Here is a 72,089-nt window from a genome sequence, read left to right on the forward strand (position 1 = left end):
TCAAAGCAATTGACAATACACTGTTTTCTTCTACTGTGGTTATACTCAAGTCGTTCAACATAATCCAGCACCCGCATTCACTTTATTGTATGTCTTTTTATCTAACTATTGCTCCCACTAAAAACCCCATTTCCTTGAACAGCAAAAGGATGAAAAAAAAGAAAAAGAATTGAAGTCACTGTAATGAAATTTTATTGTAACTTAAGGAAAGAAGCTTATGGATTTGAAGTCATAGGTATCTGATTTGTCTTTTCAGTGTAGTGATCCCTGTGCATTGTCCTCAATACCTCAGTGTATATGTATATAGAGTTTTAATAATTGTTTACATGATTCTTTGAGACAAATATGAATGATATAATTCACATTAGAATTCATTTTACCTGATTACTGTATACAAATTGAGCTTCTCTGCAATATCTATGGGTAATGATTTTCTCAAGGCAATTGCTCTTCATTTTGTTGCAGACTCATAGCATAAGCTTTCATGATAAATCATGGGCGCCTTCCTTATCATTGGACTTAAAAACGAAGAATGCACGGTTGAGAAATCGACACATAATTTGCCAATCAGTGCAACAAGCTAGTGTACCTAAAGTTACTGTTTCCCCTTTAAACCTTGAAGATGCTAAAGAGCCCCCACTAAATACATACAAGCCTAAGGAACCTTATACTGCAACCATTGTTTCTGTGGAGAGGATTGTTGGCCCTAAAGCCCCTGGAGAGACTTGCCATATTGTGATTGATCATGGTGGCAATGTTCCATACTGGGAAGGACAGAGTTATGGTATAATTCCTCCTGTAAGTAACTAGTTATCTGGTCATTATTCTCTTGCATTGTGCTTATCTGGAGTTTTAGGTTCTCTTTCTAAGCTTATTATAACCAAGATCTATAGCATTATAAATGAAGTTGTCATGCTGCTGGCTAGGATAAGAGCGTGAAATTAATAATAATAATCTAGTTTTTGCGTTCAATTCCATTTGACAGAGGATCTCAATTCATATCTTTATCCATATATTAATAATAATGTTCTTGCCATGCTAATAGTTGTATCTGTGAAGTACAAGCGTTCTGTTGTAAAATCTATATAATCATTTCGTTGCACCACAGGGTGAAAACCCAAAGAAACCAGGGAGTCCACACAATGTTCGTTTGTACTCAATTGCCTCCACTAGGTATGGAGACACTTTTGATGGCAAAACAGCCAGCTTTTGCGTTCGTCGTGCTGTTTATTATGACCCTGAGACTGGAAAGGAGGATCCTTCCAAGAATGGTGTATGCAGCAATTTTTTATGCAACTCAAAGCCTGGAGATAAAGTTAGGGTCACAGGTAGGGTGTGCTTTACATAAAAAACATATTTAATGTTTTTGAAAACTTCCAACACAAGTAGTCAAGAATCACATCACTTGTTCACGAAATCTTTCATAATTAATTTTTCATATGCACTGATTAGCTGATATTAACAGAGAATCAGCAGCTTGATATAAGTTCCCAACTGAAATTTGTGCAACAGAAGGCATGATATTGGTGGTTTAGGATGTGGATAAAAGTGATTTTCATCGCTATTTTAAACACCATATTGGGTTTTTTTCAGCTGTATAAAATGAACAAATTATTAATGCAGTTTCATAATTTGATAGGGGTAATTTAGGTAGTAAAAGGTGGGCAAGATAACTAGTTGCTACTGTCCAGATGGTCAATAGCCTGGATATTTGCTTAATTTAGACTGGTGGATCAGGATCTACTGGTCAATGATTCTTTCATCAAACTTTGACATTTAGATGCTTTTGATGATATCAGCATTTGAAGGTCAGGAGGAAAGATGAAATAAACTCTCATATAATTTATTTGACCGGTAATTTTAACATGCATGTGCTTAAATTTCAGTATATTTTCTTCCTTCCCCTTGGAAGAAAGAGGTTTACATCATGTGCCAAAAAAGTTTTTACAGCTAAAGGAGATTTTCTTTTATTTAGGTTTAACTTCAGTAATGTATCATTGGGCTTAACTAGTATGTTATTCATAATTAACATAAATAGTTAAAACATTACCTGCCTTTTCCAACCAAATCTGGCACATAAATGAGTACAATTTGAAGGGAAGACTTTTTACCCTTTGCCAAGGATTTTGTTCTTATCCTAAGTGAAACTTTATTTTATGTTTAAAAAACTTTTTATTTAAAATTTCTAGAGGGTGTAAAGTGCATTTTAGCCTTTTTTTTTTTTTTTTTTTTTTTTTTTTTTTTTATTAAATTGCTTTGTTTAACCTTTTTTGGTTTTATCTCAAAAAAAAAAAAAAAAAAAAAAAAAAAAAAAAAAACCTTTTTTGGTTTATTATCCTAAGGTTTTGCTTATGTTTTCTACAGTTAATGAGCTCTAGCTCAAATGATGCCTCCTTCCCTTTGTATGAATAAGGTGGAGGGTGAGAGGTTCATGCTGGTGCTGCTTTAGCAGTTTGTCTTAATGCTTGTTTAGTTAGGATATACTGTGGCTTAATTTGTTTTATCCATGATCACCATATTTGGAGGAACGGATAGATAAATTTATTTGATGTTGTTAATTCTCTGGTGTTGGCTTATCATAGATTTTCATTGTAATTTTGGTCTAGACTTGGCTTCTTATCTGCTCTTATCTGAATTTTATGGAAGGTCCCTCTGGCAAGATAATGCTTTTGCCTGAAGACAACCCAAATGCCACCCACATAATGATTGCTACTGGAACTGGCATTGCTCCATATAGAGGCTATCTTCGTCGTATGTTCATGGAGTCTGTTCCTACATTCAAGTTCAATGGTCTTGCTTGGCTGTTCCTTGGGGTTGCCAATTCTGACAGTCTCCTCTACGATGATGAATTTAAAAAGTATCTTAAGGACTATCCAGATAACTTCCGCTATGACCTGGCCCTTAGTAGAGAGCAAAAGAGTAAGAGTGGAGGCAAGATGTATGTTCAGGACAAGATTGAGGAATACAGTGATGAAATTTTCAAACTGTTGGATACTGGTGCCCACATTTATTTCTGTGGTCTAAAGGGAATGATGCCTGGGATCCAAGAAACGCTTAAGAGAGTTGCAGACCAACGAGGGGAGAATTGGGAAGAGAAGCTCTCACAGCTCAAAAAGAACAAACAATGGCATGTTGAGGTCTACTAAGCTTGATGCTATGACTTCCTGTTTCATGAAAATTGCATCAGCCTTTCGATGTTAGGAACTTGGCCTTTTTTTTTAAAATATTTTTTTTTACTGATCAGTTTTTTAGATGAGGAGCTTGAATGGTAGTTATCATTTTTCTGTGTTATTAAATGACAAATAAGACAAGTTTGATTCCCTTGGTTAATACAAATTAAGAAGCCCTTTCAATGGGATTCTTGCAGCATGACCTATTTTTAAACTTTGTAATGGCCAAAGCCAAAAGATGCTCTACTTTGTCAAGTATAGTTGTCCTTTTGTTTTGGCACTATAGTAGCCAGTAGAATAATTTAATCCATGCTGTGTTTTCTTAGGACCAATGTTCAAGGCTGGCTTGGTGTCTTTAAGATATATGATTGAGGTTCATCAAAAGAAGAAGATATATGATTGAGAAAAGTCCCCATTAAGCCTTCACAGGCGTTGGGTAATTGAATTCAACGCATGCCCATTCTAATATAGGTATTTAGTGTTATATAGAAATGTAATTTCTTAAAAATATTCTTGAGCTACACTAAAAAAAAAAAAAAAATTCTTCTGCTATATTAGAAAAAATAAAATACACTATTGATTAAACTCATTTGTAGAACTTTTTTTTATTTGAGTACTAAGAGTATTTTAACATACACATATGGGGAGAGAAGAGAATGTCTTAAAGGATGTTTGGTATATACACTTAAAAACTGAAAACATGTATTTGAAAACATATGTGAAAATACGTGTGAATGAAAAAGTGTGTAGAAATCTGTATAATGTTGTTTAAAAACTGAAAACATGTGTTTGAGTGGGTGTACCAAATGGGACCTTAAATTTTTAAAACATGGTATAGTTTTTGGAAGAGATCCAGATTAGTTTTAAATAATTAAGTGGTTTCACATAAAATCTACATTGAATAGAGTAGAAGTAGTTTTAGACTGACTTAAAATGGTTTCAAACAATTTGGAATTAATACATATTCAAATTTGTATATGTAAACTTGATCAAAATGATAAATGAAATGATACTTGGCATAATTGAAGCCATTTTAAATTATAAATACAGTTGGCAAGAAATTAGTGGGAATTAAAATAAAAAACTATAACAACAATTTTAATAAGTGTAGACTTATGTTTATTATAACTTACTAGTTAAGAACTTATAATAACTGAACTTTGTGAGAATTTATATAAGAATAATGTTATAGTCACAAATTATTTTACAATATTTTTACAAACTATTAATGTTGCTAGTTTTTTTATTAGTTTTCATCTAGGTCCACCATTAACATCATTTTTTTTTTCATTTACCAATAACCATTTACCACAAATTTCTTGCAAATTTGTAAGAAATTTTGTAAAAAAGTTTGTACTTCTAGCATAATGTTTGATTTTTTTATAATAAATAAAAAAAAAAGGCTTGGGTTTGGAAATTTAAAATTTTGCATTTTTTGCCCCCACCCCCCCCCCCCCTCCCCCAAAAAAAAAATTGATCTTGCTTTATAATTTGTAGGTCAATAGTAATAAACACTAGTTGCCAATTAACATGTGATTATAAATGGAATAGTATGTGTGTGTATATATATTATCTTTGTACTTATTAATTTTTGAATCAGAATTTGAAATTACTTTTTAATTTTTTTATATAAATAAATAAATTTTGAAATGGAAAAAAAAAAAACAAAAAATAGTATAATTTATTAAGCATAAATGTTTCTCTAATTAGAGACAACAACAACAATAATAATAACAATAACAATAACTATAAAACCAATAACAATATTTGTTTTTTTATTTTATTTTACTTATAATTTGATAGTTACAACTCGAGAGGGAAAAATGGAATCCTAGATGACTCCATTGGAAAAACCAGACGGTATCAATTGGTTGAACTACTACAACATTTTTAGCACAATAACAATAGTTGTAATAAACATAAACGTGATTAATATTTTTTAAAGAAAAACTTATTGTAACTTAATGAATAAAAATAAAAATTATATCTATAAATGTATCAAACATAAATTATTTAATGGTTTAAACCTTATGTATATTGAAAAAAATATATCATAACACCTACTTAAAAAAAAAAACAATTTTATTTGTATTTTCATATTCTTAAAAGACATGTCATACGATGATATAATACAATATTGTATAGAGACTTGTTAAGTCACTTGTTATCTTTTGTCCAAAGGTAGGGACAAAGATAACTCTTTTATCAATATTAGTATTAGGTGCTAAATACCTCTTCAACACTTTGTTGGAATTTTTATCTATTTAGGATGCTACAAATTTTCTTTAGTGGTTGTTTACTTATAGATATAGATTAAATCTTGTTTTCAAAAAAAATATGCTTTGTTTATTTAGATTGCTCTCCACACTTATTGTAAGTATGAAATCTTAATTTTGCAATAGAGCCTATAATTCATTAATAATTCAAGTTAATCTCAATATATTAAGAGGATCGTTTTCTCAAAAAAAAAAAAAAAAAAGATTCAAAAAGTTAGATATCGATTCAGAAAGTTAGTTATCACTTCAAAAATTGTCAAAAATACCCCAATCTAATTAAATAATCCTTATTACTAAAAAAATAAAAAAAAATAAGGTTAAAATCGTAATTCAACAAAATTCAAAAAAGAAAAAAGAAAAACCAAAAAAACCTCCATATTACTACTCAAACTCAATAGTCCTAAAAACTCATTTGAATAATCAGAAATAGTTTTGCTTTATGATTTTGCTTTATAATTTATAGGTCAATAGTAAACAACACAATTCGCCAATTAACATGTGATTATAAATGGAATAGTATTTATTATCTCTGCACTCATTAATTTTTGAATTAGAAATTGAAATTACATACATTTAGATTACAATAACTTTTACTTTTTTAACATAAAAAACTAAATTTTGAAATGAAAAAAAAATGCACAAATAAAATAGTATAATTGATGGAGCATAAATGTCCCTCTAACAACAACAACAACAATAACAATAAAGCCAACAACAACATTTATTATTTTATAATAATTTGATAGTTACAACTTGGGAGGGGGGGATTTGAATATTAGATAAAGCCGGTATTAGAAAATAATTAATTTTAAAAAAAAAATTAAATGGTGTAGGTTGTTGCATTTTATTTTTTGTCTAAGTCAGTAGTCAATACTTCATGAGTCATGAATTCATGGTGAGAACTATTAATTTTAGTTGTTGCTTGGATAGTCCCAAAATTCTAGTTAAAAATTTCAAACTTAGGACCTCATAGATATCATGCAAATTTAAAAACCAGTTAACCAAAATGTTTTTAAATACTAAATGAAATGTAGTTCAAATTTTACTTCCTCCCCTTACATCAATAAACTGAGATCACATAGTAAAACTCATGCAATGTATATGTCTTTATGAATCCCCCTCATGCCAATCCAAAAAAAAAAAAAGTACAAAGAGTTCTTGGATGGGACGATGAGCATTGCACATTGAGGAGGAAACCACTTCTAGGAGATTCTAGCCTTTTGCCCTTAATTTTTAAAAAATTTAGCAATATGCCCCTGTTTCGAAACTATATAGGGATGTGCCCCTGTTTCGATACTCGATTAACTTAAAATTGAGTTTCAAAGAAATAATCGATTCATAGAAAATCGAGTTACGCCGAATAAAACTAAAAAAAAAAAAAAAAAAAAAAAAAGGAAGCATGGAACTCGATTTTAGGGAAGTCGAGTTCCAAAACGTCACTATAGGGCTTAAAAACGCCACTATAGGGCCCCTTGAACCTGGTATGGGGACTTATAAAAATTTTTGCAGGAAAACGCCGCTATAGGGCCCTAAAACGTCACTATAGGGCTTAAAAAACGCCACTATAGGGCTCCCAGAACAGAGCGATTACACTCACGAAAATTTTTTTTGCAGGAAAACGCCGCTATAGGACTTTAAAACGTCACTACAGGGCTTAAAAACGCCACTATAGGGCACCCTAAATATGGGCGAAGCACACTTTTAAAAAATTTGCAGGAAACGCTGCTATAGGACTTTAAAACGTCACTATAGGGATTAAAAACGCGACTATAGGGCTCCCTGAATATGGGGTGATTACACTTATAAATTTTTTTTCTGCATGGAACTCGATTTCCTGAAACTCGAGTTACATACAATTTTTTTTTTTTCTTTTTAAGTTCGATCGGGCATAACTCGATTTTCTACAAATCGAGTATTTAATTGAACTCGATTTTAGGATAATTGAGTATCAAAACAGGGGCACGTTTCTATATAGTTTGCAAACAGGGACATATTGCCAATTTTTTTAAAAATTAAGGGTAAAGGGCCAAAATCTCCACCACTTCTAGGCTGTCATTAGACAGATCACAAATGTGGGCTTATATTAATTCTTGAGTCCAAAATTCCATAGAATATTGGTTTTACTTTCTGGCATGTCCAATTGATTAGACATTGCAGGCCCACTTATTGGCCCCTAAGGGCTTATAGACTTCCCATGTATTAGTGGTGATTTGGTGTGACTTATAAATAATAATAATAATAATAATAATAATAAAATAATTTAGAAAAGTAAAAGGGACAATCATTATTCATACCCCAAAAGAATACAACACAACATACTAGAACAAGAAAAAAAAAAAAAAAAAAAAAAAAAAAACAGATCTAGTTGATTAAGAATCACACAATATGGATCTGACCCAAACATTAATTAGGGAAAAAAACCAGCTCCAAATATCATTTGGCATGCTTTTTGTGTGCTTTCATTTCACTCTATCCTCTTCTAGTGCTCTGATACCATTGGGTGCCTTATCTTGTCCTGATTGAGGGTTCCCCTTAATTAAGAGGGTCAATTTTCTTTTATAACAAAGTTAAAATTAATGTAATTGCTCATGCAATCTGTGTAATCATCCAGAAATACCAGTAAAGGGTCAATTCAAAGGGGGCTAGGCATATATGTGACAATGAAGTTGTGGATCTCCGAAGTGGCAGCACTAAACGCACTGTCCTCCTTGCTACTTAGAATGAATATTGAATAGTCCATTATCACCTGATAGGTTGCTCGGAAGAGGTTTTTTTTTTTTTCTTCAAATAAGAGTATTTGGTTATTTTAATTTCTTTGCTAGGGAAAGTCAAGCTCACTTTCATTGATAAAATTGGTGGATTGAGTTTAAGTTCACTTCTTTGAAAGAGCCAAATACGCCTATAATTATGTTTAGTTGTCAATAAGCCTTTGGTTAAAATTTATTACATACATATGTGTGTTTAAAATTGTGAGTTGAACTCACGTTTTTAGATATAGAACACGTGTGTAAGTACTCAAATCAGTGCTTATTTTAATTTGCTTGTCTTCTATGATCATTCGTCAAAAGAAGATTGAGAACCCACCGTATACAACTCAATGCTCTCTGTAGGATAAATGATCACATCCTTATTATTGTTTGTTAGAAATATAATATAATACCCTTTTACAAAAAAAAATTATATCCCCTTGTTATGACTCCAAAAAACTCTCTATGAATATCGTAGAAAAAAAATAAAAATAAAATAAAATTAGAACTCTCTACTGAATATTCGAGGCATGTCCCTATTACTTTCCAGCTCTTCACGAGTCACTAGAATACTAAAATGGCAAACATGTGATATGATCAATAATGATATCATTAATAAATATGGTAAAAGATGATTGGCATGCATTGACCTTAACTGTCTTAAGCAGTTGGCTCATGATTATGGCTTTCAACCAAAAAAAAAAAAAAAAAAATCATTACCAAAAGAAAATATAAATTATTCTAAGGGAAAAAAAATATTACTTTAACTGTTCTAGATAGAGAAATGTTATGTTTACAACATTTTTATAACATCTTCACAACAAATCCTATATAACAGGTTGTTACGGGTTGTTATTGGTAGGGTAGAAAAGTACTTTTAATAAAAAGTTTAAATTAGAATTAATAACAACTAACTATTTATAATTTGTTATGAAAATATTGTGAACGAAACATCTCTCCACCCGGATAAAAGGCTCTGTTTTTATGCTTCCAGTTTCACGTACAAATTGTACATGCCATACTAGCTTTGTTGTGTCACCTCTTTTATGCGTCAAACAATCACACCATGTGGGAGGGAAGATGATCCTTTCCAATTCACTATAAAATAGTGACAATCCGTTTTATTGGAAATGGTCCGTGTTTGTTTTATTATTAAGATTTTATTTTTTAAATATAACTATGTGTAAATTGTAACATCATTTAAAATTTTAAATAACTTAATTGTTTATATACCTTTAGATTTATAAGATTTTAATTTAAAATATAAAATAGATCAAATTCAAAGGAAGAAGGTCCTTTTCCATGTGGGAGAGTTTATAAAAACAATCTAGTTAAATTGAATGAGTATATCATAAAAAATGATGAAATGAAAATGAATATAATGCATTTTTTTTCATGTATACTTGAGATTTTTAAAAGGAATTAAAACGAAAGAAATATGTAAGTTTACTTAGTACCCTTTAACTTTTATTATAATTTCTCAAAATTTGAGTATAATCGATACTTGGCTTTTATTTTATTAAAAAAAAAAAAAGAATGTTCCATTCTATTTCCTCATATTCATAATATTTATTCCAAGCAAACTCCTACAAAAATAAATAATTAGAGTATTCTTTAAAAATCATTTCATTCTATTCTATTCCACTCATTTTATCCATTTTAGACAAAGCCATTAGGATGGGATCAAACAAAGGTACATTAGTTTTGTTTCTTTGGTTAGGGCTAGCTAGAGCACATAGAATACCTTTTGAGATCGACACATAATAAGGTTTGGCGGTTATCATGATAAAACAAATCAATCAAAGTTATTTCTATGAAGGCAAGTTCGAAGTGCAATGGGCTTCAAGGTTCATTTGACATTGTTGTAGGAAGTAGAGTTTTAGATCATAGAAGATGACGAACAGGGTAATTGGGTGATATGATATGTACTTTCTATCATTTTCATTGTGGGGTAAGGGATTCAAGGTAAGGCGGACAAAACAATTCCGAGTTCCATTGATTAATTCATACATACAAAATACAATATATTATCATGTGTGTTCGTGTCCTTTTATATATTCCCACCTCTTACTCTTCGAAATTAAGTAAAAGTAAATAAATAGAAAAACAAAAACAAAAAGCACATTTATACATCCAACAAAAACTGAGTTTCCATCTCCAAAGGGTCTGAACATTCCATTCCAATACCATTACCACCACCTCCACACCTCTCTTTTTTTCTCAAAAGGGCTCTTTGGATTTCCGAGGAATTTCATTTCCTTAAAATTCCTTGCTGGTGAATTCTCTCTCTCTCTCTCTCTCTCTCTCTCTATATATATATATATATATATTTAGATCTTTCATTCAATATATTTCATCATTGATTCGTTCTGACTTTTATGTGTGTGTGTTCTGACTTTTATGTGTTTGCTCCCCTCCCCCCCCCCCCCCCAAAAAAAAAAAATCATTTGAATAATTATAAATAGTTTTACTTTATGATCTTGCTTTATAATTTGTAGGTCAATAGTAATAAACATAATTCTCTAGTTAACTTGTGATTATAAATAAAATAGTATATACTTGTTAATATTTGAATCTGAAATTGAAATTACATACATTTAGAATGCAATATGTTTTACTTTTTTTATATATAAAAAACTAAATTTTGAAACGGAAAAAAAATACACAAATAAAATAGTATAATTGATGGAGAATAAATGTCCCTCTAATAACAACAACAACAACAGCAACAACAATAACAATTAAAATAACTATAAAGCCAATAACAACATTTTTTTAAAAAATTTTTTAAAATTTGATAGTTACAACTCGGAAGGGGGGATTTGAATCCTAGATGAGGCCGATATTCTATAAAGCCAATAACAAATTTTTTTTTTTTAAAAAAATGTATAATTTGATAGTTACAACTCGGAGGTAGGGGGATTTGAATCCTAGATGAGGCCGATATTAGAAATTAAGTAATTTTTTGTTAAAAATCAAATGGTGTAGGTTGTTGCATTTTATTTCAAGTCTAAGTTAATAGTCAATACTTCATGAGTCAGGAATTCATGGTGAGAACTATTAGTTGTAGTTATCTCTTGGAAATAGTCCCAAAACGCTGGTTAATGATTTCAAACCTAGGCTTTATGGATATCATGAGGTTTTAAAAACTACTTAGCCAAAATGTTTCTAAATGATAGATGAAATGTAGTTCAAATGTTTCTTCCCCTCCTTACATCAATAAATTGAGATGACACTGTAAAACTCATGCAATGTATATGTCTTTATGAATCCCCCTCATGCCAATCCAAAAAAAAGAAAGTTCAAAGAGTTCTCTGGATGGGATTATGGGCTTTATAATTGCACATTCGGGAGGAAACCTCTTCTAAGCTGTCATTACACAGGTCACAGATATGAGCTTATATTAATTCTCGAGTCCAAAATTCCATAGGAGATTGGTTTTACTTTCTGGCTTGTCCAATAGATATTGCAGGCTCACTTATTGGCCCTTATGGCTTTTAGACTTCCCATGTATTGGTGATTTGGTGTGACTTATAAAAAAAACAAATAATTTAGAAAAGTAAAGGGACAATCATTATTCATATCCCAAAAAGAATAGAACACAACAAACTAGAACTACTTAAAAAAACAGATCTAGTTGATCAGGAATCACACAATATGGATCTGACTCAAAAATTAATTAGGGAAAAAAAACCAGCACCAAATATCATTTGGCATGTTTTTTGTGTGCTTTCATTTCAATCTATCCTCTTGTAGTGCTTTGATCAAGAAAGCATGGGTGCGGCTCCAGAGCCGCCGCACTCGCACCGGACTTGTTCCGACATGCCGATTCTCCTCTTTTTTTTTTTCTTTTTTTTTTTTTTTTTTTTTTTTTGATTCAAGCCAAAATTGGCCGATTCACTCCGATTTGGCCCGATTCCAGCTGAAACAGTCGCCAAACAGGCCGATATGGCCTAGTTTCAGCCGATACAATTGCTGAAACAGGCCAAAATGGTCGTTGGCTGCCATTCTTCTGCTTCATGTGGTCTTGTGAGAGGAATAAAAAAAAAAAAAAAAAAAAAAAAAAAGGAGAAGGTAGAAGAAGATGAGAAAACACAAAGAAATAGTTAGAACTTAGAAGAGGTGAGGAAGAAAAATAAAAGTATATAATAAAAGAATATAAATTAAGTAGGTGAGAAAGTCATTATTTCAAGTGGGTAGGCTTGGGAATTGGAAAAGGAGTAAAGAAACCTTCTTGAAAGGTGGTTTTTTGTTTACAATTACTAAAAATATTGATTTTATTAAAAACAAACCATAAATAATTGTTTTTTAATAATAAACTTTACCCCTTTATTTAATTTTTTTTTATATATAAAATATGGGGTCTAATAATTTGTGGCCCTGGCCCATTTTTGCATTGGGGCTCAAGGCTCGAGCCGAGGAAGATTATAGCCGAGAATAGGTAATAAAAGTCCAAATAGTCTTGAGACACAGCCGAGGATGATTCTGTCCTCGGCATATTCGAGGTCCCCCTAGAAGGAAGGGCAGAAAAAGATATAGGAACAGTTCGGAAAAAAAATCTAAAATATCTATGTCAATAAAGAAGGAGACGCTGGATAGTATAACGACCAAGGACAAAGGGAAAGCTGTCATTACTGCCATTTAATACTCTGCACTTGACAGAACCATGCTCTTCAGCTTTTACGACCACCCCCAACCACTTTGGGTATGGGCTGATGGGACAAATATCAGTTCTGGAAAGTCGAACCTACACGTGGACGCTGGATGAGGGATACAGACTAATATAAAAGGAAAAGTAAGCAATCCAGGGCAGAGGCTGGGAAAAAAGGCCAAAAACCAGAGCCTCCCAGCCTGCCTCCAGGAGAAAGACTCCTAGAGCGAACACGATTTAATTATGTATGAACACCACGAAAAACCACTGTCTGGTGACCAAGGCCTAGTTTTTCAAACCCACGCTCTATAAATGATATTGTTTGGGCCTTTTTACGTGCGAACCCAACACTATTATGGGTCGTTACAAATTGTGTCCTCACATTAAAAATATTGAATTCACTATATAAAAATATTTTTAATAATTTTTTAATCGCTGCATCCCGTCGCACCCGAATCTTACTTTTTCAAAAATTGCCGAGTCCCGCACTTGCATCTGCACCCACACCTGAATCAGAAATGCACCCGTGCTTCATAGGCTCTGATACCTTTGGGTGCCTTATCTTGTCCTGATTGAGTTCCCCTTAAGAAGGTCTATTTTCTTTTATTACAAAGTTGAAATTTGTGTAAAAGGGCTCATGCAATCTATGTAATCATCCAGAGATACCAGTAAAGTGTCAATTCAAAGGGGGCTAGGCATATATGTGACAATGAAGTTGTGGATTTCCGAAGTGGCAGCACTAAATGCACTATCCTTGCTCCTTAGAATGAATATTGAATAGTCCTACTCCATTATCATATGTTGTTCGGAAGAGGGTTTTTTGTTTTTTGTTTTTGTTTTTTTTTTTTTTTTGTGGGCCCAAAATTAGAGTATTTAGTTATTTTAATTTTTTTTTGCTAGGGAAAGTCAAGCTCTATTTCATTGATGAAATTGGTGGATTGAGTTTAAGTTCACTTTTTTGGGAGAGCCAAATATGCCAATAATTACGTTTAGTTGTCAAAAGGCCTTTGGCTAAAACTTATTACATATATTTGTGTGTTTAAAATTGTGGGTTAAACTCATGTTTTTAGTTATAAAACACGTGCATAAGTACACAAATCAATACTTATTTTAATTTGTTTGTATTCTATGATCATTCATTAAGAGAATATTGAGAACCCACCGTACACAACTCATTGCTCTTTGTAGGATAAATGAACCCATACCATATTATTGTGTGTTAGAAATAGTAAATATACCCTTTAAAAATAATTATATCCCCTTTAAAAAGAATTATCCCCTTTAAAAAGAATTATAGTGGAGTAGGAAGACTGTGATAGAAGATTTGGACTCCCCTTATGACTCCAAAAAACTCTCTACTAAATATTGTCGCCAAAAAAAAAAAATTAGAACTCTCTAGGGGCTGTTTGGATTTGCTGTTTCCATAACTCATACTCTGTTTTCATAACTCATAACTCAAAAATGGTAGGACCCATGGCTGAGAAGTCCATTTGGATTTTGTTTCCAGTTTTTATTTCCATTACTCAATTCTCTGATTTTTGAGTGATGAGTTATGGAAACTAAAAATACCTAAAATGTGTTTTCAGTTTCCATAACTCTATTTTCAATAACATTTTTATAATTAAACTCACAACTCTCTCACTGTTCAGCCGCAATGTTTGACTTTTGGGTTTTTTGTGAATTTTTATTTTCTTTTGAAACAAAGCTTGACTTTTCAGTTTTTTTTTTTTTTTTTTTGGAAAAAAAAAGTAACGGCAGAACTGAGTAATGAGTGCCAAATGGGTGGAGTTGGGGAAATTAGGGTATTTTAAGTGATGAGTAATGAGTCATGAGTGATAAGTAACGAAAATTGAGTGAAGAGTGATGAGTGATGACAAAAAAAAAAAAAAAAAAAAAAAAAAATCCAAACAGGCCCTAGTCTCTACTGAATATTCGAGGCATGTCCCTATTACTTTCCAGCTCTTCATGAGTCACTAAAATAATAAAGGGGTCTATTGTTTGCATGTGATGCGATCAATAACGATAACATTAATAAATATGGTAAAAGATGATTGGCATGCATTGACCTTAACTGTCTACGCAGTTGGCTCATGATTATGGCTTTCCAAAAAAAAAAAAAATCTCATTACCAAAAGGAAAATGATTCTGGGAGAAAAAAAAATAGTACTTCACTGCCCTGGAAAACAGGTTCTTCCCCATTCTTTTCAATATTCTTTTATAATTTAATTACAATATAATACTTTCTGTCCTGTTCTATTTGTTAGTGTATATTATGTTAATGGGCTTTAGGCCCAGTTAGGTTACTTGTATAGTACACTTTACTTGTACCGCACACATATGCCTCCTATATAAAGGCTCTGATGTATATTCTTTTATTCAAGAAATAGAATACAATCATTCTGTATTTCTAACATGGTATCAGAACCACTGCTCTGACCTTTTCTTAGCAGTCTTGTCTTCATTAGTGTGGCTTTCTTTTTTTTAACAGCGCTTTCGCCATCAAACTGCCGCCGCAGCCTCTCGCCGTTGAACCTCCGACGTCATCCAACCGTCGTCCTTGGGTTCCAGACCAGCAGCCGCCGTCGTTAAGGAGTTTCACACTGCACAGACCACTGCTCTTTGCATCGCCGCTGCAATTATTGCTCCGATTACGTTTTTGAAGGCACCACTGAGATCGTTCAGCGCCGATCTACACATTCGTGGAAGCCTCGTCACCATCGGAGACTGCACGCGCCCCCCACACAACGCTCAAAGTTGCTGTTCCGCCGATCACGCGCCACACGCGCCACCACGCGCCACCACGCGCCACAGCTTCTTTTCACGCGCCGACCACGCACCTTCACGCGCCTCCACGCGCAGTCACGCCCCTCACGTGCATCAACAGCCTCGCTGACGTCATTGCTAACGTCAGCCCTAACAGCTTGTTGACGTCACTGCTTGCGTCATCCGCTGACGTCACCTTCTGAATCTGGATTTGACCGTTGACTTCCAGGTTGACCGTTGACTTTGACTTGCCGTTGACAGTTGACTTTTCCAGGGTTGACTTTTTGAGTCCAGGTTCTCCTTACCCAGTTTTTTGCATAGATTTCATTTTTGCTGTCTGTTTTTGCATATTGTGTCTCTAAATGGATAAAAAGGATATTTTTGTTCCTCGCCCCATCAATACTGTATTGGAGGGGAATAAAAATTACTTATCTTGGTCTCAAGCTATGCGTAGTTTTCTTAAGGGTCGCATGCTCTGGCATTATTGTACTGGTGCAATCACTATTCCTGTCAAGGGAGCAAGTGAAGAAGATGCTGTTTTTCTTGGTCGCATGATTGAATGGGATAGTCATAACCACATGATCCTCACATGGATTCGGAACACTTCCATTCCCTCTATTTCCAATCTGTTGGGCAGCTTTGATGATGCAAAATCTGCATGGGATATGTTGGCCAAAAGGTACTCCACTACTCATGGATCCATGAAATATCAATTAGTGGTTGAATTGCATCAACTCAGGCAAGAACCAGGGCAATCCATCAATGACTATTATGATCAGCTTCGCTACATTTGGGACCAAATTGACCTTTCTGATCCAACTTGGGCATGCTCAAAGGATGCTCAGCAATATACTTCCATCAGAGATGAATTTCGCCTCTATGAATTCCTGATGTCACTTCACAAGGACTTTGAACCCATTCGAGGTCAGCTTCTAAATCGCAGTCCTGCTCCCTCTCTTGATACTGCTGTGAATGAGTTAGTTAGAGAAGAAGCTCGTCTTGCAACCCTTCAAGCCCAGAATAAGCTCAATGTTTTGGCTATTACTCCATCTACTCCACTCATAGAGCAACCTCAGCAATCAGGTGATTCCTCTGGCTCTAACAATCGTCGCAAGCAGACCAACAAAAAGGTCTGCAACTATTGCAAGCGTTCTGGCCACACCATTGAGACTTGTTACCGTCGCAACAAATCTACTGCTGCTGTTGCTAATACTGAGCCTACTCCGCCAATGGCTTCCACTTCAGCTGAGTCCCAGTCTTCTGGATCCACTATCAACCTCTCCCCCACTGAATTACAGGAAATCATAGCTCAGGCTGTTCGTATGGCTGGTAATGCATCTCTTTCCACTGCCCTATCTGTTCTACCCGGTAAGTCTCAAACTTGGTTTTTTGATTCTGCCTGCTGCAATCACATGACACCTCACTCGTCCTTATTCTCCAAACTTGACCCTGCACCACATCCTCTAAATATTCATATAGCTGATGGTTCCACCATGCATGGAAATAGTTTAGGTTTTGTTTCAACCTCTAACCTTTCTGTTCCTGGAGTCTTCCATGTACCTGACCTATCCTATAATTTGTGCTCTGTGGGACAATTAGCTGAACTAGGTTATCGCCTTATTTTTTACTATTCTGGGTGTATTGTGCAGGATCCAAGGACGGGGCAGGAGCTTAGGACCGGTCCTAGAGTTGGGCGTATGTTTCCCGTGGACAATCTTCATCTTCCACCTGTTGCTCCTGTTTCTGTTGCTGCTGCAGCTGCTGCAGTTTCTTCCCTACCTTCTCTTGCACTTTGGCATTCTCGTCTTGGTCATGCACCATCTTCTCGGGTACAACAGTTAGCGTTTAGGGGTCTGTTGGGTTCTGTGTCTAAAGACAATTTTGATTGTACTTCATGTCAGTTAGGAAAACAGCCAGCTTTGCCTTTTAATAACAGTGAATCCATTTTTAATAGTATTTTTGAGTTAATTCATTCTGATGTTTGGGGACCTTCTCCTGTTGCTAGTATTGGTGGATCTCGATATTTTGTTGTTTTTATTGATAATTATTCTCGTTATAGTTGGATTTTTCCTATGAAATCTCGTTCTGAAATTTTACCAATATATAGCAATTTTGCAAAAATGGTTGAAACACAATTCTCCAAACGAATCAAAATTTTTTGATCTGACAATGCTCTTGAATATACTCAATATGCGTTTCAAGCTCTGTTACATTCCTATGGCACTGTACATCATCTAACTTGTCCAGGTACCTCTCAGCAAAATAGTCGAGCCGAAAGAAAACTTCGTCATATTCTTGACACTGTTCGTGCTCTTCTTCTTTCTACCAAAGTTCCTACCCCATTTTGGGGTGAAGCTGCTCTTCATGCTGTTCATGCAATTAATCGCATTCCAAGTACTGTCATCCATAATCAAACTCCGTATGAGCGTCTTTTTGGGTCACCCCCTGACTATCATCACCTTCGCTTATTTGGATCTGCTTGTTTTGTTCTTCTTCAGCCTCATGAGCACAACAAACTTGAGCCTCAATCTAGACTTTGTTGTTTCCTTGGTTATGGTGAAACTCAAAAGGGGTATAGGTGTTATGATCCTGTCTCTCATCGTCTTCGTGTTTCTCGTAATGTTGTCTTTTGGGAACACCGATTGTTTGTTGAACTCTCTCACTTTCGTTCCTCCTTGACTAACTCCTCTGTTTTAGAAATCTTTCCAGATGAGTCTCTTGTTCCTTCTACAAATACTTTTGATCCTTCTTTGGACTTCTCTCCAGATATTTTTGATGCTTCTGCCTGAAGATCCTCCACAAGACATTCCACCTCGCCACTCAACCCGGGTAAGGTCCATTCCTCCACATTTACTTGACTATCATTGTTACACTACCCTTGCTACACTTCACGAGCCTCAAACCTATCGTGAGGCCTCTACTGACCCTTTATGGCAGATTGCAATGAAAGAGGAACTTGATGCATTAACCAAAAACCATACTTGGGATCTGGTTACTCTTCCTCCTGGACAGTCTGTGGTTGGTTGTAAGTGGATCTATAAGATCAAGACTCGCTCTGATGGATCCGTTGAGCGCTACAAGGCTCGTCTTGTTGCCAAAGGTTTTACACGAGTATGGGATTGATTATGAAGAGACTTTTGCTCCAGTTGCTCGTATCTCATCTGTTCGTGCTCTCTTAGCTGTTGCTGCTGCTAGTAAATGGGATCTTTTTCAGATGGATGTTAAAAATGCCTTCCTTAATGGGGATCTGAGTGAAGAAGTCTATATGCAACCTCCTCCTGGTCTCTCTGTTGAATCAAACAAGGTTTGTCATCTTCGACGTGCGCTTTATGGTCTTAAACAAGCCCCTCGAGCTTGGTTTGCCAAGTTCAGCTCCACTATCTTTCGCTTGGGTTACACTGCCAGTCCGTATGATTCTGCATTATTTCTTTATCGTATTGATAAAGGCACTATTTTGCTTCTTCTATATGTGGATGATATGATCATAACTGGTGATGACCTCAGTGGCATTCAAGAACTCAAGGATTTTCTCAGTCAGCAGTTTGAAATGAAAGATCTTGGACATCTCAGCTATTTCTTGGGTCTTGAAATTACTCATTCCACAGATGGTCTTTATATTACTCAAGCTAAGTATGCTTCTGACCTGTTGTCTCAAGTTGGACTTACTGACAGCAAGACTGTTGACACTCCAGTTGAACTTAATGCGCATCTGACACCCTCGGGGGGAAAACCATTGTCTAATCCTTCTCTTTACAGACGATTGGTTGGCAGCTTAGTTTATCTCACAGTTACTCGTCCAGACATCTCCTATGCTGTTTATTAGGTGAGCCAGTATTTGTCTGCTCCACGATCAACTCACTATGCTGCTGTTTTGCGCATTCTTCGATACCTGAAGGGTACCCTTTTTCATGGCCTTTTCTACTTAGCTCAGTCTCCTCTTGTACTCCGTGCATTCTCTGATGCTGATTGGGCAGGAGATCCTACTGATCGCAGGTCCACTACAGGTTATTACTTTCTCCTTGGTTCTTCTTTGATTTCTTGGCGAAGTAAGAAACAAACTTTTGTGGCCCGCTCTAGTACTAAAGCAGAATATCGTGCCCTTGCTGATACCACATCTGAGCTCCTTTGGCTACGATGGCTTCTTAAGGATTTGGGTGTGTCCACCTCCTCTGCTACTCCCCTTTATTGTGACAACCAGAGTGCCATTCATATTGCTCACAATGATGTCTTTCATGAACGGACTAAACACATCGAGATTGATTGTCACCTTATCCGTTATCATCTTGTTCATGGTGATCTTAAGCTCTTCTTCGTCTCCTCCAAAGATCAACTTGCAGATATCTTCACCAAGTCACTTCCTAAGAGACGCACTCGTGATTTAGTTGACAACCTCAAGTTGGTCTCACATCCACCTTGAGTTTGAGGGGGGCTGTTAGTGTATATTATGTTAATGGGCTTTAGGCCCAGTTAGGTTACTTGTATAGTACACTTTACTTGTACCGCACACATATGCCTCCTATATAAAGGCTCTGATGTATATTCTTTTATTCAAGAAATAGAATACAATCATTCTGTATTTCTAACACTATTTATAATTTTATGCTTCCAGTCTCTGGTGCAAATTGCACATGACATGCTATCTTTGATGTTTTACCTCTTTTATGCGTCAAACAATTTACACCATGGGGGTGGGAAGATGATCATAGATGTAGGTGATCTTTTTCAATTCACTAGAAAATGGAGATAAGTTATTTCATTGGAAATGATCTGTGTCTGTTTCATGGTTAAAATTTTATTTCTTAAATCTAACTGTGTACATATTGTTATGTTATTTAAAATTTTAAATAACTTAACCATTTATATACCTTTAGATTTATAAGATTTTAATTTAAAATATGAAAAATATCAATTTCAAATGAAGATCATTTTTCACGTGGGAGAGTTTATAATATAAACAACCTAGTTAAATTGAATGAGCATATATCATAAAAAAAAAAAAAAAAAGGATGAAATGAATTAAATGAATAGAATGCATTTTTTTCCTAGTATATTTGAGATTTTTGAAAGATTTGAGAGAATTTCAACTAATGGCGTCTGCTCTTGATGATAACTCTTTATCATCAGACTAAGACACCAATCAGTTTTTAGTGTAAGCGGAGATTGAGCCCAAATCTCTTATTCAATTATCAGAGATGAAAGAAGGAATTAAAACAAAAGAAATATGTAAGCTTACTTAGTACCTTTCAACTTTTATTATAATTTCTCAAAATTTGAGTATAATAGGTACTTGACGTTTATTTCATTAAAAAAATGAATGTTCCGTTGCGTTTCCTCATAGCCATAAAATTTATTCCAAGCAAACTCCTACGAAAAGAAATAATTAGAATATTCTTTAAAAATCATTTCAACCTATTCTATTCCACTCATTTTATCCCTTTTAAAAAAAGGGCCATTAGGATGGGGTCAAACAAAGGTACATTATTTTTGTATCTTTTTAGGGCTAGCTAGAGCACATAGAATACCTTTTGAGATCGACACATAATAAGGTTTTCTAGTTATCATGATAAAACTCAATCCAATTAAAGTTATTTCTTTGAAGGCAAGTTTGAAGTGCAATGGGCTTCAAGGTTCATTTGACATTGTTGTAGGTAGACATGACAAAACGGGTCAGAATTTTTTGACCTGACCCGAACCTGATTTTTTTGACTAGAAGCAAAACGGGTTGATCCGTGACCCTAACCGTGTTTTTTGCGGGTCAACCCGACCTGCGACCCAAACCATTTTTAAACTTTTTTTTTTGGGTAAAAAAATTATAAAATTAAGACAATATTGGTTTAATTGTCTGTTGTGAGTTTTAAGGAAACAATTGAGACATTTACATAACTGTATGCAAATTAATTAAAAGATGAATGATTGAGCATTTTGTAATGAATAAAGATTTTTAGATATCAAATAGCAAAGTACATGCCAATATAATCTTGTTACAGTAGAGTTAAAAAAATAAATTTAAAATTGTAAACATGTGTGAGAAACATTCACAAGTGTGAAAATAGTGAAGTTAAAGTATCAAATTAGTATAAATTATGAATGCTTAGACCTATTTTTTAACAATTTATGTTCAAAATAAACGGCTTTCAAAATAAATTATGATGTTTCTTAGAATGTGTGTTACTTAACAATGATATGATGTTTATAAAAGAGACCATGTATAAATAAGTAAACAATCAAACTTTAATGTATCTCTCAAATTAAAATAGAGTGTCAATCACAATTGATAATAGATTATAAAATTAATTTTTAAGATTGTAAATTTCTTATATATTTTTATACTTTGTTAAATGAGTTATCCAATAAGTCATTTGTAATTTTGTTTTATATTTTGCGATGTTGATATTGTGTAAAAATAAAACTTGTATATTTGTTTTACTTATTTTTGTGTTATTTTGTTTTAGATAGCAATGTTAGGATTTGTATAATTTTAAAATTATTGAATAAGTATTAATAAGTTCAACTGAGTTCATTCTTGATATAAGTAGTGAATTCAAAGTAATGCATTTTACATCAAATAATTTGTTGCATGACTTTTCAAATGGCAAATACATGTTGTTTTCTTTATTAAAAAAAATAAAATAAATTCATGTGAAAAATACTGGTCAACCCGACCCGACTCGCAACCCGTTTTTAACCCGTTTAAAATGACACGTTTTGACCCGCAACCCGATTGACCCGACCTGACCTGCTCGTTTTGCCATGTCTAGTTGTAGGAACTAGGAAGTAGAGTTTTAGAGGTAAAGCTTTAGGAGTAGAGCTTTGGAGATGAAGAGTTTTATTTTAAAAGAGATTTAACTTTTGGGGCCATCTTATCACTTCCTTCTCCAAGCTCAAGTTATAGAAGAAGGAATCAAGAAAAAATTATTAGAAATAACTCGTTTTTTCGCAAGAGCTCGTGATGTTCACATCAATCAATTATAAACGTGTTTGCATCTAAGTTTGGGTAGACCTAATTCAATAACAATGAAAGCATTTGGCAAACTATAATGATAAAATGGTGTTTTCGAATCATGGGTGGAACCCTTTTGAATCGTTTGATCTGGACTCGATGAACTCGCTTGCCGTTTGCCATTAAGGAAGGGTTGCGCCCACTAGATTGGTTGTTCACTGGGTACCAAAGTGGTATTCTAATTGTTGAGTTAGCATTTTTAAAGGACATACTCCCTTTAAAACGAGGAAGGGGTTTTATGTACCTAAATATGATCACATGAATAATTCCCATTTAGTATATTGATGCCATAAATTTAAAAAAAAAAAAAAAAAAAAAAAAACCCAAAAAGGCAAAAATTTAAGGGGAAGTAACAATAACAAATTAACAACATCAACAAATAGCATTTTACCGGGAAAAAAAATACATATTTTATCCTTTTATTTTTTATGGGGTATGTATATATATGATTTTGTTAATGGATTTCTCTTCTTTTTTTTTTTTTTTTTTTTTTTTGCAGAATAAAGATAGAAGTTAATGGACTTTTTAAAGGCATTCATTTGGAAAATACTTTTATAAACTTCATATGAGAAAATGAAAAAATCAAATTTTTTAGACAATTTTTTATATTCCTCATAAAAGTGATATCAAAAGTTTTTTAAATTGTTTATTAACAAAATCCTTGTTAACACACTCATTTTTCTTTTCTTATAATTTTTGGTGGGTATAATCCACATAGCCCATATCTCCACCTGGCAAAACTAATTTAATGGGTTTAAATTGCAACGCATCTTTCTTTATCTAGAGTAATTTTAATATTACAAACTAAACTACAACTTTTAGTCTTTTACTACAACTATTTTAGATTATGATAATTTTCTTATCATTTTTATGTCAGATATATAATTTTTTTTTTTTTTTTCTATCACTCACAATTGGACATATAAATAGCTGATGCTTAGTTTGCCGACGAAATATAATTTTTGTCTTTCAAGGATTGGTCGAGCGTTCAATTTTTACAGCTACAGGGGAAACCGAAAAAGTCAATTTATGCAAAACTTAACGACAAAACCTGTTTGAATTTAAGGGTTTCAAGTTTCAACTGTCAACTCTCACCAATGAATACAAAACTGAACACTTTTGTTAAACGGCCACAACGGTCCCTCCATTCTAAAATAATTTATTAAAAATAAAATGCGAATATGCGATGTTCACACTCGACTTTTCAATTTAGAACTATCATTAAATTGGTTCAAATGTCAAAATGTGCGGTTCAAAAAACATATAAAAAATAAAAATTGTCAAAACGTGAAAAGGTAAAAATAATTCTATGGGGGGAGAAAAAAATTGGTCATGAGCTGAGAAAAAAAAAAAGTTTAAAAACTTCCAAGGAAAAAAAAATGATGGAGACATATAATTAAGAAATAACGAAACAAATTTTATGCAAAATGAAAATTTAAGAAAAGTAGAGAATAAAAAGCCAAATATAATGGAGGAGATATTATATTATGGGAAAAGTTAGTAGATGCCTTAAGGGCATAGGTTTAAAAAATATTTTTAGATATTTTTTATGGAAAAATAAAAAAAATGATTTTTTGATATATATTTTTCACTAAAGTGGTGTCAAACATTTCTAAAATAATTTATTAACTATTGCTCTAAGAACACTCGTTAATAAGTTTGTAGTTGTGTAAAATGGATAACCTTTGCTACAGCCTACATGCACTACTTTTTTTAATAATAGTTTTACTATTAATGATGGAGATCATGTTTTGTATTTTTTTTATCTCAATTTAGAGAAAAATTAATTTTATGTTCTATTGTTTAAGTTGAGTAAAAATCTAAGTGCTCCTTGAATTTTAAATTAGAGTGAAAATTTATTTCAACCCTATAGTGTTGCTAAAGTTGATTTGACTATAAACACTCATGAATTATTTTAGATATAGACAGTAGACACCCACGAATTATGCTAACAAATCATAAATAGTTATTGTGGGGGGTATAAAACCGGGAAGCCCATGTTAATGTCTGTGCTGGGCCCAAAGCCCGAGTCAAGGAAAGCCCACCCCTTGGCCATGGGAAGGATCCTCTTCGGTCATGGGAAGGACCCTCCTCGGCCATAAACGTAGCCGAGGGCAAAGGGAACAACTCGGTCCTGGTGATGACATTTCAAGTCATTTCGTCGAACAGGAAAAATACTAAAACGATAAAGAACAAGGGAAAGGCTGCCCTTACTGCAATTAAATACTCTACACCTGACAGAGCCATACTTTTCAGCTTTTACAACTACCCCCAAACACTTTGGGTATGGGCTGATGGGACAAGTACCAGCCCTATAAAGCTGAACCTACACATAGACGTTGGGGGAAGGGAAAAAGCCAGTATAAAAGGAGGAAGAAGCAATCCAGAAAGGGGGCAGGGACCAAATCCAAGAACTGGAGCCACCCAGACCATGCCGAGGAGAAAGTCTTCTAGGATAAGTTCTGTTCACCTCTGTGCGATCATAGGGAACACCATGACTAACGACTGTCCGTCCACCAAGACCTAGTCTTTTAGCCCACTCTCTACAAATTCATTGTATTAGGCCCGCTGGTCCAAGATCCCACCCATCGTGGGGCATTGGGCTGAAAAACGAGACCCTATAGTTATGTTAAAAATAGGTAGTGCCACTAGATTTGCAAGGAATTGAAACATGTTAAGAATTTATTATTGAATACAAACTTTTTTGTCACATACTAACTCTCAAAAAAAAAAAAAAAGAGTAAATAATTGAAAATAAAATGTCAAAATGCTTATTGAAAATCCATTTAATTAGTTATAATTTGCACTTATCATATTAAAGATTATTATTTCAATTTTATAAAGACATCTTTTTTTTTTTTTATTATTTATTTTTTATTTATTTATTGATAAAGACACCTTATAAAGTCTTTTGTTTATATACTGTAAGGATCAGATTTGAGTTCCTACCCATAAGGTGGATGGACTTAGGTCTAAAAAACTCAAAACAATGAATTTGTAGAGAGTGAGTTGGAAAACTAAACTTTCATGAATCAGATAACCACTAAAGTAGATTCAAATGACAAGAAAATGAAGATAGACAAGTCTAAACTAAAGAAAATCGTCCTCGGCACGGTCCGAGGAGATCAGTTCTTATATATTTCTCTCAAATTTGATTACAAATACAATTCTTGATTGTTACAGTATTTTTTTTCTTTGTTTCTCGATCTCCCTCACTCATTGCCTCTTTCTCTCTTCCCCTTTTATCTTTACCCTTCATGTGTAGGCCAGATGGTTGGTGTTGATACTTGTCTCATCAACACTTTCCTAAAATCTTTATGTAGTAGTTGTAAGGCTGAAAACCACTATTTATGTATCACCTCCATATTAATGCGGCTAAAGGGCTAGCTGCAGAGTATTTAATGCGATAGTAGCAGCTTTCTCCTTAAATATTTTAGGACTTCTCCCTGCCCTATGTTTTTGTAAGGCTTATCTGTACCAACAAAATTTCCTAGAACGTTCCCTAGGACGGCAGACCATCTCTTTGAACCTCGGCTTTGGTCAGTCGAGGAGGCATTTATCTTCAGCCCACCCTCCTGGGCCCTTATGACCAAAACCAACTTTCTCATTTACTAACACGGATTTCCTTGACAATGCTCACTCTTCCTTGGACGACCTTTCATTCTCGGATTGGACCCCAAACCCAATATATACATAGATAATGAGCTCCTAGGCCCAACACCCCTACATATACCAAGCAATTATCTACTATCACAACATTTCTTTCTTAAATTTAGAAAATACATGTAGATTTGTACTAAATTTAGTTCTAATTAGTCCTAATTAATTTTCCTAAAAATGAAAAACTAACCCTAATTAATACATAACATTGGATTATTTTGGGATTATGTTTAATCGCTAGAAATAGATAATTGGACTGTATATGTACGCTGTTTTATAACTTTAATTAGAGTTTGAAATCTAATAATTAACAACAGTATTTATAAATCCATCACTCTTATCCAATTAATTTCAAAACTTCTATAAATAACTTTTAATTTGGTTTACGTGATTTTTTTTTTTTTTTTTTAAGGAAAGTTTATATCAATTCATTTGTCAACAATGGATTCTTCTACATGCCTCTAAAAAAACATTAATGGATTCTTCTAAAAAATTTCTCTTGTAGATAAATTTTTTCTTATTATTTAAATTGCTTTCCTTTTTTATCAAAATCGATTCACTTTTTTTTTTTTGAGTAAAAAAAAAAAAAAAGTCATAGCTGTGTCAATTTGTTATTATTAACTTGAGAACAAAAATATTAAAATTATATAAAAAATAGTCAAATATTTATTTGACTATCAATTTGATTTTTTTTTTTTTTATAAAAAAAGTCACCCACCTACGATTTTGAAAATCAATTTTGATTTTCTTTGATTTTATTACGAGTTTGAAAATCAATTTTGATTTTCTTTATTTTATAAAAAATCAAATTGACACAGCTCCGACTCACTACAATTTTCTTTTTCTTTTTTTGTATTTTTGTTCTCAAGTTTGACTTTTTTTATTTTTTTATTTTTTATAATCAAATTGTGCCCACGAAATTATTATTATTATTTTTTGAGAATGACAAAATTATTAGTTGATTTGACTATCAAGTTCGATTCACTTGATCTATTGGTATTCTATATGTCATGGAATAAAATATGGATCATAAAAATCGTTGCTGTGTCAATTTGTTATTATTAACTTGTTATATTTTGTAATTAAAGCTTTGGTCAATTTGTGTTTTATTTTATACTCCAAATTTTTAATATCTAATAAGAAGAAAAAAAAGTCAAACTCTAGAAAAAAAAAAAATTATTAAAAAAATGAAAATGAAAATTCATATCTTTATCTTTGAAGTATTGGAATTTACAACGACAACCTAGGAGATACCCAAGCTGTTGCAAGTGGGAAAGTACTTAAAAAAAAAAAAAACTGAAAGTGTGTATATATGATTTTGAGTTGTCCTTATCTTTATTTACAAGGCCATTCAACCATCAACATGTGGCATTTTTCAAACATAGAAGACGACGAAAATGGTGATTGGATTTTCATTTTCGTGTGGGGAAGGGATTCAAAGCAAGGCGGACAAAACAATTCCAAGCTCCATTGATTACAATATATGTGTGTGCAGTGCGTGTCCTTTTATATTTTCCCACCTCTGACACTTCGAAATTAATTAAGAGTAAATAAATAGAAAAACAAAAACAAAAAACACATATTATATTTTATATATCCAACGAAAACTGAGTTTCCATCTCCCAAGGGTCTGAACATTCCATTCCAATACCATTACCATTACCACCACCTCCACACCTCTCTATTTTTCTCAAAAGGGCTCTTTGGATTTCAACTCCAGGCATTTCATTTCCTTATACTCCTCGCTGGTGAATTTTCTTTCTGTCTCTATTTATATTCAGATCTTTCATTCTATATATTTCATCATTGATTCATTTCTGACTTTTGTGTGTGTGTTTGTGTTTTTTTCTTCCTGGTGGGTGTTAATGGTGGCAATCTTTAAAACCTGTGATGGGAACGTTTTTTTATTTGTCAAAAACCATTTTTTTCTGAACCTTTGACCATTTATCTTCATCATTGTATGATCCTTTATCTTAGTTTTGGTTTTTTTCGTTTTCCGTTGGGTTTGGCTGCTGAGAAAACGTAGGATTGTGAATGATACTTGAATATCGAGTCCTATTGGATTTCCCATCTTTTGGGACCTTAGCAAAATCAAATATATTCTTCCACTAGTGTGAGGATTACGTTTTGAGTCTTTTGACCCGGTCTGGGTTGCCTTGGTTTTTCTTTTTTTGTTCAGTTTTGGGTTGCCAAAGCTGTCGAAATTAATAAGATTCTAGCTCCGTTTTCTCAGCAGCAAGACAAGAGATGTATGTTTGACTAATTGATTCAATAAGATATAGATGTGAATGTTTCAATAATTGGATTGCATGCTGTTGATCTCCACTACCCCAGACACAGTTTTGAGAGTTACTGCTTAGTTTGGGTATTCTCTTTAGCTACTTTCTGTTACAATGTTTGAGTTTTTTGTTCTCATAGGTCAATTTGATATATATTTTTTGATAAATGTATGTCAATTTGATATCTATGATCTAGAAATAAGTTTATTTGGAGGTTTGTGTTATTCTAATCTGCTAATCCTGTTTTGTCCATACTAATTATTGATTGATTGTTGAAAAAGTTATAATTTTGAGAATTAACATGCGGGTGTGAGTTCTTTGTTTTTTAGCATAACTTTTTTCTGATATGGGTTCTTTTCCTTTTCCTTTTTTCGGTCATGCTGTCCAGGCTATTTGGAAGAGCTAGGTTAAGTTGGATGATTGTGAGTTATGAGCAGAGCAATGAGTAACAAATCACTGGATTTTGGGAAGCCTGCTTCAGGTATCTGTAATACTTTCAAGTGTTTTACTATCATCAGTGGGCTCTAAGTGATTGGATAGCCTTAACGATACTAAGTAATGCATCCTTTAAACTGTAACATCTATTTCAGTAACTGTAGGGAATTAGTGAGTACTGTAACATCTATTTCAGAAATTGTTGGGATTATGTCAGTGTGTGTTTTGTTTTTTCTTTTTATTTCCCCCCACCCAACACAGGGTGTACCATTCGCTAAAGTTTTAAATTTTTAATTATTTTGACTTGTTGAGCATAGATATGCTTGAGTATGTGGCACTTTCATATCTCATTACAATGGTAATGATTGCATCTTTGCATCAGTATATGCATTTCGATTGTATAATAGTAGAGTGGTAGCTCACACAATTGCAGTTTCTGATGATTTGAAGAAGTTCCTCAATGACCAAGTTTCAGTCACTCATCCATAAAATGCAAAAAGGGGAGAGAAAAAAGGGAAAAGAGCAAGAGTGAAAAGTACTTGAAAAATAAAAAAGAATTAAACCTGCGTAGGGGTCTCTGAGTGTAGCATGGGGTGGATTTTTATGCTACTAGTTGACAATTCTAAATTAAATGCTGTTGAATGAGGGTGTTGTACTCTTGTAGAGGAAGGAGTGACTGATAATTTTACTTTCCTCCTATAATTTCTTTTCTTTTTTGCCACCTCTTTTGTACCATTTCCATGGAAGTCAGCTTTGATACAAAGCAAGTTTTTAGTACATCTGTTTTTTGATAAGAAAGCTTTTATTTAAGAACCAGCCACTAGACTAGTGCACGTTAGTAAATCTTCTGTTCTTCTGTTGAAAATTAAAATTCTGAAAAATTGAAAGATTTTATACTTCCTAGTCTATTCTGATGGCTAATCTGTGGCTAATGTCTTGTTTCATTATACATTTTTTCAATTAAGTTTTTAAGGCTTTGTACACAACTACCCCTCCTTATTTTGTTTTTGGTATGATATTAGCTCATAAGCCTTTTTAGAATAAGACTTGAAAATATGTGGAAAAGATGAGGACAAATTAGGGAATCTATCTATGTGTGCTTGTGGTGGATTTAGTATTAGGAGAATTAGTGGATCTAGGGGTAAGAGTCGTAGAAGAAAAATCTAGTGCTCGTTGACTAGAGCTTGATGATGCGGAAAAAGGCAAGAATGCTATTTTTTGATGCAACTAAGTTGCTTGAAATTCTAGGTAGTGGTTGTGTTTGGGATTTAAAGGAAAATTTGATGAGTTATTTGATGGCTATTTGATAGAGAAAGTATATGGAGTTTCAGGGTTTTATTAGGTAAGAGGAAGGGCTTGCTTTGTGGTTGTAAGGCATCCCTTTGTTCGTTAGTTCTCTGCTTTTTTGTAATTAACTTTATGTTTTCTGTATTTCTTTTCTCTTTTTGTACTTTTTGACTACTTTGTGCTATCCATGCATATTGTAGTATTTTCAATTTACTTTTTCTTACCTATCAAAAAAAAAAAAAAAAAAAAAAATGGAGAGAAATTTATTATGTTTGGGGCTATTTGAATAGTAACTGTGAACAATATCATGAAAATGAGAAGGAGAAAGAGAAGAAAGGAAATAAAGGGAAAAATCACACTAGGATATGCATGTCTTTCATAACTAAATCATCAATTCTTATTATTCAACTCCATCTCTGATTTGAGTACAATGACACTCTTATATAGACCCTAGAGCTTAAGTTTTCCAAATAGAATTAGATCTCCTAGTCCTACTAGTCAATAAGTTAATAAAAAATAACTTTTATTCAATGTAATAAACCTAAAATACTTAGAATCTCCTAGATAATTCTGTACTCAATAAATTACCCAAATACCCAAATTTGCAGGATTTACAAATTTACAGTTTCATCCCTACATGCAAACTAACTATTACTTATAAAATAAAAGTAACTTAAAAATTGTTTTAACCCTACAATACATATAACTAGACCATTTAAACTATGTGGCCTTTGCTTCAATTGTACTTCACATATTGACCAAATAAAGTAAATCTGAAATGGAAAAAAATTCCAATGTAGGAACAAACTAGTCTTCCATGACTGCATCAAATATCTTTTTGTACAACTTATTATTTATCTTTTCTTGTACAGGTAAAAAAAGATTAAAAGATTTATTGCTTCAAAAAGATAATCGTTATTGTGCTGATTGTGGTGCCCCAGATCCTAAATGGGCGTAAGTTCTCCACCTTGACACTTTTGTTTGTTAACTATACATGTCATGTGTGTATTGTCACAACTGATATTTCATGCTTGAGAATAAGCATTAAAAGGTGAGGTTTTGTGTGTGATCTTTTAATCGACATCGTGTGCATGAACTGTGCAAGTCAAAGAATGATTCAAAGTCATGAAACACATTTTTTTGCTTTATCATCTTCTTTTGTTGAGGAGTTGGTTATAAATTCATTTTCAGGTCAGCAAATATTGGAGTTTTTATATGCTTGAAATGTTGTGGTGTGCACAGGAGCCTTGGTACCCATATATCAAAGGTAATTGCTCCCAAATCACCTTTTACTATATTGTTCTCACAATAATTATAAAACATAAAAGGCAACTAGTTGCCTATAGCCACATGTGATATGATATCTACTGGACGTATGAACTTATTGCACATTGTAGTTCAATTAACTAAGGAGAGATTTTTGGCATCATGCTAATGCCATTGGTCAACCGAGAGTCTAAACATTGACCCACACCCTGAACACTTTTTTAGGGTTCATTGAATGGTCATGGTTATTTTTTTTCTTCTTTACTAAGCTTAAATTTTCCATGCATGTGAAAACAAATAGAGATCAAGGAAATACAAGTTTTGTAGGATGGTTATTTTTGTTTCTCCTACCAAACGAATCTACCTTGCTTTACATTTTCTTATATTTTGTTAATTTAGGAGGGATTAACCACCTTTAATTTTTTTTCCATTAATGTAGCATTTCTACCAGTTCAGAAAAACATTTCAGTTATTTCTGACTAAATGGTTGATAGTTATGATTATTCTATGTGGTGGAATCTGCTTGCTTATGATTGCTTAATTTTTATTTTTATGTTGATAATTTCCAATTTGATGTATATATTTAGCCACTTTGTCAATTCTTATAGGCAAGTTTAGTCTTTATTCAATAATGGGTAACATGTTCTTTTTTTGGTGCTCAAGTTTTTTTATTTTCTCTCCTTAGTCCCACACATGCACATAAACATTCTTTTCTCTGAACAAAATTAATTTGGTATTTTTAGGTTTTGTCTGTGACATTGGATGAGTGGTCTGATGATGAAATTGAATCGATGGTTGAAGTCGGAGGAAATTCTTCTGCTAATGCAATTTATGAGGCCTTTGTCCCTGGAGGATATGAAAAGCCTGGGCCAGATGCCAGTCATGAGCTGCGTGCAAAATTCATCCGGTTAGACATGATTTATAATTTTTTAAGCATACATCTGTGTGACACTTTTCTGAGACATCTCTGTGTGTTTGGTTGCCCTGTACCAGGTGGACAAGGTACTCGGATGGATTTACCATAACCATCCTACTTGTCCTACCATTGTCTGCCTTGTCCTGTTCATACTCTTCTTTTTTTTTTTTTTAAAACCATTAGACTTTCGTGATTCTACAGTTAATTACTAATATGGCAGGTTGGATGAGCATATTCAATTTTTGGGCATATCACAGGCTCTTAGGGTGTTATTCACTTAATTACTTTCTTCCTTGTAGGGCTAAGTATGAGCTTCAAGAATTTTTGAAACCTAGCCTGCGGATTGTGTCACTTCCTTCTGAGAAAGGCTCTCTCAAGTCAAGTTTTTCTAGAAAGCTTATGGATAGTTTTCGGTCAAATTCTTCTCATAATTCGGTAACTTTCTTAACCTTTTCTTCTTCCTGCAGTTGTTGACTTAAATTCAGAGGTGTAAATTCAAATCATTAGGAAGAGAAGGATTAGTCAGATAAACTTGTATAGGGACCATAATTCCAGGCTTAGTCAGTATCCAAATTATATGAAATTTCTAGTGGGCAGGTGTCTAATGTGACAATTTTTAAATTGTGTGAGTAACTTTAGTTTATCTGATCCTAAAAATTGTACCAGGAAGGAATGGTAGAATTTATTGGACTATTGAAGGTCAAAGTGATAAAAGGCACAAATTTAGCTATCAGAGATATGATGACAAGTGATCCATACGTTATATTGTCTCTTGGGCAGCAGGTTAGTCACTGTTCCTTTTTCACTTTTATCTTTGGGGTATTGGGCGAACAACCCAACCCTTGGAACATAAAATTGTAAAGTCTACTCAGGTTTTGTTGATTAGTTTTTGAACATAAATACAACACACACACAAATGTATTTGCAAGTGTGTACATGATTTTTAGACAGTTAATTGCTGGTGTGGCCCTAGATGGAGTTGAGTGCATCCATGGACTCATGTAGCCGACCCCATTTAGTTGGGATTAAGGCTTAGTTGAGTTGTCTGTGTTTGGCAGTGTTGTTGAAAACTTTCTGATATTAGAAGTCATATTAGGTCGATAATGGTTAAAATTCCTGCTAAAACAACAGAACATATATCTTCATTTTGATGTATTCATTATTCAAAATACATAGCTCACAGGTTGATGATTTTTTTTCCCCTAATGATAATAAGTGGTGTTGATGCTATTAGACTGTTCAGACAACTATAATAAAGAGCAACTTGAATCCAGTCTGGAATGAGGAACTCATGCTGTCTGTTCCTCAGCATTTTGGACCCTTGAAGTTGGTAAGCTTGTCTATTCCTTGCTCTTCATGACCATTTCAAGTAATTTTTCTTTCTATTCCATTATGGATTTAATTTTCCCAAAGTTGAGCTCTTCCCATGCTTTTTGATCCATTGATTTTCAGCTATAAAGTTTAATTCCTCTATGCAACGTTTTTTTTTAGTCAATAGATAGTGGGGTAGGGGGGAGGTGGGGTTCAATTCTCTATGCAAATGTTACATTCTAAAGGAATTGATATGTAACCAATCAGTTCAATGTATGCCAATTGCATTAGCGTTGTCTCCAGTTAATATGTAACCAATTAATCTACCACTTAAGACCCTATAGAAATGTGCCAACCACTGTTCTTTTTCAGTTCCAGACATTGTGGTAGTTCTTTGTAGTTTGTATATGTAATTCATATGCCATCTCTTGTGTGTAGAATTATTATTTTTGAATGTTAGTGAGCAGAAAAGGATGAACCAGAAATGTTCAGTCCTCTGATACCATGTTAGTGAGGAGTAGTAAGAAGAAAATTCAAGAATGAATATTCAAAAAGAGGAGCTGAAAATATGGTACAGCCCTCTGACTCTATATTCCACATATATGGGAGACAACTCACCACTAGGATATTATAGACTCTTCTATAAGATCAGAATGCAATGATACTAATACAATATTATCTCTCTAACAATGTAAAACTAGAAGCAGTGGTACATGCTTTCTACCTTACCTTTTCAATCAGTCAGCTCATTCTTATGCTTGCACACCATAAATTTTAGTCAGACAGTTTTTACTTTGCAGAGAATCTGGTTGATAGTGGATGTTGTAGTTATAAAATAGAGGTTGGATGTGTAAGGATGTCAAGCCCACTTATATTACTATATTACCCTTAAAAAATCAAATTTATGCTGGTGCTGATAGTATGTACTACTGTTAAGCATTCAAATTAGGGTTTGTTACTTTGTTTAGAAGTATGAGGGCTAGTTTTCGTATCTATAAAGTAATTCATAGAATTACTGTTAAGCACTTTCGCTTTGTTTCATACCCAAACTATTTTCTGCCTAAATAGTTGGTCTTTTTCTTTTGCTTGCTCATTTTCTCCCCAATTTTCTTCCTTGAGTAGTCAAAATGTCAAATAGGCACTGACCATCTTATTTATAAATAACAGATTGAAAGGAAGCAAGCCATGTACCATGTGCTAGTGCTTTGTGGAGGGCTAGTGTTAGAATAAGCAAATAATTTAATAACTTGAAGTGACAATGTTATATCTTATATGACAGTTTATCTGACCTTTTGACTTTCCATGTTGCAGCGGGTGTTTGATCACGACACATTTTCATCTGATGATATCATGGGAGAAGCAGAGGTCGATCTCCAGCCCCTGATAACATCTGCAATAGCATTTGGAGACGCAGGGATGTTTGGAAACATGCAGATTGGAAAATGGCTGAAATCACATGACAATGCCCTTAAGGATGATAGCACCGTCAACATTATTGATGGCAAGGTGAAACAGGCGGTGTCTCTTAAGCTTCAGAATGTGGAATGCGGAGAACTAGATCTAGAACTAGAGTGGATGCCACTTGATCAATAGGTACATATTTATTCTTTTTTCTTCCCCATTGCTTTTAATAAAAAATTTTGTAATATTGATTTGTGTTACTCAATATGGAATGATACAGTACTCTGTCTTCTTTCACTTGTATTTGTTCATTTGATTTTTTTTTTCTTCTTCTTTTTGCTATCAAATTTGTATGAGTGACACAAATCAGTACACACGACTTTGTATAGGTTTGTCCGAACTTTGTAAGCCTCACAGGTGTAGCGGTCACGAAAACATTGTGAATATATATCATCCGCTTGGAACTTAATATTAATACAACAAAATGTAAAGCAGTGTGAGTTTAGTTGCTTGAAAATGATTATATTACATTATCTCATTATATCATGATGTGTTGCACCATGTGTTATCTGCTTCTCCTGAAAGGTACATTGCTTTAAATGGTTCCAACATGAACTATTGCCATTGCCAGCTGTTTGAGAGCTTTGGCTCCTTCAACGTGCATTCAATCTTTTGAATATTGGACAACTGAAGACGACCATTAAGTGAGTACTACTATTATATAACTTATGGTATTACCAGACGTGACACAAGTAGGTAAGGTACGATCTCAAAGTCAAATTCTTTAAAAGATGGCAACAAAAGAATGGTTTAAAACATAGGTAAACATAATGAAACTGGTTACACTATCAATTTCATCCATACTTTAGACATCATTTGGGGAAAAACGAAAATTGAACATTTCATTATCTTCTCTATTTGATCTAGAACCTTGGCAATGTTCTCATTTGTTTCAGAGACTCGTTGTGGATAAAGATAATACTAAGTTTCATCTTTATTAGCCCCCCAAGTGTGTGTATTTTGCTGCAAGGGTAAAGCTTAGCTCCAGTGCTATAGTGCATTGGAGCCGACATAATACGGATACGTGGCAAAAATTGGACATGTTTGAATCATGTTGGCTCTAGTGCATTGGAGCACTAAAGCTAAGCTTTATTAGCCACCCAATCGTGTGTATTTTGTTGCAAGGGCAAGGCTTAACTCCAGTGCTCTAACCTCTAGTGCATTGGAGTCAACATGATACGGACACATGACAAAAATTGGACATGTGTTTGTATCGTGTTAGCTCTAGTGCACCAGAGCACTAGAGCTAATCTTTGTCCTTACTACAAACCCATTTTCTCTTTTATTTATTTATTGTTTTTTTATAGATATTAGAATGTTGCATCTCTATCAAAGTTTCCAAAAAAAAAAAAAAATTTATATCACTCTTTTAAGTCTATTAGCATTCTCACCCCATCTATTAAAAATAATCTAAAAATTTGAACAGGGGAATATATATCTCTTTTTTCTTTTGGAAACGAGATTTATTTATTTATTTTTTTTATGTGCTGAGCAAAATAGAAAAATGAAACCTTAATTGAGTTAAATCAGGTTAGGCAGTGTATTAAAAAAGGTATTATCCAAGTCGATAAGTTGAGCTGGATCAAACCTTAGCAACCGACAATATCTAACTGTTAGGCGTTAGCTGGAACATTTCAATGTGGTAGATAAGAGTCTGACCAAATTTTAAGGACGGTAGATACAAACAACACTAGCATTATATATCTGGTAAAATTATAAAAAAGGGCACACTGATCTTTTACTTTTGACCAAATGACAAAACACTCTCATCAAGTCCTACCAACTAAGTTTTGAATTTCATGGATCTCCCATGATTTCGACTAGATCTTACTATTATTAGATGCTTTCAATAATTTTGTTTTCTTACTCAAAGGGTAGTAGAACACGACCCTTGAGCTTAAATTTTACAAGTTTGTTTCTCATTATAAAGTTCTTCTCCACCTAGAAAAATTCAAGGTCACAAAAAAGATTTACAAACCATGACAAAAATATTTGATAATGAAGTGACACCCATGTTTCGTCATCATTGTTGGAAAATCAATTTACCTTTACTAATAATTCAAGTAAACAATTAAACTGTGGGTTTGATTAGCTCAATAAGTAAATTCTTCTGTTATAAAATAAGATATTTAAAATCAAATCTCGATTACATAAAAAAGAAACCAATTAACATCTTGATTTAATAATAATGAGTAATTATTCTAATGCATATATTATAAATTCAAATTATAAAAAAAGAAAAAGAAAAAGAAAAGAGCTCATTTGGACTCAATTAGGTATTCTAAACAAAAACAACTTATGACAATGTCGTTTTATCCAAAAACCAGTGTCCTGATCTCAACAAATTGATGTCCTCCAAGTCCAACTAACTAAGCAAACTAAAATATGAACATTCCTTAAGACATAAGTACCAAAAAGATATATATATGTAACTTATTATTATAGTATTATATTCTTTTCTTCACTTTACATAACGTGGCACATAGAATTAGCACACTACCAAAACATTAAAAATTAAAAAAAAAATTGAAAGTAAAAAGAAAGCAGAATTTAATAAGAATCACGGACCACTATTTGTAGTTTATTACCACTATCATTATCATGACAAGATAATGCTGCTGACGATGGCAGTGCTAGTGGTGGCGGTGGTGGTTGTTGTTGTGGCAGTGGCGGCGACGGCGATCTTTGTTTTCGAAACTTGAAGATATAAAGCAAAGCAGAAATCACTAACAAAACGACACCTGTTAAACCACAAGCTACACTGCCCACCAACAACACGTCCCTCACGTGGTCTTTACTCTTACCGCGACCAGCGTTGTTGCCCCACCACGACGTGTCGTCGCCGTCGGCGGTGGAGGAGGAGGAGGAGTTTGAATTCAGGGCTTTGGGCATTGCCACGTCGGACGAGGTAGAAGAAGAGTTGCCGAAAAACGACATCATCTCCGGCGGCGGTGACTTCTCTGAGTCTGACGAGCTGGGAGTGTTGGTCTGGAACTCCAGGCCGTGATCCGACGGTCGCAATTCGTGGGATTCTGAATGGTCAGCGTTCATCATGGTCAAGGTCATCAAGATCAACGGCCCGTAGATAGCGATCATCACCGTAGACACTCCTCCTCTAAAACACACCATGTTTTTTTTTTTTTCAGCTTAGCTTTCTGCTCTCCACTCCAGTCTCTAGAGAAAATTAATGAATTGGAGAGTGATTTAGTTTAGTACTATATATATATATATATAAAGGTGAAACAAACGATGTCGTTTGAGAAGACTAAAAAAGGTTGTTAACTGCTGTTAGTTACTTACCAGAGAGAGAGTGAGAGAGTGAAATGTCTGTTTTGTCCGAATACGGAAATAGTGTGAGTTGTTGTCGGAGATTAGTAGTGTGTTCTTTTTAAAAAAAAGAAGGTCTACTACTGTTCAATCTATCGCCGCTTCGTTATTTGTCTTTTACTGCTAAAATCAACGTTGATTTTTTTGATGAATAAAATCAACATTGATAAAAGACCCACGATATATTGTTTTCACATTTTTCTTTTTGGTCGGGTTGTTTTTTATTAATTCACTTTTTTAGTTTTTACAACTACAACTTGCACTATAGACTGTCCTGTTTAATGGGTGGTGGGTTCACTCTTCACATGGAAGTTATGTATCGAATCGATGCCATATTTGATTGCTGATTTGTAGGTATAGGACGTTTCTCTTTGTTAAATTAAAGCAAAAAAAAAATGTCAAAGCTTAATTCACATTTTTTCTTTTTCTTTTGGTCGGGGAATTTACACTTTTAAAAAAAAAAAAAAAATTTATCAAATAGGACTTATGGTGGATACATTGACATTTATTTTTTTGTCAATTTAAGGAGGGTGTTAAATCAACTCTTTGGATTATAATTACATACACATGTACATCTACTTTGATTTATTGAATCACATGTACAAAGTTAATTTATTAAATCATTAATTGATATACATGTACATGACATGGTGGCATGGAATAGTGTCGCATGTGACATGTGAGAGATAATTGAATGTAATCACATTAACTGATACACATGTACACAACATGGTGGCATAGAACATATATATGCCATGTGTGAGAGAGAGTTGAATGTAATCAGCAACAAGGATTTAGCAAAATTGTCTTTGCTTTTAAAAGGAAGAGAGAACAAAAAAAGACAAAGAAGATAAGAGTTATTTTGTTTTTGCTTTTAAAAGGAAGAGAGGGGAAAAAAAAAGAAAGAACAAAGGTGATAAGAGTTATTTTGTTTTAGCTTTTAAAAGGAAAAAGAAAAATGATAGTACATAGAAAATAGTTTTTTTTTTTTAAAGAAAAATTCATAAGTAAATGTATGCATTGATTTTTAGAAGTGTAAATTGCAAACTACTATAAATTATGATAGAGAAATGAAGTAGATAAATAAATAAGTTCACATGGAAAGATTATAAAAATTTGTAAAATAACGTAAATACTAATAAATAAACAAACTGTATGAATCTATGGACATGTGACTCTAGAACATGTATGTGTCTTATGACACACACTTGATTTTTAATTTTACTAAAATAAGATGAGATCCATTGGATCATAATTAATGAAAAATTTTCACATACATAAATAAAAAATTATTTAATAAGATAAAACTATTTTTAAAAATTATGAATTAACAATGTGCATTATGAAAATTCATTTAAAAAAAACAATTACCAATTTAAATGAAGTGTTAATATCTTTCAATTGCGACTATTCATTGTCTATAAATTAAGAGCTTCAAATAGAAGCCGTTCAAATTTCATTTTCATTCACCATTTTACTAAAATACATAGTTTTATATGAAAACTCTAAGAAAAAACTTCATGGTTGTCTGTAATTTTATTACACTTTGGAGATAAATTTCTTGTAACTCGAAAACAATCTCTGTCGAATGAGGACAAATATTGCTTTTAAGGATAATATTTCTATGGTAATTATAGAATACTCCTCCTTCTCACATAATTGTGGGTCCCGCTAATTAAATTCATAGTGAGACCCACAATTTACGTGAGAGAGGGGAGTACGCATTTAATAATTTTCCATATTTCTGACACTTCTGGAAGTTCCATTAATTTTCTTCTTCCGATTTCCTGCACAATTTTCTTCAACACGTAGGAGTACAGTTTTATCATAAATTCATAACTGGAATAGCACAGTGGTTAAAGGAACAATGTGCTCATATTGAGGTTGTGGGGTTCCAATTTAAATGAAGTGTTAATATCTTTCAATTGCAACTATTCATTGTCTATAAATTAAGAGCTTGAAATAGAAGCAGTTCAAATTTCATTTTCACTCACCATTTCACTAAAATACACAGTTTTATATTAAAACTCTAAGAAAAAACTTCATAATGGTTGTCTGTAATTTTATTACACTATGGAGATAAATTTCTTGTAACTCGAAAACAAACTCTTTTGAATGAGGACAAGTATTGCTTTTAAGGATAATATTTCTATGGTAATTATAGAATACTCCTCCCTCTCACATAATTGTGAGTCTCGCTAATTAAATTCATAGTGAGACTCACAATTTATGTGAGAGGGGGAGAATACGCATTTATAGTACTCTAGAGTATTTAATAATTTTCTATATTTCTGATACTTCTGGAAGTCCCATTAATTTTCTTCTTCCGATTTCCTGCACAATTTTCTTCAACACGTAGGAGTACAGTTTTATCATAAATTCATAACTGGAATAGCACAGTGGTTAAAGGAACAATGTGCTCATACTGAGGTTGTGCGGTTCCAAGACAAAACAAGGTGATAAAAAAGTAAAACTAAACATATAGCTTAGAGGTACCGCAATGCTTGTAGGTTCAAACTTCAAATCCTATTTAGAGAGATTTTTTAGTTATCACTTTTTCTAACCTACCACCATATTCTCCTTAAGTTTCTAAATTAGCATAATTGTGGGACATAAAAAAGTGAGAAGTTGATTTTGGTTTTTATTCCCCACTCTCATTTAGAAGAAGAAAGATCATCCAAAAAGAATGAATGGGAAGAATAAAGTAGTCTCTTTATTAGCCACAAGATTTCGTGTAAAAAGATGAATAAGTATATTTATTTAGTTCCGCAGTTCCTGTATTTTTTTACTATTTAATATATATATAATCTATATTGTTTATTTTATTGATTAAAATTCTATTGAATGTATAAATTATTATTATTATTATATGTATTAAGTTATATTTGTTTAGATATAGAAGTAAATAGGGTGAGCCCTAGGGTTTGGCCACTTAGGCCATGACCTACAATTCATACTAGAGAATGGCTCCCAAATGTAGACAGTCTCATAAAACATCTCTTTCACAACATGTGTGAATTTCATACCTTTGAGTCTTACACGTGAGAGAGAGGCCTTATGACTTATGATATACATTATCCAAATGCCACATGTTGTGAGAAAAAGGTCTCACGAGACTATCTTAAGAAATACTTTCTCCAAATGTGGGGGCAATAAGTGTCCTTTTTTAAAATTTATTTATAAAAGAAATTGAGCTCACTTTTTCCTCCATTTTGAAAATGCATTTTTTTAGTTATGCTAAAGATACTACAAATTTTACTACATATATTTTATAAATTGATGTGTAACTAATTATAATAAATAATTCAAATATTCTTTTATTACCATGCTGAAGTTCCACCAATCTCATATATTGCCACACAATTTATAAGTTTTTTTCTATTATAATTTGTACTAGCTTTAGCATTTTTCCCCAAAAAAAAAAAAATCCAACCCAATTTACCATTAAGTTAATTAATCATATATTATTATTATTATTATTATTATTATTATTATTAATAGTTGGGGAGAGTGAATTTGAAGTTTGAACTTGAAATGTCTTCATTAGAAATGTAAAGAAGTATTGGTTAGTTATTTTAAAAAGACTATATTGAACCAACCTGGGTAGAAGATACAACTAAATAGATTATGAAGATAATAAGGGACAAAGCCTTTGAAAATCATACTACTAATTCCACTTGAGCTAGAAGTTTATAAAGCATTTTCGAGAAAATTATCATAGCAGTGAGAATGCCTTTTCCATAAGTACTTATTAGTTATTATTACAACTTTTCGTTTTTGTTTTCTAAAGTATCAATAGCGGGCCTAGAATTCAAAATATGGGCTCTGGGCACACGCTAAGGGCTAAGGTACTTTTTTTTTTGACTGAAGGGCTTAGGCTATCTAAAAAGTAGGGACCTTGGACCATTTGGACCCATTTGGAATGTGTGTTTAAACAACAGTTTTTAGCTTTTTTTGAAAATATGTATGAGTGAAAAAATGTGTAGAAATATGTGTAATATTATTTAAAACTGAAAACATATGTTTAAAATGGTGTACCAAACAGGCCTTTGGTTTTTTGTTTTTTGGGTGAATGGACCCTTTGGGTCCATTTGACGGTATTTTTATAAAGGCCTCATTTTGGTGTTTCAATGGATATTATACTTGTCAGAAATGTTGGGTTGAGCTAAACCCAATGGGTATACCCATAAGGAAGAGTCAATAAGGAAGAGTTGTGACTCTTGGTGAATAAGTGTGATTCTTGATGACAGGTTACAACCTTTGGCAAAGGTTGCAACCATTACAAGGGTTGTCTTATGAAGGGTGAATGTATCCATAAACAAGACACTACATGTTGTTAGATAATCAATTTAGAGTGGTGTTGTAAAGAACTAAAGATCAATACACAATAAAATATCTCTTTTTGATCATTTTGTTTAATTATTTTTTAATTTTTAAGGTCCATCAATTTTTGTTTGTACATATAAGTTATGGATATTGTGTGTTTTGTGTTCACTACAAAACAATTTCGAACACTTACAAATATCTTTTTTGTAATATTGATTAAGGAAAGGTATAGGTAAAAAATAATATTTTTTTTCCCCTATATATTTCATTGCTTCCACATTCCAACAATACTGTAGTTTGCAACCAATGAGCTCTAGCTCAATTAACCTCCTCCCTTATAAGCACTAGGTGGAGGGTGAGGTCGGGAGTTCAAAAACCCACTAGGTGCTTGTGGAACTTACTAATCCAAAACAATACCAATGTTTGCAGGTTTTGGAGGGGATTGTGCCACAAGAAAGCTGCCATTTCAGCTAAAAATTTGCCATGAGAAATCCAGTCAATACCTTAATGGTTTAACCCAGCAGAGTTCTTGAAGTTGGAGCTGTGAAGTAGTCCTAAAATGAAAAATTGATAAAACATAACCTGAGCTAAACAATGAAACCAACCAACTCACCAACAAAGATTATCAAAAAGAAAGGTACCTTATTAAAGCAATTGCTCTCAAAAGACACGAAAATAATTTCGAATATTAGCGAGCCTTTTCAGAAGCAAGGGCTTAAAATATGACTAAAAACTCAATTGAACATAGCAACATATATTACAAAGAATATTGTTTAAAACACTATGATGATCTCCTCATGATTTACTCCTTCACTAGTAGGCTAATATGAATGGTACAACAGAAAAAAAATAAAAAATAAAAAATCAAGTCCAAGTCCATATTGAAATTAATGAAACAAATATGAAAGAATTTATAATGCAATAGAATTGAATGCAATATCTTTTCCTCACTGGTCATGTAGGCAAGTTTACTGTGAGAGCGCATCAGCTCCATTCACGGTATCTGATTGAATAATTACCCGGGTGTCAAGTTATTCTTGGCATACCATTTTGCCACCTGAATTGGTGTCTTCATCTAAGCTGTGAGGTTCTTGCTTCTTTTCTGCTGCTGCTTCTTTTAAAACCCCCAAAACTTGACTACTTGAAAAGGAATTTTCTGCATTATTGGTGCACATCCAAGCTTCCTGGAGTTGCAAGACATACTCCAAGTACCACAAAACTTCCCCCATTGTAGGCCGGTTCTTCCCCTCATCAGCAAGACATTTTTCTGCTATCTCTCCAAACTTCTTCAAGGACTCTGGAGAATAATTTCCTTTGAGACGAGAGTCAATTATAGTTTCTAGTGATCTCTGCCGTTGCCATCCCATTGCCCACTCTGCAAGATTGATCTGATCTTTAGGCAAGCTTGGATTTATAACAGCTCGAGCACAAACGACTTCAAACAACACTACTCCAAAAGAGTAAACATCAGATTTCTCAGTCAAATGCTGTCGTCTGTAGTACTCAGGGTCTAGATATCCGAAGCTTCCTTTTACTGCAGTACTAACATGGGTGTGATCCAAAGCAGGACCAGTTTTTGACAGCCCAAAGTCAGACATTTTTGCTACAAACTTTTCATCTAATAGTATGTTAGTCGTCTTAACATCCCTGTGGATTATTCCCCGGTCTGCTCCTGTATGAAGGTAATATAGTCCTCGTGCAGCACCGATACATGCTTCTAATCGCTGCTTCCAAGTCAATGGTGAGAGATCACTCCCAAAGAGGTGACTTCTAAGAGTCCCATTTGCCATATACTCGTAAACCAAAATCATCTCATTTTGTTCATCACAGAACCCAATCATGGACACCAAATGCCTGTGTCTGAGCTTTGAAAGCATCTCAATCTCTGTTTCAAATTCAGCCAAACCTTGCTCAGATTGTGGGTTTGACCGCTTTATTGCAACAAGGGTGCCATCTTCAATCTCTCCTTTGTACACCTTGCCAAAACCTCCTACTCCAATCACTAAACTGTCATCAAAATTGTTTGTAGCTGCACAAATCTCTGGTAGTGTAAACTGTTTGCCAACCCTAGTAGAGGCCACAGATCCATATGGATATTGGCTTCCAGTTGCTCTCTTGCCATTGGCTGAGTTATTTAAAATAGACCCATTAAGGAATAATGGCCTCCAACCAGGAGAGTTGTTTTTGGTACCACTCAATTTTTCTCTTTGGCGTCTGCAGAAACAATAGATGAAGCTGATTATAACTCCGAGCATAACAACAGAAGTTACACCGGCTCCTATACCCTCCCAAAGAATTTTAGTTTTTGAATTGCCTACTGAATTCCCAGTAGAATCATAAGGCTCTACATAGGCAAGGCTCCCACTTTGGCTCAGCTTGAAAATCTCCAACCCGTTCAAGAGGGCATCAGTTCCTGCAGCACCAGCTGCTGTCTCAGGACCTAGTTGAATCCAAAGTGTCTTAGTTTTGGATGACACAGCATCAATGTAGTCCTGGTGATATGCTTTATTTATCCCTCCTGATCGCTCAAAAACATCAAAATTGTCTGCTGCAGTCCTGTTATTTATATAGATTCTGAAAATCCTTTGCTTTGGTACATTAAAAACCAGCTCACAGAAATGTAATCGGATCAAATAATCAAAATCAGGATCAACCTCAAATTTCCATGACATGTTGAACCTTTTCTCTAGGACTCCAGTGTTGGACATTGTTCTTGCTGTTTCATAAACAAGAAGAGGAGCCACAGAGGAATCATTCGCGGAAGCATGGGTAATATTCGAACTGTTACTGATCTCTGAGCCAGCATTTGCTGTGAACATGTAGCTGAAATCCACTTCCCATGTTCTCCAAAGATTTGAATCTTGATTGGATTTAACTTCAGAACCTCCTACATTCAACCTATACATGGTCTGGATGCTCCTTCCACTCAAATTCACACTATTGTCACCCACTCTACTAATTGAGTCTGCAAAAAGCTTATCTACAATGGGGACAATCTCAATGGCATTTATGAACCCTAATGATCCTTTTACTGGCAAGAACTCTACCACAAGCACATCCATATTGATGGGTAAAATGTACTCCTTAATCAAAAAGAATGAACTTGAATTGCTTCCTGAACTCTGCGAGTTTGAATTCTTATGTGATATCTCACTGGGAACATTGAATTTTGAGACCAATTTTAGACCATTTGCAACAACATCAAATGCAGACTCATTTACATTGTAATTCCCAAATGAGAATGGACAGAAATGGAGCCTAACGAAATAGTTCCCATGAATTCCTTCAAAAGTGTAATTCAAACTCTCTGTAAAAAACCGAGCAGTTTCGTAGAGAGGTCCAAAATTTGAACTATCGCTTAGCGCAGCAGTGGATGCAGCAATGCTGGGAGAACTGAGGTTGAGATTGCCATCAGGGACCAAGTCACCAACCCATCTCCTACCATCCACATTAACACTGGAATTTGTACCACAATTTATCAGAAAAGACTTTGACTGAGCTTCTCCAGTTTTAACAAAAGCAGAGATTATCACCAAAGACATTAGAGCAAAGACTTCCCAACATTGGACCCTCTCCATTACCCTTCTTCCTAAAGAATTCTTTCTATTATTTTCAAGCTAGAAGGGAAAGCCTGATGGAATAAAGCAATAACCCAATGTTCAAGAACACACAATCTAGACAAAAAGGCATAAACACCCAGCTCTTAAATCACAGTAACTACTTCTATCTCCAAGATTTTTAACCATGATGATCAGTTCATTAAACTTCATAAGAAAACTCTCATACAACAACATAGATATGTAGATATCTCAACAAGTTGAATAACATGCACTTACTCAGGTTTCAGCAGAACCATGAATGAATGACAAATCATCTCAGTCCAACACACCTAGGCTAGACAAGATGCAGATCTGAACCAAGAATAAGTACAAAACTTTGGAGCAAAAGGAAAAAACAAAAGGTAGCAATGGAATGTGTAACTAATGGAAAGAATACTAAAACTCACCAGTAAGATTCAAACCCAGAAAAAATATGACTAGCAAATGAGTAAGCTCGTGAAATGTGGTTCCCCTTGATAAAGAAATAACAAAGAAAAAGAGAAACATGAACATGGGTTGTTGTTAGAAAAACAGATTGGAAAAGTTCATTTCATCTCTGCTTTTGTCCTGTCCTGAATCTTTTCAAAAAGAGCCAACAATCTGACACAAGAAAATTTGTAGTTTTTATTATAATTTTATGAAACTGTTGAAACAGTTGGTATTCTTTATATGCATTATTATTATTATTATTTTGTTGTCTTATATAACTTTGGACATTTTTTTATTGTATATATATGAGTGCCAGATTTGGGTTTCCATATTTTGTGATGTGGGTCACATGCTCATGTCTTGAAGACGATCAACAGTGCAATTATTCTAATTTCTCGCAGCATTCCAAAACTACCCCTTGTTTTCCAATTATAAAAGCTGTCCTTCGTCTCTTCTTCTTGCCGTACCTAGAGTACATTTTATGGGGGTCCTTTGGGAACACTGTAAAACCATGGTAAAAAATTGATCTTACCATCATGGCATCATTATTATTATTTTTTATTTATTTAAAGAAAGGGAATATTTAAATTATCATATGGAAAGCATTCCCATTTGTATTATTCTTTTTAGACCAAATTTTTTTATCGTATACCATATATTATACATACTAGCAGCAAATCCTCACGATACATGGGAATGAATAATTATTTTATAATTATGATATAATGTATAATTTGTTTTTTAAAATTTGTTGAAAATAAATTTTTTTTCTCTAAATATTAAACAATTTCTGAAATTATTTTTTATCTTTTTATCTCTACCAATGTATCATTCTGTTAATTTTTGTGTAGTTTTGGATTGATATTATTCTTTTATGAGTTGGTCCATATTCTTTGAAATTATGTTATAGCGTGTTATGTTTTTCCAATTTTTTTTTCTCTATAACTAAACTTTTTAAGTTTCAAATAAATTATTCAAATTATTCATTTTCTTTAAAAGGAGATTATCATGATAATCAAAACTTATGACAAAATTACATTTTATTATTTCAAATGCATAGTCAATATTGTGTTTTGATATAAATTCAAATTCATACTTCCAAAATAGCTAAGTATTAACTTAAACAAAAATCAAACCAATGTTATAAGAGGGAGATAGATTAATTGTGTTGGGGAACTCAAAAATACAATATCAAAACGTATTAACTTAAAATAAAGTTATAAAAAAATGTTTTATCAACCTAAAGTAGAATTGCAAGAAATAATAAAAGAGAGAGAGAGAGAGAGAGAGAGAGAGAGAGAGAGAGAGAGAGATAAATCATTTTTTCAAGAGAGAATGTGAGAGATAATAACAAATTTATAGAAAATTAGATGAGATGAAAAAGAGTAAAAAGATATAGTAATAAATATCAAATTATCATAGTCATGCTATGTAATAGAAAAACACTATATTCGAATATGCTATCTTTATAATGCAATAGGATAACATTTATGAAATCAAATAAAAGAAAAAAAGATAACAACTTTAAAACGCAAAATTAAATCACATCAACCCAAAGTAGAGTTTTAAAGAATACAAAAGTTAATCAACCTAAAATAGAGATGCACGATATAAAAATAAAAATAAATAAAAAAAATTCACCAAAAAATGAAAAAAAAAATGAGAGAGAGAAGAGAGAGAACCTTTTTGTGTGAGAATTGGGAAAACTATGCATAGAATGTAAGAGAATTGAAAATTTATAGTAAAATGGTGAGAACAAGAAGAGGAAAAAATAAAGGAAAACAAAGGGATAAAGGAAGAGTAATATTAAGGTAAATAGTAGTGGGGAGATGAAAATGTAAAATGGAGGTGAAAGGTTGGAAATAGTGTAACAATATTTTGGGGGATTAATAAGAAGAAAAATAGTTAAAAATATGAGAGAGAGAGAGAGAGAGAGAGAGAGAGAGAGAGTTGGAAATAGGTGGATAATGTGTCTACTGATGCAATTTAATAGGAGCGTGAGAATAATAAATGTTACGTTTCAGCTTTTAGATATATTAGATTAGTTGCCACCAAGACCATGATACCTTTATGAAAGCAACACACACAGACTACTTTAGAAGTTACGAGTTCCTTATGTTGACAGAGAAATGAAAAATTCAATGCCATGATCTAAGAAAAGGAAAAAGAAAGAAAGATGTCAATTCTTGGTGCTGGTGTAAATTTGTCTTAGACAAGGATTTGGGAGTACGCATCTAACTTTTGGTTAGAATGGACATGGAAGTTATCGTTTGGTCTAGGTCCAAGAATTGCTATTTTGACTTGTATGCAAATGTCCAATTCAATCATACTCTATGATCGAAGTAAAGGTATGGGCTTATGAATGTGTTAAATAGCAGAGCCCACATAATCTAGTTGATTAGCCTCCACTTATGCTACCTAGCCATTTTCTAACAAGGAGCCTCCCAATAAGACTTGCTTCCTTCCTAAGCTTGCAACATTTGAATAATACAAGAATAATACTAGAGATACAAACTATTTTATAAATTTTTTTATAAACTACTGATGTAGTAAATGATTATTGGTAAATGAAAAAGTGATATTAATTGTGGGCTTAAATGAAAGTTAATAAGAGGTTGGCCACATTAACATTTTGTAAAAATGTTGTAAAATAGTTTGTGATTGTAGCATTACTCATAAAACAAATAAATTAAGATAAAGTCAATAATTCAAGAAAGTGGATTACCTAATTGTAGGAAACATAGCATAGTTCAAGCCAAATTAGAGGGAAACATACCATAGATCCACAACACATATGTACATATTTATTGAAAGAAAGCAACGATAAGCCAATTTTTTTTTTTTTTGGGGGGGGGGGGTGGAGTTAATTATGTAAATATAGATGAAAGTATACTTCCCTTCCTTGAGGTTTGGAGAAATTACACTCCACCCTAAACCTGAAGAGAAAAAATACCTCCCTCCCTTCAAGTTTGAAGAAATTAACATTCCCCCAATTTGTTTATATTAGTAACGAAATATTTTCTATAATATAAAAGTAGAGACCTCGTGCAGGAGAGTATGAGGTTTTGCCATGCGGCGCACTTTTTGGAAAGTGAATTGAAATACTCTTAAGCTACAAGATAAGAAAAAAAAAGGGACTTTTTGCTTCTTTGGTTTAATGTTTCAAGACTTTTCCTATTAAAGAAAAAAGATTCTTTGTAAGACTCTTTGTTTTCTTTGGTTCAATGTTTCAAGACAAACCTCTTGCACCTCTACTCTTTTATATATAGCCCACAACCCTTCATGAAATCTCATCTCAAATACATACCGACCATGAATGATGTCATTTATCTTCAACATTTGAATGACACTTACCTAGCTCCAACTTCGTCGTCTTATCTAATCTTAACTTGTATGTATTGGCTATAAACAAAGAAGAGGGCTTGCTTCTTTTATTGAGTGTTGAAGAATTATGGTTTTGATGTTGAGGTAAAATGTTGTGGATTCCGTCAAGGCTTTGATTGGTTTTGGATCTTTGGGCGTTTGGTGTGGGAAACTCATAAATTTATTTTGTTTTAGAACTAAAGAGAAATAGAAAAAAACCTTCTAATTGATTATTGATGAGATTAGTTGTTGTTGTTGTTGTTGTTGTTTTTTATTTTTTTTTATTTTTATTTTTTATAAATTATATATATATATATATTACGTTTTAGAACTTATAATTTATAGGTTTCATTGTAGTTTTTTACTACTATTTTGTATAATATCAATATGAGCCACAGTGATAAAAGTAAACGTTAATGATGATTTTGTAGAGTGTTTTTCATTTTTTTAAAATGTGGAAGCATTGCTAAATACAATTAATCTTGATAAATGGAAATGTTTTAATCATATTTTCTTTATTTTATCAAGTTCTCTATATGCCGGTACTTACAAATGATTTCCTTTTGTTGAGATTATGAAATGAGTGTTTGAGATTGGGGCTCGGTATTTAGTTGTGAAGAAGGAGTAGTTAAGGAAGTGTTTGGGAGGTTGCTTGAATTTATGAAAGTATTTTATGCATTAAATTTAAATTTATAAATTTCAAATTTCAAAATCATTTAATCAATTTAATAAATAAATTCTACAAATAATATAATATTTTAGTCTCCTACAAATGTCGATAAATTTAACCGTTTCAATCTCAAAATTTTAGATTAGTAGAACAATTTCACTCAGTATTCGAAAACCAATTCTATGAATTTTTTTTTATATATAAAATATGAATTAAGAAAATTGAGTTTGAAAGCTTTTAAAAATTATTGTAGTAAAACATAACTATTATACAACAAAATGAGTATTATAAATAGGTCTTAAAAAACATAAAAAAAATTCAATTGAATTTGCAAAGTTTCCATTGCATGAGAAATTATCTAGTTTCTCCACTAAAAGACTTGCAACAAATAATTTCTCCACAACCCGTTGAAAAAAGGGGGAAAAAAGCAGCAAGAGTCATACTTAATATTTTAAAATACACTTTAATTAAATATTTAAAACAATGGATTTTAATTCTAAAATGGAAGGTAATTTTGGAAACCTTCCCTGGAACAAAGTGCAGGTTAATACACAACATTTCTAAACATTGCATTTATAATTAAAGTGTATTTTGGTTAAATGGATGTCAAGGGGGGAAAATATTTTTTTCTTTCAAGTTTGGGGTGAAGTGTCATTCCTCCAAACCTCTAGGGAGGGGAGTATATTTACCCCAAAGAAAAATAATTGGCTACCATTTTTTAAATTTGACATAAATATTATAACAAGTGTTGTTCAAATTATACTGCAAAGAATTTTACAAGCAGCATCAAAATATATAAGTAGCAACTTTTAAAATACTAGAAATATACATAGATGGGATAAATTTAAAGAATTATTTAATTCTTTTATATGTTTAAAGAAACAAATTTAGATTTATGTTTATGTTTATGTACAGGTTTATTTATTTTAAAATATTTTATTTTCAAATCATCCTTTCCTTATACACAATACTCTACAAATTTATTAAAGAACTTTATAAAATATTTCTTTATTAGAAAAAATGAGTCAATTAAAAAATATATTGACTACCATTTTAAAATTGACGCATATATTACAACGGATGATATTCCACTCATATTCTCAAGAATTAAGTCTATTACAAGTAACATCCAACTATGAAAGTATCAACTAAGATTTCATAGTAACAGTCTCAAAGAGTGTCTTTTCTAGTTCATTGATGGAGTTGAGTTGGAATCTTCATTGCTTCTCTCCCTTGCATATCTCCAAACACAAATGTTTTGCTTAAAGGCAAGTCCTATTGGAAGACTTAAACATAAACAAGCTAAAATTTTAATTAAGATTTTAGTTGTCCTGGAGAATCCCATAAGTTCTTCTACAATGGTCATGAGGGTTGTACTTAGAACAATTTTGGATATGAATGTTAGGACTTAGATGATTTTAGGAATTTTAGTAGGTTGCTTTGAGGGAACCTAGGTCTCCATAGCAAAAGTGAGATAGGGAGAGAGAGAGAGGGATAGAGAAAGCTAGTGAAACATAATTAACAATCTAGTTCAATTGCCAATACAATCTGTGAGATGTCTATATACATTTGTAACCAACCTCACCCTAACTAACTGCCCTGCTCTAACTAACTAATTGCTTTATTATTGTTACAATAGAGTGTAGTGTATTCAATGAGTACAATTACTTGTTGTTATACTAACATGCCTTGTACACTAATTGTTACAGATGTCTAACATTACTTCCTCCATTTAGAGCACCTTGCCCACAAGGCGAGGAAATGTATTTTGAAATTGATGTAGAGACTCCCAAGTGGCATCCTTAGGAGGGCAATTCAGCCATTGTACCAAAACTTCAGTAATCACTCTAGATCTTAGTGACTTGGTTCGAGATTGCAATACAACAATAGACTCACTAGACACCTGACCATCCTCATCCATTGGAGGTAAAGTGGCCATAGAGTGCTTATTTGGCCCAAGCTTCATCTTTAAACAAGAAACATGGAACACCGAGTGCAATCTGGACTCAAGAGGCAGAGCCAATTAATAAGACACAGCTCCTACCTTCTGCAGAATCTGAAAAGGCCCAAAGAACCTTGGAGACAACTTCCACTTCCCTTTATAAGCCAAAGTCTTCTGTCTATAGGGTTGCAGCCTCAAATAGACCCAATCACCCATCTTAAAGGACATGTCTTGTTTGTGTTTGTCTGCTTGGAACTTCATCCTTTCCTGTGCAGTAGCCAAATGTGACCTTAGAGTAGTCAACACTGCCTCCCTTTGACACAAAAGAAAATCCCTTTGGGCATGCGCTAAGGGTGTAAGTTGAGCATTAAACACACTTGTATTGAGCAGGAAACTAACACCATTAAGAATTTCAGATTATTATCCTTTAACCCTTTACAAGTATAACATGTTTGTCACGGCCACCCAAATCAAGTTTGGGTTTAATTTTTTTGGATCATCTTTAGGCTTAGGTTCATAATGAACATAATCAATTTTAATAAATTTCAAGATGGATAGAACTCTTTTCTTTTCTTTTTTCAACAAAAAACACTTTGTAATGCTTACCTTAACTATTGATACCAGTGGCTTCTCATTACTCTTCTTTTGGGATTGAGTTCAGAAGTTATTAGTGAATAACACAAAGATAAACATGATTTAATGCTACAAATCACTTCCCTTGTTAGTTATCAATCAACAATAATTTTACTCTTATGCAATATGTTTAGAATACAAGTATGCAATGCAATGCCATATATTCATAACAGTAATTTAGCAAACAACTTTTAACATAAACTTGACTTTATTCATAACAGTGATAATTAAAAATATGTTTAGAATACAAGTATGCAATGCCATATATTCATAACAGTGATTTAGCAAACAACTTTTAACATAAACTTGACTTTAAACATAAACCTGTATTTTAAACATATTTTTTAATTTCATCCCATATTTACATTTTTTTTTATATATGTTATACACATAAAATAGAAAAATAAGTACAGTACAAATCAAGTGTATACTTGTGGAAGGATATATTTGAACTTAACCTGTGATGATATTACATAACTCTATGTATGTGAAATGGTTTGTTTTGGCTTGGGACTTGAAGAACTATCATTAAATTACCAATCTTTTCGAAAATTTTAAAATTAAACTATCTAATTAAGTTTTTTTTTTTTTTTTTTTTTTTCCAAAAGTAGATGTAGCAGTGATTTGTACCTTCTTTATTATCGTATCGTTCTTGACTCTCATTTTCTGTTTGTCTTTACCCTTTTGGTTGTTGAAAATCGCATCGTCCTTGGCTTTTATTTTTCATTTGTCTTTTTTCTTAGGGAAGTTAGCAATTGCATTTTCCTTTGACTTTCATTCTCTATTTGTCTTTGTTGGTAGGAGTACTACAGATTACATTGATCTTCAACCTCATTATCTTTATTGGTAGGAGTATTAGAGATTACATTGTCCTTCAACCTCGTTTTTATTATGTCTTTTATCTTATGGATGTTGGAAATCCATTGTTCGTTACATCGATTTGTTGTTTGTCTTTGTTTTTGGAACTTGAAAATGAAGAAAAAGAATTTGTTAGTGTATGAAGATTATCAATCGATTATTATCTTTTTAAAAAAATAGCATAACACACCTTTCCAATTCTTGTGACTCGTAAACTTGTTTCATCGGTTTTCATAGCTTTCTTGCTAGCTTGAACTATAAATCCTCAACTAGGTGAATAAATTCACAATTTTCAGACTAAGAGTACCCTATGAAAGTATCACCTTGTACTTGATCCATCAAATTCTTCATAATAGCATCTGTAAATATTTTTGCATGCAATTTTTCAATAGTTTATAGTTATAATTTCATTATGCATTTTTTTCCCATAAAGGTTAATACTGAATTATAACATCATCTTCCAATCATTGAAACATTGATAATAATATTAATAGAATTGCTAAAAACGGATGATAATAAAGAGACATATTTTATAAAGGCATTTAATAAATTTGTAGAGTATTGTGTAAAAAGAAAAGATGATTTGAAAATAAAATATTTAAACTTATACATAAACATAAACTTATTTCTTCAGACATATGAAAGAATTAATTAATTCTTTACATTTATCCCATCTATGTATATTTCTAGTATTATGAAATTCTACTTATAGTTATATAGTTTGATGTTGTTTGTAAAAGTTTAAATTCTTTGTAGTATAAGCTAAAAAATGCTTATAATAATATTTGTGTCAATTTCTTAAGAAAGGTGGCCATTTTTTTTATTGGGACATTTTTTCTAATAAAGGTATGTATTATGAATTAAGGCATGTTTGATGTGATTAGGGGTAGTGTATAAATTCTTAAATTAGTACATTTTTTCCGTTTTTAAATTTCACATTCTATTTTAGTGTTTTTTCTTTCTTGCGTTTATTTCCCCTTTATCCCCCTCTTTTGAAATACTTAGGACAGTATTTTTTCCAAAAAAGAAGAAGAAATATTTAGGGTAGTAGCCCTGCTTTGAAACTTGATTGTAGTAAAATTAAGTTCTTCTTGTGTCTTAATTTTTAGAAAAACAAGTTTCAAGTTATTTTTTTTATTTTATAAAAAGAATTTGATGTTTGTAAAACTATATTTGAGTAGAACTTAATATTACTAAAATCAAGTTGTGTAATTTTTGAAAAGAACTAGATGATAATGAAATTGAGTTCCAAAACAGGATTATCGCCTGAAATATTTCAAAAACATGGCTTTTTGTCTACAATTTAAAAAAAAAGAAGGCTAAATGGCCGATTTTCACAGGTTTGACATTAAAGATTTCAAAGAACTTGATGTCTAAAATCTTCATTGCTTCTCCCCCTTGCGTGTTTGTAATAAAATATGTTTTGCTTGAGGACGAACTCCATTGGAAGAGTCTAACATAAACAAGCTGAAATTCCAACTAAGATGTTAGTTTTCCTGATGAATCTCATAAGTACTTGATTTGCAATGATCATAAGGATCATTATTTTTTTCCAAGTTTCAGTATAATGGGTTTGTGCTAAGGGTGTAGCCAACCATTAAACCAACTCTAAGGTTGGGCATTTCTTCACAAAGTCTATTCTATCTATTGCAAACTATTGGGCTTTGTAAAAGCCTAGTTGTGTTTGATCTAGGTTATGACTGAACCCGAGATAATATTGTTACAGTTTTTTAATGGAAGATTTTCTGAGGCTTAGTCCATAGAGTGGAGGCTTGGGCTGATAGACTTGTGTGCAGGATATAAAAACTGTTATTTTGGAGATTACGGTTTGATGTTGTTTTTGAGATAGAAAATTGTACTGCCCCACTTTGTATTTTTCCCTAAGAATAGTGAAATTCTTGCAACTCTGTGGACGTTGGCAAATTGCTGAACCAAATAAATATTGTCTTGTGTGTGATTAGTTTTTTCTTTGGCGTATATTTTTCTCTATTTTTTGCTTCTCATAGATTTGGGAATTTTGTATCTCTAGTTTGCAAACTGAGATAGAGCCTATATGGCCTAAAGCTAGCTCCAAAATAGTGGTACAAGAAATTTGATACTTTTATGAATAGAACTGGGTTTAAGAGATGTGAAGCTGATCACTGTTATTATGTTAAGTTTTTTGACAATTCTTATATCATTTTACTGTTGTATGTGGATGATATGCTCATTGTAGGGTCTAGCACTGAGGAGATTAATAATTTGAAGAAGCAATTATCAAAACAGTTTGCAATGAAGGATTTGGGAGCTGCAAAACAAATCCTTGGTATGAAAATCATTCGAAACAAGGTTAATGGTACATTGAAACTTTCATAGACAAAAAATGTGAAGAAGATTCTCAGTAGGTTCAACATGAATGAAGCTAAACTAGTGAGTACATCTTTGGGTAGTCATTTCAAACTAAGTAAAGAATAGTCACCGAAGACAAAAGAAGAAAGGGACCATATAAGCAAGGTGCCTTATGCCTTAGCTGTTGGTAGCTTGATGTATGCTATGGTGTGTACAAGGCCAGACATTGTACATGCAGTGGGAGTTGTGAGTGGATACATGAGTAGGCCAGGAAAGCAGCTTTGGGAGGCAATCAAGTGGATTCTTAGGTATCTGAGAGGCTCAATAGATACATGTCTTTATTTCACAGGTGTAAATTTGAAATTGCAAGGTTATGTAGATGCTGATTTAGCAAGTGATATTGATAGTAGAAAGAGTACCATTGGGTTGGTATTTACTCTGGGTGGTACATTTATATCTTGGGCTTCAAATCTACAAAAGATTGTTGCTTTATCTACTATAGAGGCTGAGTATGTTGCAGCGATTGAAGCTAGAAAGGAGATGATTTGGTTATATAGCTTCTTGGATGAATTAGGTAAGAAGCAGGAGTTGGGCATTCTACACAGTGATAGTTAGAGTGCAATTTTTCTTGCGAAAAATTCAGCTTTTCATTCAAAGTTGAAGCATACACAGATGAGATACCATTTTATTCGTTACCTTGTTGAAGATAAATAGAAAGTTATAGTACACAAAATGTATGAAATAATTTCTTGAAAATTAGAAATTGAGTGAAAACATAATTGAAATTGAGGATGTTTGGATTCCGGGTACAAAATGGGGATGGTGATTCAATTTCATATGATTTCTTGTCATGGTGTGAGGGAGAAAGTATCTATACCAAACTTAGAATCCAATAGTTGGATGACACGTGTGAAAAGATTGGAAGATCATAACTATAAGTCCATGAAAATAACAACTGCACACCCTTGGTGTGATGGTCACTCTACATATAGTTCTAATTAAAACCCACTAATAGTTCTATTTGAGGAGCATATCTGTTTGTTTCGACAATAATGTTTTTTTAGAAAATGAGTTATTTTTCAAAAAATATTTTCTATAAAATTATCTCATTTTTTTTAAAATGTTTGGTAACAACTTTAATTGCCCGTTTGGATGGAGGGGGGAAAGAGGGGGAGTGAAGGGAAGTAGAGTAGAATTGGTTGAAAATTGGCTAATTTTTGGTCAAATCTAGTGTCCATTTGGCAAAAATTATTTTTACCAACTTATTTTACTATTCAACTTATTTTTGCTACTATTCATGGGTTCTGCACACTTTTTGGTATAATTTATGGATCCCACTCTACTATTTCAGCTAACTTTTACTTTTATCTACAGTACTTTTAGCAAAAAGTTTTCAATTTCAGCAAAATAAACAGATTCCAAACAGATCTTTCTCTACTCTACTCTCCCTCCCTCCCCCTCAATCCAAACGGATTATAAATGAGTTGAAAAACAATTTTCTAACTTTCCTTATTTAGCATGTTATGAGATATAATTGTTTTTCCAAAAAAAAAAAAAAGGCAATAAAAAATATCTTTGGTAAACCTTGTGTAAAGATAGTTTTCTGTGTTTTCAATGCTTAGTAGCATGAAAAAAAAAAAAAAAAGAATTAAAGGAAAACTATCTTTAGTCAACGTAGAAAGTATGACTTATTTTTAGAGATTATTTTTCGTTAAATTTTTTTAGAAAACAACTCTATCTCATAGTAAGGTAAATAAGGGAAGTTAGAAGATTTTTTTAAAAACTCATTTACGGTTGCTACCAAATATAGAAAATTGAGATAGTTTTATAGAAAATGGTTTTTAGAAAATGACTAATTTTCTAGAAAATATCATCATTGAAACAAACAGAACGTAGTGGAAAACAATCTCTAAAAATAAACCATACTCTTTTTGTTGACCAAAGATAGTTTTTCTTTAACTCATTTTTTCTAATGTTACCAAATTGGAAATATATAGAAAACTATTTTTACACATCGTTTTCCATTGAAACAAATAGAGAGAAATTTCATAAGGGACATTTCATGTAATTTCTTGGGAAGAAATTTGGCATTTAACATGATTTTTGAATCATTTTTGTTTGTAAGCATGTTTTTGAAACTATTTTGTAAACTAGCATCTTGAGTTTGTGAGACTTGAGTTCGGAGACAAAATCGAACATTTGAGACTCGAGTAGATCTAAAGGAGAAGAAGTAGATTTGAAGGAGAAGAAGAAAAGGAAGATCTAGAACAGGGACTTGAAGAAGATCCGAAGAAGAAGTTAGAAACTCTGAAGAACGCAGGAACATTTGCAACTTGAGTGTTAGAGACTTGAGTTCCACATTAAACTCAAGTTTCGAAACCTTGAGATACTAGTTTGCTAAATAGATTTTCAAACTTTACAACTAACCAAAATTTTTAAAAAATAATGCTAAATGCCAAAATAGACCATAGTTGGTGAGGTTGTGTAGGGGACATTTTGTGAATTTTTTTATGTTTGTTGTTTTCTACTTTCTTCATTGAATGAATCCAAATCTTCCGTCCCACTTTTTCTGCTCTATTCTATACTCTACCAATAAAAACTTGTCACGTGTTAACATAATTAATTAAATACTATCATTATTGACTTATTAATATTATCATTATTAATTAATGGTAGTATTTAATTAATTAGGTGAATACGTGACAAGTTTTTATTGGTGGAGTATAGAGTAGAGTAGGAAAAGTGGGACAGAAGATTTGGACTCGATGTTATTTCTTTAAAGAAATATTAAATGAGAATTTATTTAGTAATTAAAAGTTAAAACCCACTAATAGCTCTATTTGAGGAGCACATTCTACTACTATAATACCATGTCCCCTTTTATCATTTACATATATATATATATATATATATATATATTTATATATATATTTTATTGTAAAAGGTTGGTGTTGCCAATATTCTAGTACGCATGATGATTGATTCCTTTTCACATTTATTCATAAGTCCGTTGATCAATTAGCCCCTTTGTAGGCATGAAGCAGAACACAATGATAAATGAGAAAAAATTACAGATTTTTTAAAATAAAAAATTTGGTTAATTTTTCCTCGAAGTTTAAATTATTATGCTGGATCAATCTATGATCAGAATGAGGTTTAACCATTCACCCAAAAATGTGGTGTATGGATGGTTCCATCCCATTTTTTGTTTGGCAACAAGTCGAAGAGTTTATTCCCAGAGGCAATCAGATTGGAATGGCGGTTTGAGAATTAAACATTTTGAAAACCTCTTAATCAGGAATAGGAAGAATCTCCACTAATCAAGAGACACATATTTGAGGAAGAGCTTAATTAATGCTGAATTAGTTTTAATTGTAAGGAAAATAAATGAGAGTACGGTTTGGTGGAGTAAATGGGAAAAATTAATTGAGGGAGAAGAGATTGAATTGGAAAAGTTTGAAGTGAATGGGGATTTTTTTTTTTTTTTGGTTAACTGAAGCCGGAAGGTGATAGGAAATGGCAAATTGAAAGAAGAGTAAAACATTGATTGCAAAAGGAAAGGATAAAAAAAAAGAAAAAGAAAAAGAAAGAAAGAAAGAAAGAAATGTGTGGATCTGATGTGGCATCTTGGGAGAAAAGCAGAATTAATTGTAGATTTTTCAGCTTTTAGATTTATATATAGATAGATTTGTTGCCACCAAGACCATGATAAAAAGCTTCATGAAAGCAACACTTGCTTCAGAAATGAAAAATTCAATGCCATGATCTAAGAAAAAAAAGAAAGAAAGAAACAGCTAACTTTTGGTCAAAGTGGAGATGAGATTTTTCATTTGGTCTAGGTCTGATAATTACTTTTTTGACCATATGCAAATGTCCAATTCAATCATACTTTAGGTTCGGAGTTAAGGTATGAGCTTAAGAAGATGTTCTATGGCAAAATCCACATAATTTAATTGCTTAACCTCCACTTGAACTACCTAGCCATTTTCTAACAAGGAGTCTCCCGGTAAGACTTGCTTCCTTCTTAAGCATGCAACAAATTCAAATGATGTTAATCATTCGAGAGAGTGGATTACCTAATTATAGGAAACATAGCATAAATCATGGCAAATTAGAAGAAAGCGGAAAACATACCATATATAGATCCACACCACATATGAGGATATTTGTTGAAAGAAAGTAAGTATAAATCAGAGTTTTTTTTTTTTTTGGGGAGGTAACTATTTAAGTATAGATTAAAGTAGAGTAAGCATTGCTTTTTTTTTTTCTTCGAGGAAGCTGTAGTAAGCATTGCTTTAAGATGCGATTGTACCCTGAGGCAAAAACCCAATTTTTAATTCACTGTGACTTTTTTCTTTACACATACTTCACTATGATTTCAATAAAAAGTAATCCTAATTTAAAAATAAAAAAGGGGGATAAAAGGAAAATAAACGCAAGAAAAAAAAAAAACACTAAAATAGGATGTTAAATTTAAAAAGGGAAAAATCTTACCAGGCTAAGAATTTATACACTATCCCTAATCACATCAAATATACCTCAATTCATAATACATCCCTTTATTAGAAAAAATGTCTCAATAAAAAGAGAAATCATTGGCTACCTTTTTTAAAAATTGACACAAATATTATAAAATGTTTTTCAACCTATAACTATGTAACTATAAGTAGCAACTTTCACAATTCCAGAAATACACATAGATGGGATAAATGTAAATAATTATTTATTTCCTTCATATGCTTGAAGAAATAAGTTTATGTTTATGTACAAGTTTAAAATTTTAATATACAAAGATACAATATAAACACATTTTATAATCTAATATACTTTTATAATTTTATTATTACCACTTAGAACAAAAACTATACATTATAAACCATTTAATTAAAAAGAAAGCTCATATCTGACCTCTCGTGTGAAGCTGAACAACAGCAACATCAAACGTGGTATTAACGGCCATATAATGCTAAGCATGATCTTCCTCCAGTTGGTCTAAAGAAACCATTCATGGGATTAAATTATTTTTTACTAAATTACATTAAAAAGAAAAAATGAAAAAAAGAGGAGAGAGTGAGAGAATATATGGGCAATATTACTAAACTTATAATGGTTGATACCACTGCCGAGCGTAGTAAGTGAAGCCGATATTAGTGTCAAGAAAATAATGGTGGGCGACATCTTGTAGATCAGGAGGTAGGCCTTGAACACGCACTGGAGCTGCAAGAGTGTGCAGATGCTGCGATGAGGAAGGATGGTGTGGATTCTGGTAGTGATCATTGATTCAACACACGTGTCCCATTGCTAAATTAAATATACTTGTAAGTGCTTCTATTCCTGAGGAATCCACAGACTTGTTCTTGGTCTTCTCCCCTTCAAAGTCTATTTCAAGGTTTGGTGTAACCAAGTGGGTAAGAATGGATTGTTTGTCAGTGATGTCGCTCCACAGCCGGTGTGGAGGTCTTCTTTTGGGTTTGGGAAATTGGTCTGATTTTAGTTTTGCTAGAAATTTATGTTCAATGGTAGTTGGATAAAGTTTTCACGGTAATGGATGCTACACAGTATTCATAGATTGATGTATATGACTTTGTTTGTATTTTGTAAGCTTGAATCAACAACCACAATAATCTCAATGGTTGGAGAAGGCCTGTTAAAGTCTTATTCACTTGCTTTCCAATGGTTGCTTTTCCTGAAAATCCTGTTTCCAAGATACCGTATTCTCTGTTTTTCATGGAAAAGTCGAGCCATGAATTTGTCACGATTTAGATCAATTCCACATTTAAGCTACAAGATAGGTAACCTAAATCACATAACATGCATTTCATGAATTACAATACAATGTCCGAATATTCGTGATAAGTTAATCTAAAAAAATATCTGTTATTATTTAATTAACAATTGAGTTTTAGGGCACTAGTTCTAATAAAACGATGAAACCTAATATAAAAATACCTTTTGAGGAATAACTCAAGCTCTGCTTTTGTATTGTTCTAGGGTATAAGTTCTTGACCTTTTAAAGTAATTTCTCCTTTAATTTATGATACAATTTACATAAAATATCTTCTTCTCGTTTTTTCTTTTGGAAGCAATTTCCCGGTAGTAGGTCTAGAATTAGATACATTTAATTGGTGCATGATTTGATGGTTTTCAAAAACAAAATTCTTTTTCTCTTGGAGTGATATTATGCAGTCATTGATTGTTAATACGAGGGAGGTGGAATTTTAAGGAACGAATCAACTTGCATTGAGATTATAATATCTGTAAGTAGAAAATGGAAAATCATAAAAAGCAAACATCATGAAAGAACGACCGAAGTTGCGAGAACCTAGTGGTGAATTACTAGTAAATTTCAGTAACGACTTCTAAGGGTTAAAGGCAGTGGACAGTTTTGAAGAGCTTTCCACTTTCTATACTACTTTCCTTTTTTTCTAGCTTGACCGATAAATTGTATCTTTGCTTGAAGTCATGAAAGAAATGGGACAGCATGTACAGAAGACAATGATATCTCTTTAAGTGATGTTTTGGCTTACTTGTCTGTCACTGTATCTCTCTACTTTTTTTTTGTTTGACTTAATTGTATCTCTATATCTAAGCGGCCTTTGCTTGTTGCAATGGTAGATGGTCTTGAGTTGTAAGGGTCAAGTGCCTTTTCCTCCCGAGAGCTCACTTTGGTCGGACCAACACCTGGTAATAGCCTTTATGCTGCAGTTTACTTGAGGTTGGTCATAAATTGGTTCTCAATATTTACTATGGGGATCCCTGCTTGTTTATTCATCAAACTGCTCAAGGTCTTTTACACTTTTCAGTCAAACTGATTTGCTCATGAAGTGCATTGAACGTTTTCTTTGTAAGAGTAGTCATTGGTGAATATGATGCTTCCAAAAAAAGAATATATATATATATATATATATCTCAAACATTTCTCTTTCCTTAGGTTTTTCTTTAGGAGTTAGTGTACAATATTGTATTATTGTACACCATTCACGCAAATGTGTGCAATTGTACACTGCATGAAGAGTGAACGTAAATAAGAGAGTAAAAGGCCAAACCTGAAAGTCTGAAATTACTACAACGCCAACAGATAGAGCGCAAAAAACAGAAGCATGGAACAAGAGACAAAACATACTAGGAGATGTGCGGACAAAGATTGTTCCTAAAATGGATTGTTAACAAGTGACCTAAGGGCACTCGTTAGCATGACTCTTACATATATTGATTGATTGATTGATGTGACAGCTCACGGGTATCTCACATAGAGATTTCCATCCTCGATTGTGAATGACAATGGGTAGAGCAGTATCGGAAAAATTTGATAGAATCACGCGGCATTCCAAATGAATGCCATGTCGGGAGAAGTTCTCCAAGAAGTACTGACAGGCCTTCTCATCATGAAATCGGATTGAAAGAGGAGTAGGATCAGAAGATGATGCCTTGGAATGAAGAGGGTTCCGAGACGAAGCAGATTTGCACTTAGGTGCCATGTGTAGACTGTTCGAGAGAGAGGGAGAGAAAGAGAGAGAGAAACAAACAAAAAAGTACCAATCACAAAGAGTACCAATAAGAAAAGAAAAGGTACGTATGCATGAACAATGCATGAGCATGTGACGTGCAAAGAAAAATTCATCATGGGCTCAGCTCAATCCAATCCTACCAGCACACAAGTTTCCAACATAGTAACACACATCTAAATGCATGAAACATAGTTAAGAATGCAAAAGAAATGTAATGCATGAGCATATAACATTATTTAAGCAAAACCCAACCCAAAAAATCACAAAATACTCATCAATTTTCAAAAACCCCAAAAAATTTTCAAAAACCCAAAAACTTAGGTTAAAATGTATGAAATGCATGAAGAATGGGAGAAAGAGAGATCATAACAAGTGAGAACTGATCAACTTTGGTCGAAAAACAAGTGGGTTTGAGGTTTAGAGAGAGTAGAGAGTGTTTGGGAAGTGAAAAGGCAAGTTTCTGTTGAAAGAGATAGGAGAAAATGAGATTTGATTTGCATTGAAGCTATTTAAAGAAATTGCATCTCGATGGATTGAGGATCTATTGAGAATCTGTTGAGCATTAATTCTCGACAAATAAATCTGTCAAGGTGCTATCGAGAATCTATCAACAGAAAAGTACCTCAATGGATCGAACAGCTATCAAGCAGCTATCAAGTAGATAGAAACTTTCTCGATGGATCGAGAATCTATCGAGACAAATTCCAGAAAGTTTCGATGGATTGAAGATGCGATAAGATCTGTCGAGAAAAGAAGTTCAAGGGTCTTGATAGATAGCTATCTGTCGAGATTTGTCGAGAAGCTGTCGAGCTTGATAGAAACAGTTTTTCAAAGAGAAGAAAAACAAATATATGAATGCAATCAAGCAAGCTACTCAACCAAAGATCCAAACAATAATTTAAGCTTTCAAACATCTCTCAATAAGAAAATGCGAAGCATTTAGGATCCACACACACACACACACACACAGAGCAAGTCTAACCAATTTTATATTTCAAAAACAAGTTATGACAGTTTAGTGAACATACATAAACACATGTATTCCTTGTGATGGCCAAATCACATTGTACTTGCACATGTATCAAAGGTAGCAAAGAATTTGCGTGTTGTTTGTACACACACACACACACACACACACACACACAGAGCAAGTCTAACCAATTTTATATTTCAAAAACAAGTTATGACAGTTTAGTGAACACACACAGAGCAAGTCTAACCAATTTTATATTTCAAAAACAAATTATGACAGTTTAGTGAATATACATAAACACATGTATTCCTTGTGATGATCAAATCACATTGTACTTGCACATGTATCAAAGGTAGCAAAGAATTTGCGTGTTGTATGTGAAAACATCGCAAGAGTGCATAAGTGTTTCATGTTATGATGATTTTAGATATGAGAAAATCAATGTAATTCACACACAATCATAACTGCTTGATGGGGACTATCACCTTTGAGATACATCCTATAACTCTCACATCTCCTAGAAACACACTTGCAATCATATTTAAAAGCATTTTGATTCTTTTTGCTTTTGTTATTCTTTGCATATTTTTTCTTTTGAGCATATCATGCATGGGCTTATAAGAGAGAGAAGAAATATCCAATTATGTTAAGCTTAAACATCATAATTTTGTTATGCCGAAGCACACAGATGTTATTCTTGATTGGAGGGCTTTAGTGGTAAAATGGTTATTTATGCCTTTCTCTTAGGATTTTTTTGTCCTTCCCATCAAAAAGAGTGATTTGAGTGTTAAATACAAGAGATTACTTAATCTTACTCATCACAAACATGAGTCACAAAACTCACTTGCTTAGTTGTGCATAGAGATGCTCGTCTAAGTTACAAAAGATACAAAGTTTAGAAAACTTTGTTTTAATGGCCATCAAAGGTACAAAAGTACCGATGTATACAAAACACACACTGTTTTTGTATTTTTCTGATTTTTTTTTTTAATGAAAAAAAAAATAAAGCAAAACTAAAAAAAAACAAACAAAAACATGTTAAACAAAGCATGGCATAAAACTAGACTGACTCAAAAACAAGAGAACAAAACACACAAGTAATGCATAAACAAAAAGAGAGGAAGAGAGATAAAGTGACTGAATCACTTTGAGCCTTTTTCCTTCCACACCTTAGAAGAACCTTTCCGTTGAGCAAATCTTTGATCCGGCGGTGAGGGGGAAGAATTGAAACCGTTCAAGTTTGAAAGGAACATGAGGGCCTTAAGAAGATCTCGAAGAGGAGCAAAAGAGGATGAAAACTTATTCTGGTTTCTAGATGAAATCATATTGTTGCTGTATTGAGTGGTTAACCACTTGTAGCAATTAGGTCGAGTATGATAGAGATGCTACTTCTTCTATTTATACTTTTGATTGTTACTCTTCTTAGCCCTAGGGTTTTTAATCACTACATTTTCAAGCTTAGGGGGTGCTCCTAAGATAGATTTACCATTATCTATATTCGTACTAGCTAAAATAGATTTAACATCATTGTTCTCAGAATCAACATTATTAGCAAGTGAAACAAACACAGTAGTACTAGAAGAAGTAATATTGGAAGAATAGAAATCATACCCCAAACTGGTTCGATCAGAAGTAGATTTCTAGAAACTAAGCATCTCATTAAGTTTTGCACTGGAAGTCCTTTCCAATTGAGCTCTGACTTGGTATAGCTCTACTTCACGCTTTTTGGTCTTCTCAGCCAAGAAATAGTTTTCAAACCAAAAAGCTCCAATAGTCTGATTAGCTTCATCAACCTTTGTGGAGAGCTCTTCTCAGTCAAGTTCCACATCACTCAGCTTCTTGGTGGCCAGCCTATACAATTTCTTATACTTTTCAGAGACCTTGTACAACTTTGCATAGGCAGTATGGATGTCATCCTGTTCATCTATTTTCTCAAACTTAGATTCCACCAAGTCCTTTTCTTCATCTACCTCTTTGACAATCCCTTCAGTAGGATTTACCGTGGCAGTGAAGGCATTCAAGATTCCTTCGTCATCATTATTTGAATCATCCTTAGGCTCAGTGTCCCTCGAGGTAGCAGTAAGGGCTTTGCTTTTCCTAATGGTCTTGAGATAAGTTGGAAATTCTTGTTTCATATGTCCAAAGCCTTGACATCCAAAGCATTTTGGTCCGGAGGGAATAGTGTACTGACCATCATCCCATCCTTCTTCCCTTTATCTTGGCTCTTAAACTGTGAAGAATTTGATTGCTTTCAATCCTTGTCAAATCCTTTCGCATTGGCATTCTTTATGAACTTTTTGAATTGCTTAGTGATGTAGGATTTCATTTTGGAATCTTCATCATACGAAGACTCATCGACATCACTGCTTTTGGCCTTCAGTGCCATGCTCTTGCTCTTACTTGATTTCCTGATCTTAGACAAACCCAATTCATAGGTTTGCAAGTTGCCAATCAGCTCTGTCAAAGGAATTTGATCAATGTCCTTTGATTCCTTAATAGTAGTGATTTTGGCATGGAATCTCTCCGGAAGAGATTTGAGTACCTTTCTCACAATCCTGGGTTTAGGAATGGTTTCCCCAAGATTAAATGCAAAGTTCACTATGTCATTGAGCTGGGCATAGAACTCATCAAATGACTTATCCTTCTCCATCTTAATTTCTTCAAAGCTTGTGGTAAGCCTTTGAAGTTTTGAATCCTTGACAGCCTTAGTCCCTTCATAGGTTGTTTGGAGGATAGTCCAAGCTTCCTTTGCAGTTTCAGTAGAGGATAACTTTTTGAACTCGTCATTGGTGACCACATTGAATAAAACATTCAATGTCCTGCTATTGAAGTTTGCCACTTTGATCTTAGCATCATTCCAATAAGCCGACGCTTCCTTTGGCTTGGTCTAGCCTATCTCCATAGCTTGCCACACTTTTTCATCTAAAAATTGTAAGAAAACTCTCATGCGTACTTTCTAGTATTCATAGTTAGTGCCATAAAATAAAGAATGTATAATAAGAGACTGTCCTCTATCCATGACAAACAGGGGTCAATGGATCAAACAGCAAAGATTAACCATAATCAGAGTGTGCCCGCTCTGATACCACTTGATAGGCCAAGAACCCCTTAAGTAAATTAACCAATTAATTAGCCAAGTGAATTAATTGAATCAATTTAACATACAATACGCATGGTAGCATAAACAAATCACCAAATAACTAAATGCAGTGGAAATTAAATTTGACACGAGTGATTTGTTTACGAATGGGAAAAACCACCGAGACAAAACCCCATCAGGTGAATTTAAGCTTACTACTCCCGAGAATCCACTATTATCAAAACTAGCGGTTATAAGTAAAGGAATCATAGTATCTTATACTAACCTACAGTTGAACCCTTACCCCAATACATAATTAGACTTGTAATGTAGTGACAATCTCTTCTCTCAATGCACAGCTCCAAGTACGTGACTAACCAATCGATGCACGGATCCCAGTAGGTGACTAACGCAGCTCCTTGGCATATGATGAAGATTAAGAAGCTCCTTGGTTATAAAACTCTTGGCATACAAACGCAGCAGCTTTTTCAAGAGAAAGATGAACTAGGGCAAATTGTCTCCGATCACAATTTGAGTGAATAATCACTTTGCATCAAGTTGCTTTACCTTTGACGGCCTTTAAAATAATCCTTATATATGTCTAGGGTTATGAGAAAAGAAACCCTACACAAATACATATGGATATGTGTGAAATTAGATATGGAAATCCGAATTTCATAATTCTCAATAGATACAGCTGTTGAACTATCTATCGAGTTTCAAATATTAAATCCCGATAGATACATCTTTCGAGTTATCTATCGAGCTTTAATGAACAAAACTTCTTCACTAGATTCTTGGACAGATTTGCATGGCTTCAATACCTGGACTTGAACTCTTGTTCCTTGAAATATTAAACACGTCCTAAATCTATCTAATTACAAGTAAAGTGTGTTTTGTCAAAGGATTAGCCAATTCTAAATGACATATGTTCATAACAAGTTCCATATATGTCCTAACACCATTGCTTCTTGTTTTGGTTCAAGAAGGAAAAAGCGAGAGGAGCCACATAGCATGGCCGAGTCCGTAGTGTCCTTTATTGTGGAAAGGCTAGGCAACCTTCTAATTGAAGAAGCAACATTTTTACAAGGGGTGAGCCAGCAAGTAAATTAGATTCAAATCGAACTAAAGCAAATGCAGTGCTTCTTAAAAGATGCAGACAAAAAGCAAAACAGTGATGAAAGTGTTCAAAATCGGGTTTTAGAGATTCGGGAAGCTACCTATGATGTTCAAGATGTCATTGAAACTTTTGCCCTTGAAATTGCTTCCAAGTACAAAGATAACAACCCAATCAAGAGATTTGTTCCTAGCTTCAACAATAGTAAAAAGCTATATAAAGTGGGGTCCAAGATTGAGTCCATCAAAACAAGAATCTCCGATCTCACTAGAAGCTTACAAACTTATGGTGTGACTCCCATGAAAGAAGAGGGTTCGAGTTTAGCTTTGGACAGGCAAAGGAAATTGAGATGGTCTTATTCCCATATTGTTGAAGAGTATATTGTGGGATTGGATGAAAATACAAAAGAAGTTGTTGGTCATTTGGTAAATGAAGATAAACAGTGTCAAGTTATGTCTATTTGTGGGATGGGTGGTCTAGGAAAGACCACTCTTGCTAAGAAAGTTACCATCACAGTGATGTTAAGCGTTATTTTGATGGTTTCACTTGGGCTTATATATCCCAACAATGCAAAACAAGGGATGTGTGGGAAGGAATATTAATCAAACTTACCTCTCCAACCAAAGATAAGAGGGATCAAATTTCAAAAATGAGAGAAGAAGAGGTGGCAAAGAAGCTTAATCAAGTTTAGAAAGAGAAGAGATGTTTGGTGATCCTAGATGATATTTGGAGCACAGAGGCATGGGATTTTCTTAGTCTGGGTTTCCTGTCAAGGCAGGTAATTAGCAGCAAAATTTTACTAACAACTCGCAATAGAGACGTAGCCTCACATATAGGTCCTGGAGGTTTTCTACATGAACTGAGGTGTTTAAACGAAGAACAGAGCTGGAAGCTGTTTTAGAAGAAGGCATTTTAGAGACAAGATCCAGGTATATTCTCATCCTACCACTTTTATGGTTTACATATGTACAATTGCATTGACACATTACAAATTGAGGAATCCTTGATTCATGTTTAGAACATATAATAATCTCATAAATGTTCTTTTATTATAGTATTTTTTATTGTAATTATTATTTGATTGCAATGCAGTTTTTATTGTAATTTTTATTTGATTACAATGTAGTTTTTATTGTAATTATTATAGTAGTTTTTATTGTAATTATTATTTGATTACAATGTAGTTTTTATTGTAATTATTGTAATTATTATAGTAGTTTTTATTGTAATTATTATTTGATTACAATGTAGTTTATATTGTAATTATTATTTGATCAATGTATTAAAAGCTGAGAAACGCAAATGTTTTCTTTCTTTTATTATAGTAGTTTTTATTGTAGTTATTATTTGATTACAATTTAGTTTTTATTGTAATTATTATAGTAGTTTTTATTGTAATTATTGTAATTATTATAGTAGTTTGTATAGTAGTTTTTATTGTAATTATTATTTGTATTGTAATAATTATTTGATTACAATTTAGTTTTTATTGTAATTTTTATTTGATTACAATGTAGTTTTTATTGTAATTATTTTAATTATTATAGTAGTTTTTATAGTAGTTTTTATTGTAATTATTATTTGATTGCAATGTAGTTTTTATTATAATTATTGCAATTATTATAGTAGTTTTTGTAGTAATTATTATTTGATTACAATGTAGTTTTTGTTGTAATTTTTATTTGATTACAATGTAGTTTTTATTGTAATTATTATAGTAGTTTTTATAGTAGTTTTTATTGTAATTATTATTTGATTACAATGTAGTTTATATTGTAATTATTATTTGATCAATGTATTAAAAGCTGAGAAACGCAAATGTTTTCTTTCTTTTATTATAGTAGTTATAATTTGATTACAATTTAGTTTTTATTGTAATTATTATAGTAGTTTTTATTGTAATTATTATTTGATTACAATGTAGTTTTTATTATAATTATTGTAATTATTATAGTAGTTTTTATTGTAATTATTATAGTAGTTTGTATAGTAGTTTTTATTGTAATTATTATTTGTATTGTAATTATTATTTGATTACAATTTAGTTTTTATTGTAATTTTTATTTGATTACAATGTAGTTTTTATTGTAATTATTTTAATTATTATAGTAGTTTTTATAGTAGTTTTTATTGTAATTATTATTTGATTGCAATGTAGTTTTTATTATAATTATTGCAATTATTATAGTAGTTTTTGTAGTAATTATTATTTGATTACAATGTAGTTTTTGTTGTAATTTTTATTTGATTACAATGTAGTTTTTATTGTAATTATTATAGTAGTTTTTATAGTAGATTTTATTGTAATTATTATTTGATTACAATGTAGTTTTTATTGTAATTATTATTTGATCAATGTATTAAAATCTGAGAAATGCAAATGTTTTCTTTCTATTGGAGTTTTTAGCTTATTTAGGGAATATTTAATTTAGGTATTAACTTAAATTTTGTGAGGAGGGCTTCAAATCAGCTATTGAAGCCTACAATGTAATTAGGTGCAAAGCACTTCAATTTCAATCAATGAAAAGAAGATTATGCATTCAAATTCATTCAGCATTCAGCAATTTAAGATTGATAAGTAGCATGTTAGTTTGTCATGTTTGGTAAAAAGGACTAGAATCATTTATTTGGCTTCTGAAAGATCAGGGGAAAGGCTATCATTTTAAAATTTAAACTAGACAAATTCTTTCCGAGCTGGGAAAAAAGGAATATAAT

General features: G+C 32.9%; 4 protein-coding genes and 1 pseudogene across 4 annotated transcripts in view; 3 read left to right on the top strand and 2 right to left on the bottom strand.

Annotated features, from left to right (window-relative positions):
• LOC115991954 (ferredoxin--NADP reductase, root isozyme, chloroplastic) overlaps positions 1 to 3,384 on the top strand; it is a 4,539-nt gene extending 1,155 nt beyond the window's left edge. The window contains exons 3-5 of the mRNA XM_031115946.1: positions 466 to 798; positions 1,109 to 1,328; positions 2,647 to 3,384. Of these exons, the coding sequence (XP_030971806.1) occupies positions 466 to 798; positions 1,109 to 1,328; positions 2,647 to 3,146 (1,053 nt within the window). The 3' untranslated portion in view covers positions 3,147 to 3,384. The remainder of the gene's footprint in view (positions 1 to 465; positions 799 to 1,108; positions 1,329 to 2,646) is intronic.
• A 24,390-nt stretch (positions 3,385 to 27,774) lies between these two features.
• On the top strand, positions 27,775 to 35,673 carry LOC115992248 (probable ADP-ribosylation factor GTPase-activating protein AGD13). Its single transcript, XM_031116346.1, has 9 exons — positions 27,775 to 28,015; positions 28,935 to 29,027; positions 31,141 to 31,222; positions 31,460 to 31,535; positions 32,278 to 32,441; positions 32,750 to 32,885; positions 33,117 to 33,233; positions 33,685 to 33,780; positions 35,073 to 35,673. The coding sequence occupies exons 2-9, from the start codon at positions 28,976 to 28,978 to the stop codon at positions 35,352 to 35,354; spliced, it is 1,005 nt and encodes a 334-aa protein (XP_030972206.1). The 5' UTR covers positions 27,775 to 28,015; positions 28,935 to 28,975; the 3' UTR covers positions 35,355 to 35,673.
• A 1,790-nt stretch (positions 35,674 to 37,463) lies between these two features.
• On the bottom strand, positions 37,464 to 38,545 carry LOC115992346. The gene is made up of 2 exons (XM_031116528.1): positions 38,523 to 38,545; positions 37,464 to 38,396 (listed from the first exon to the last, which is right to left on the bottom strand). The coding sequence occupies exon 2, from the start codon at positions 38,349 to 38,351 to the stop codon at positions 37,773 to 37,775; it is 579 nt and encodes a 192-aa protein (XP_030972388.1). The 5' UTR covers positions 38,352 to 38,396; positions 38,523 to 38,545; the 3' UTR covers positions 37,464 to 37,772.
• Positions 38,546 to 43,608: 5,063 nt separating this feature from the next.
• LOC115988859 (probable receptor-like protein kinase At1g30570) lies at positions 43,609 to 47,108 on the bottom strand. The gene has a single exon (XM_031112485.1). The coding sequence runs from the start codon at positions 46,451 to 46,453 to the stop codon at positions 43,907 to 43,909; it is 2,547 nt and encodes an 848-aa protein (XP_030968345.1). The 5' UTR covers positions 46,454 to 47,108; the 3' UTR covers positions 43,609 to 43,906.
• A 22,163-nt stretch (positions 47,109 to 69,271) lies between these two features.
• The window catches only part of LOC115990888, a 3,862-nt pseudogene continuing 1,044 nt past the window's right edge, over positions 69,272 to 72,089 (top strand).

The sequence above is a fragment of the Quercus lobata genome, chromosome 5 (genome assembly GCF_001633185.2).
Source record: "Quercus lobata isolate SW786 chromosome 5, ValleyOak3.0 Primary Assembly, whole genome shotgun sequence".
Taxonomy (NCBI): Eukaryota; Viridiplantae; Streptophyta; class Magnoliopsida; order Fagales; family Fagaceae; genus Quercus; species Quercus lobata.

Excerpts from the sequence above, each read along its gene's own strand:
- LOC115992248 (XM_031116346.1), top strand. The coding sequence starts at position 28,976 with ATGAGCAGAGCAATGAGTAACAAATCACTGGATTTTGGGAAGCCTGCT. Across the intron at positions 29,028-31,140 it reads TTTTGGGAAGCCTGCTTCAG|GTAAAAAAAGATTAAAAGAT; the intron begins GTATCTGTAATA and ends TTTCTTGTACAG. Across the intron at positions 31,223-31,459 it reads GCCCCAGATCCTAAATGGGC|GTCAGCAAATATTGGAGTTT; the intron begins GTAAGTTCTCCA and ends ATTCATTTTCAG.
- LOC115992346 (XM_031116528.1), bottom strand. The coding sequence starts at position 38,351 with ATGGTGTGTTTTAGAGGAGGAGTGTCTACGGTGATGATCGCTATCTAC.
- LOC115988859 (XM_031112485.1), bottom strand. The coding sequence starts at position 46,453 with ATGGAGAGGGTCCAATGTTGGGAAGTCTTTGCTCTAATGTCTTTGGTG.